The following is a 72,089-nucleotide window of genomic DNA, read 5'->3' as shown; positions in this document are numbered from 1 at the left end:
TATTCCTGTTTGATTTCATCTGAACACTGTTGTCGCATGCCATACCCCTCTCTCACTTCCCCTATCGAATGAACTAAGAATTTAAAAAAATCTTGGGGAAAAATCCAATTTAAAAGTTATGGTGATCATTAAACACACTGATTCTAGAGTTTAAAGGTCACACATTGTACATAAAAAGTGAGATTTCCATGTCTTTTTTGATTATGAAGGAGGTCAAGGTGCTATATGAGTACTCTACTGTGAAAGTATCAAAACACACAGTCTTCCTTCTACATGGTAATAGAAGCTCCAGTAGCTGAGCTGCTAAGCTAATCACTAGCTGCTTAGCTGCTGAGTTTACAGAGAGGGAGGGGCCCTCTTCCCCTCCCTCTCTGTAAACTCAGAGACAGAATGACGCGGAGCACAGGAGACGAATAATACCCTGGAATGATTTTACACCGGAATTACGCTTTAAATTTAATGTTTCAGACAGAGGGTGAATAAATGAAATACATGAAAAATAATGTGCTTTTGTAACACTAAATCATGTAAACATGTTCTAGTAGAAACCCAAAATAAAGCAATGAGCATAACATGAGTTTATGGGTAAAGGAGGGTCAAACCAAAGGTGGTTTTTGCGTTACTGGAAGTGTGGGATCCAGTGCTTATGGACCCTACACACTTAAAGTCTTGAAGTCACAGTTACTGTTGCTTCAAATTTGACCTTTTATTCAAGTCCTCTAGCCTTGTGGAAGAGCGAGTTTGTTAAGGATTGAAGTTAATTCAATGCAATTCACGTTATTGTGTGCGCGCAATGCAGTCCAATATCCAAAGGTATGTGTTTTGCATTTGCCCCTACCTCTGGCCATACCATGAGCTACTGTTTGTTTGAGTTAAGCAACAACCAATGCAATCTAATGTAAAAAAATATAAAGATATTTTAAGCATTTATAGAAACACTACAAGTGTTTTAGTGCATTTCCTACTAGATTTGCTAGCTAACTAGATTCATCCTGCTCTGCATACAGCCTTGACCATGAAGTATGGGTGGCTATCATGCAAACATTGATAAATGGGAAAAATATTTAGTTTAAGGTGAAGGTCTACAAATCTATCCTGATTGAGGCAAACCCAAAACAAATCTCTAGCACTACATTAACCCCTAACTAAATTAAATTATTTATTCTATCACGTGGAGGGCTCATTGCATGGGGGGAATATGGTCTCAAAAATATAAACTGCAAGTCTTGTCCAACATTAAAATGCCTTTCTTGTTTACATGGAAATATGTTTGTAAAATGCTGCCTTGCGACCGACAACAGTTTTTCATTATGCCCTGATAAAGACTTGTGTTGTTCAGTTATAAGAAGATGGTTAAGACTGAAACAAAGATATATGAACTGTCAATATTGGACATACAGGTGGCAGACACACAACTCCAAATGAATGTTAATGTTGCCAGCTGATCTAACTTTCTCCAGAGCATTGAACGGCCATCGTCAGCTGCTTATTACTACCATAGATATGAGGCAGTATGGCCCTACTCTACCTCCTAGTTGGCGCAGTAGGCTATTTATCATCTATTCTATTGGTAAGCTGGATCACCTATCTGCATCGCTCTCAACTACTTGGCCGTGGCACAGTAAGATGTTGTAGTATGAAGCAACAACAGTAAGGAAGGTTAAAAGACTGAAAACCCAGAATTAGGAGGAAGAGCAGACTTTGACCTTGAGGAGTGGAGTAGGGTTTCGTTTAAAACCGAAAACCAATGGTTATTTTTAAAAGTTAACTTTGTTGCATAATGTTCTTTAGTATTTTAACTCAAACCACAATGTTATTCTAAACCTAACCACGTAACCAGGTAACATTTGTTGTGTTGGAGTTCTGCCCCCAATTGAAAATCTGATTAATGCAGCTTTAAGAAATCTAAATAAAATCACATTAAGTTATCACTCTTTCTAGTCAAAAATAATGTCAATGTGTTTCTTAATTGTATTGGTAATATTTTTGATTATTGAAAGTAAGAAAAACATCTTTGGGGAAATATCAGAAAGGCCCCTTTTCATCTCAGTAATTCAGAGGGGCGTGTCAGTGTTGGCAGGCTGCCAAGGGTGTCAATTTTACACTATAGATAACGAGAGATAAAGTAAACAAACTTGTTCTGTAGACACACAGGACAAGGGGTGAGTGTGTTACAGAGCAGATGCATTTGCTGTAGCAGACATAAAACATATCATTTAATTTGGACTTCAAACCACTTGGTTAAAGCCAGGAAAAGATTGTGGCCAAAACGTAAACATGTCATTATAAGCTGTTTCAGCAAACAACCAGTACTGTCAGTTCATCTGAACTTCATTAGTGACCTTGTTTTACATGGATGTAGTATTGCTTTCACTAAATGACTGTATGACTGAAGAGATTCCATCATGCTATTCCACCAGCTAATTCTGACTTCATTAGATAACAAGATATCAGCCAAAGAAACCTTTTTCCATTTTCCAAAGCTATAGTGACTCTGATCTAGAAGCCAACTGGAGAGCTCATACCACATTATTTCCATTAGTTTAACAACCACTGATCCCATGGTAGACATTCCTTAAAGACAAGGTGTGTCTGTTTGCCTGCCTATGTTAGAGTGGAAAGGGAAGATGAACATCAGACAGAGAATGACACTGAAACTATTGATACCAAGCCTCTGAGTTTTGGTTTAGTTTGGCCAACGGTAATGACCCTTGGAAAGTCAGCTGTCAGCAAGGAAACATTGTTGTCAGAGATTGCCAAGACAGTACTGTACTCGCTTGGTGCTGCTGCCCTGGGGATGGTTGTAGTGGAGAACACAGCACTAATGAATTGCAGCACACAAGACTTGGACTCAGTCATACTGTACAGCCACTCTGATTTGAAATATTCAAGCCAGCGCTCTTGCCCGTCTATTAATATTTACTTCAACAAGCACTACACACAGTCTGCTCATGGTGCTCTGGGGATGCATGTGACTTTTACTGTTGTTGGCACATTTAGACTCATATTAGGAGATACAGTAGAAACAGTTTTCATTATAGTCTTTGTGTAGTTGCACTGTCTATGTTATATGAATGATAATAGAGAATGAGAGGTATAATTTGAAAGGTTAAAGGCATACTCCACCAAGATTTTCATTTAAAGGTCCCATATTATGCTCACTTTCACATTCTTTGTAGTTTTACTGGAACACGTTTACATGCTTAAATATACCTGGATTCCCCCTCGGCCTGAAACGCTCCATTTTAGCGCCTATCTCTTTAAGCCCCTGCACCCACCTACGAAATAGCCCAGTCTGCTCTGATTGGTAAATGTTTCTGGGTCTTTCGCATCTGTTCTTGTCTCTGCACAGTCATTGCAGTTGGATCATGACTATAGTAACACTTTCTACCTAGTACAGTGTGTGCATTTTTCCCGAGATCAAGTGTTTTGATAGTATAACAGTCTTTTATATAGAACATCAACCTGCTTTATAACCAAAAAAGATGCAAATATAGGACCTTTAAATAAATGTCTGTTAAGCCACTTTCACTAAATGAGGTAACAATAGTGATTGAACCTATGGCCCACTGATGAAAGCCATTGTTTGAAGTATTACCAACCGGCAAACTGTGGCAACATTCCCGGAAAAATTACTAGTGGTGAGAAAGGGTAGGCGGAGCTGACGCAACAGTTCTTCAACTCACTTGTGTGTGAAGCGGTGTACAGTTCTTTCTGGTTGCTTATGAGCCGAGTAACTATGGCGGACACAAACAAAGAAAAGAGTGGTGACTACAGACAATGAAACTTCAAAAACAAGTGAGAGTGATAACCAAAAACACACCTGCAATTACTGCTTTTCACCATAGGTGCTGCCAAAGAGAACAACTGGAAGACAGAGACAGAAAAGATTAGAGCCTTGATCTTTCATTCTGAGTTTAGGAAAATACAGTCTAGGCTTAAAAATCGTAAGAACTCATTGTTGGACTGAACCACTGTGAAGATCGTGGCTATGGGTTACCTGGCAGCATTTTTGGATTGCCTTTCTCTCTCCCATTATGCTGACATGGGTGACAGATGCCATCTCTCCTGCCAAAGGCCGCATCACTCCTAGCACCCCACCCCCACCCTCTCTTGCCAAACACCCATTATTGCTGCTGAAAATGCAGCATACATGAATCACACCGCAGCTGTCACAGCTCCCTGGCCCCAACCTAATTAAACAATTAGGGCATTTGGTTAACAATCAGTCACCGTCAAAGGACAAATGTAGGCTAAACGGAGTCAGTCATACAGAGGTGCAGAGAGTGAACAGAAATGGGTTCAGATAATATGAGCCCAGGAGAAAAGAGGTCATGTCTTTTTTTTGACAATGTGACAATGATGTTTCTGCAGATAACAAACCTAATGGCTGAAATATTGAATATAAGCATTGTCACTTCTGAAGGCAAATTATTTGGACATCGTTCCAACCACTAGCAAATTGACAAAATGAGAAAGGAGAGATGGCAGATTTCTGCTCCGATTTGTGCATGTGTCTGTAGGGCTGCTATATTGTTATGTTTAGATCACATTTTCAAGTTGTTTGAAATTAACACTTCATAACGAGAAAGCACTCAGATGCAAATCTTCTAAGTTTAGAGTTAACATTGGATCAGATAAATTAAGTAACTAGCTACAGAAATGTAGCCAAAATGTGGTCCGATGTTTGTGTTAGAGGAAAGAAAAGGTCACCAGAATCATCTAGTTTTTGTTTGTTGGGGAAAAAATGTCTGCAGCAAAAAGTGTGTTTACAACTAAGGGGTCAGGAGATACGCTTCTTTGAAAATGTAAATGTTGGCCTGGTGGAAAGCTCACCAGAATCAGAAATCTCATTCGTTTGGGAGCTTGAATGTACATGGTAAATTTAGACAATTGAAGCCGTAACTTGTGGAAATATCCCTGTCACAGTCAAATAAACTCCAGACGGACGGAGGCTATCACATAGCTGCCGCTTCCTGGCAAAAGTGATGAATAAATCCAATAATGCAGACATGCCATTTGACTTAAAAAACATTTTATAATTATTTGGTGTGACTTCAGTTCAAGGCATTTACAAGGGTTTTAACCAGGCTGTTGTACTGACTACACAAACTCGAACTCAGTGACCCGTGTTTCCCTGTGTGTAGGTCACTGGAGGTAGAGAGTGGGAGAGAATAAGAATGACTATGGAGGCAGAGCGGCAAGCAGGGATGGTGTGGGAGGGGGAGGGAGCAAGAGTGAGAAGAAGAGAAAGACAGAGAGAGAGAGGGATTTAATCACAGTAAAACATTGAACTCTTATTGGGGGTATCAAAACATTTTATGAGGGCAGATGTGCCAAACTGTAGCACCAAAACAGTGTCCTAGATAAATCAGGAGTAGTCCTCCAGATCACCTTATGTGGCTCATTTAACCCCCAACAGCTGTGCAACTGGCAAGTAGTATGTCATCCCATGTAAAGAGTCATTTATAGCACAGGATAAATGGATAAATGGTCACTTCACCCAAATTACAAAATAACACATTATCTCGCTTAAGATCCCTTAAATCTGGGGGAATACAGAAAATAAAGAAGAAAAGAAAAGAAGAGCAGTCCTGGAGGCATCCTGCTTCCAGTACAGACAGAAATGCAATATATGCAGTGTGTACAGGATAGATTTAAATGACAATAGTAAAATTACAATATGGAATATCAGGATGACAATATATATGAAGAATATGGATCTAGGAGGATGTCTAGCAATTCCCAGGTCCTGCCAAACACGACACGTAGGACATAATGATGTCCTGGAAAGAGCACAGGAAATCCAACAAGAGGCAAAACTCAAGGGCATCATTCAGGAAAAGAGAAAAAGAAACCATGCATGCAAAGGGAGAGAGACAGGGGGTGAGGCTGAATATCCAAGAGGATGAGGAAGATCCTGATCCAAAAGGTCTGGAATGAGGCACCAACAGCCCAGAGAGAGAGAGAGAGAGGGGGGGGGGGGGAAGAGAGATAGAGGGATTCAAAGCACTTTGCTCTGAAAATGTGCAACTAAAAACTTCAACAGCAGCATGTCTTTCCAGAAAGTTACCAAGGATAATCCACAGATCTTGATGTAAACAATTTTCATCTGACTTTCCACCAAATAAATGAAAACTGTTCGCAGCACAGACACTTTATGGAAAGAGATGTAGCTGTTGAATTCATGTTGCATGTCATTTTTTGATGCTGCGAGAACCACAAATACAGGTGGAGGCCGTTTCATACATATCTCAAAACCAGTAAAATGAAAAATACCACCGGAGAAAAGTGAGAAAATGACCCTAACCTTTCAAATTGTAGTGCTGCCAATGCTTGTGTCATTTGTGCAATGGTACATTTGGTGGCATTACTTTCTAAAGCAGTGGCATTGCTTTAAAATTCTGTGATTATGGCAAACCACATTCGAAATGGATACATGAATATTTCTAACACTAACCCGAAGCTTCCAAGCATGCAAGGTTCCAGGGCCAAACTCAGATGGACAGATATGAAATGAGCAACAGATGGCTAGAATTGATGAGGAGAGGAAAACGACACTATTGAGTAGAGCCGAAGAGGCATTCGGGCTGATTTCAGTCCTCTTATCTGCATCATAATAAACCATTAATTTCAATAGTCAAAAGAGAGCACTCCTTAATAACAAGAGCCAATATCAGTTTATCCCAGAGAGATTTAATGCATATTATATATCTTTTTACACACACTAACACACATTAATACTTCACAGACATTAAGAACCTCTATTGAGTCCATTTGTTTCCTAAAAGATGAAAGCAACCTTGATCTTTACCAGTGTACAGTTTTAACTGTTCTTTATTGTATTTTTCAGTCAAACCAAATATTAAAGCTGTACCAGTAAATGAACAGTGGGTCAGTCATGTATGTGTAAAGTGAAAGGTGTCCTTTCTAGTGATGAACACAAAGAGAGTCATCATCATCAACTCCACTGCTACCCTCAGCTCTTTGGAGCGTTTTGGCATCTTTCAGTACCTTGTTTTGTGTTTACCGCCTGCACAATTCCTGTCCTGATTCACTCAACGCTCTCATCAACATTGTTTCCAGCCGCAGTAGGTAGCTGTTCTAGTGAAAAATATGACAGAATATCCCTGCCAGTAAGCGCAAGCACAAATGAGATCCACGCACACGGATGTAAAAGAGCCGCATGTGAAACTCCAACAGCCATGCAAGCTTAATATTTTTGTGAGCTCTTATTACCAGTGATAAGTCTCCTAGAAAAAGCTATGATTCAACTGACTGTGTGCTACCTAAAGTTAACAACTAGCTGGTGAACACAATGGAGCAAAAAAGAGACACAGATATTTCTCTTAGCAGTTGGTGGACATCAAAACAGGGATAAAAAGACATGACTTTTGGAATTGAATTTGCCTAGCTAGTTCTCTTTACAAGACTGAGTTTCCACTCACAAACAGTTTTTGGAGCTCCCAAACAAAAGTCCCAGATCAGAGGCGAATCAGTGTTAACTGTTAAAAAAACGCAGTCTGACGGGAAGCTACAACCAATGAGACACTGGGGGTAAACCATTGGGAGAGGTCGCCTGTAACAATAGGAACAACAGATGATATAAATGTTCAAGAGACGTACTTTGTGACCACGTGTGCTTACACCAACACTCCCCTGACCCTTCTTTTCTTTTTCTAATGTGAAAATCTGCTACTACAAAACATAGTTTGGAGACCAGATGAGGGGATTCCTCCTGGGGACAGATCTTGTATTGTTTGACATGTGTGACCACCTGTCGCCAGTCAGTCAGGTAGTGTGAAAACAGCAAGGCAGCAAGTTTTGAAGTGTGAATAGTACGGCGAACTGACAACTTGTTGTGGGAACTCAGCTTAAGAAGATATAGGTGACCTATTGTAGAAGTCAGAAATGGTTTAATGTCCTTGTTGGATTTTCTGCAGTAGCTCTTTTTCACAGCAGATCATTTTGTTTGTAGAAAAGTACAGGTGTTACTAATAGTGAGCCATCGTGCACAAAACCAGCACCCTGAAATTAAAGCAGCTAAATAGAGTTCAACCATTACATTAAATTACACTGTATATACCTGTGCTCTTCCTGTTGTGATATGCTAACATGTCTTCTGTGAAAAGGTCTATATGCTATGGGTGTTGACATGTAACCATTATGAGCCCATTACCCATAGTAAAAGCCCAAGGACAAACGCATACATACATACAATCACTGGATTCCAACTATATATGGTTCACTCAATGTCATACTCACTCCTGTATCGAGTGAAGGGAATGATTCACTGAGCAAAGCTTGTCTCTCTGAAAGCTCACAGCAGAAACCATGAGGACACCCGTTACCTAGCAACCACTGTGATTGTCTCATGCTCCAGGTGTAACTTCCGCAAAGAAGGTAGCCCCATGTGAACCAAGCAGGCGCTTCGCTATTTGAAACCCTGTTATTCTTGTATTTCAAGAAAACAGTGAGGAACAAAAGGATGCTGAACACACACTGTGTTTGAGCACTTAAGGCAAAAAGAGAGAAGCAGCTGGTTAGCTTCAAGGTTCAAGAGAGAATATCATGAGCTCAAATGGTTTTTCCTGGTATCACATTGACTCATCAGTCATGCTTTACTCTGTCTCTCGCTCCACACTTTCGCATTCTGTCATCACTGTTATAATTAATCAAACAGCACACTAGTCACTGTAAGTTTTAAGCCAAACATCGTTGCAACAAAAAAACAGTCAATCATCTGCAGGTAGATCAACTTTGTAAAAAGGCAGGGGCAACAATCCTACCAGCATGAAATATTTAATCAAAACTTGAATAATAAATAATCAATTTAATGTGACTGTCTTCTCCTTCTCTGTACTCACGTTACATTCAAACTTGAGGAACTACTCATACTTGAGAATTATATTTTTGTAATTATGTCACTGTTTATGAACGGTCAAGGATATGAAGTAGGTGCCACATTATGCAAACACATGCCTCTAAAGTATTGAATGCCTTTAAAAAAAGTGGTATATCTCTTTAATTTCTCTTTTAGTATTAAATGAAATGTGCAACAATCAAAGTTCATGTCTGGGGGAGAGCATCCCTAGAAGTTATTTATTCAAGTTTAACAGTCAAAAACTCAGCTAATCTGTTTCATCAGGACTGTGTGTGTGTGTGTGTGTGTGTGTGTGTGTGTGTGTGTGTGTGTGTGTGTGTGTGTGTGTGTGTGTGTGTGTCTGTGTGTGTTTGTGTGTGTCTGTGTGTGGATTGATTACTATTGGCAAAATAAGCAGACCACCCCACAACTGTCATCAGATTCTGTATTGTTAAATATTACGACACATGTATTTGATACACTTAGTGGTGCAACCTGTGATGGATACTCAAAGGTATGTGACACACCTTTTTAAACTAAATCCAACCCACTTCAAACCAGTGGAAAGGGCACAGATGAAAAACTAATTCAGAACATGTGAAATAAGCAAAACTGTTTGAACTTTGGCAGAAAATTACGATATCCATGAAGGACCACATTGCTCAGAGTAAGGCGCGGATTAAGAAATCACTTTTCAGGCTCCAATTCTAACATTTTGAAACTCACAACTGAATGTTGTTACATGAAAGAAAATATATACAAAACTGGCAGACTGGTAATGTCATGCGTTCATTGTCTTGAATGTGGTGGTGTTAATGTTGTGTTAAGTGAAAGATATATATATATATGCATGATTACATTTTACATCTGCCTCTAACCTTATATAGATCTCTTATATTGTGCCACCACCTTTTGTCAACAGTTCTCCCATCCTCAATTATACTTACAGTGCGATGTTTGACCCCCTGGAGGATTCCTCTTCAAATGGCTCCAGGTATACTTCAGCCAAGAGTTTGTTCAACATTTTAGTGAAGTGGGTTCCAAACAGAACAACCATAGGCTCCCAACAGAGAATGGAAAGAGAGATAGAGAAATATTGAAGTGGTACTTACTGAGGTTGAGGGCCAAGGCCTGGGAAACAGTGCCATCTATCGATTCTATTTCCGGCCTGCTGTAACGCTGCAGCGATGCATGCTTGTGGGGTTTAACACAGGTACGTGGGAAAGGGTACTGGTTTTGCAAGTATTTATATAACAATGTTGTATTTCTAAAAGTTTATTAATGTACAGTATTTATGAACAATTATAGTTTCTCAATCACAGAGATATTCTGTTTTACTACTTTGTCAACCATCATCTGTTTATACACCAGCCTTCACTTGATGGTGCCCAAAGGAGGAGTTTAAGGAGCTAACAGTTAAGTGTTTAGCTCTACTCCTATTTGTTCTGATGTACATGTTTTGCATCAGTTTTTTTTTGTCTAAATGCTTTGAGCTAAATGCATCTTTCACCTTGGTGGATAATACAATCGTATGATGTTTCGAACCAGGCTGTCCACCATGACCACAACTGACCTAAAATCAGATCTGGATTTTAAGTCTCTAATGACTTTACTTACATGAAACCTCAAATCTGTAAGATATAGTTAACATTTCAATAACATTGCAATTATACTTACATTTGCCATTTTGGAAATAGACATTTTTGATGAATAAAAAGTATTTCATTTAAAATTATAGATAGAGGCTTGAAGGTCAGATACTTCCTTTAAAAAATACAGAAAATGTGTCATCATAATCACCTTGCCCAATTCATCCGCAGCTACTACTGTAAGATAAGGTTTACAAGTAGCCTCTCAATCTGACAGCTGCATATTCAACAGCTGACACGCTCTTACGGGAGCATGAACTTACAGAGTGGCTTTGACATCACAGTGGTCTGTAGGAGTTTATGACAAGATTAGATGAGAGTGGACTTATTCACCACCAGCTCCGTGGTTGATATTCACAGTGAAAGACAACCGTCAATGCCCAACTGTTCACAATGCTAATTTTCTGACACATCTCTGTGAATTTTATGCCAGATCAGTGGTGACATGCAGTGACCAGTGAAGCTGTGCATCATAGTTCACATTGGGTAATCCTTATATAGAAGGTGGTATTAGCGTAGTTAATAGTTGAGTCATCAGCATGCAAAAACACAGTCCTCTCCACACAGATAGTTAAATGTACTATCTATGTCTATCTTAAAAACTTTTCATGAGCTATGAGACAGCCAAGCTTTTAGCATTATGGCAATGCATTTTTTCGATAATCCAGTGGGTTTATGAGTCTTAACAAGTAGGAGAAGTTTGTCAACTACATCAAGCAATACTTTTTATTTAAATTACTGAATGTTTTTCACTGGATAATGAAAACCTAAACCTTTTGATACCACTTTTGTTTTAAGTTATACCTAATGGCTTAACTTAATGCTTCATGCTTTTTATATGAACAATCATGGGGTTCCCAAGTTTGCTGGTGTTCGGATACACTTCTTTGTCTTTTTAGCTCTTGTATTTATCACTCAGGGAGAGTGTAATAACCCCTTATTAATTACTTATTAACATTTATAACTGCAGTCTTGATGGCTTATTAACATCGGAAACTTGTGTTTATAAATGGATTACCAACATTTATAAACACATTTTTATTAAATAGTTAGAGTAAACAACAACCTGATATTTTTGTTTCTTTACAACTAATATAGTTATTTATAGTATATTAAACAATAAACTCCTTAGTCACTGCTTACAAAACCATGAGAGAAGGGTTATTAAAAAGTGGTACCGACATTTTCTTCTAATCTTTTCTCTTCTGTGTTTTGCATTTAAGGACAAAGTATCATGAGTTAAGGATCAAATATTTTCACCCACCATGTACAATTTAGCATTGATAAGCCAATACCTTACGACAGCATGTGCAGTACTTTGATGGGTTGGTACATGGAGCTTCTCAGAACGATTTGACCACAGGGCCAGTGATTTCTCTGGGGAGGAGCAGGATGTCTTGGATGAGATCAGACCTGAGCAATGCCTCGCTCTGACACGTGTCAGCCTCGATTAGTTTTGACTCTTTCAATGCGATGACCTCTCCAACTGTAATCTACCGGTACCAGCTCTGACAGATTAACAGTGCTATTAATGTCTAGGTGTTTTTTTGCCTCACAGGACTGAAGACCCAGATTATGTTATTGATCAGATATGTGTCTTTTGCCGTCAACATGTCTTAATGAGAAAGGTGTGTTTCATGTCAGGTCAAGGCCAAAAGGTGTGCTGATACATAAGAGCAGCGTGGTTGTTTGAAGGTTGGTGTTTGTAATAGGATTGTGTGGGTGATTATACACAGAACTGTAATAAAATGCATACGTTTATGGCACATTACAGTCATTGCAACTCATGGATTTAAATGGATTTTTAAAAAATTCTTCTGCTTTTTTGACCAGGCATTCAACTCTTTTTTGCAGTCTGCTCATCGCTCCATGCAGCCTTGACCGTGCTCCATCCTGGTCTTTACCCTGATGGCAGAGAGATTAGTTTTCCTCTCCAGTTACTCCTCACTTTCCTTTGGAGTTTGAAAACTCATCTCTTCATGAAATACCTCATGTCATCCTCGCCTCACTGAATCATTTCCCCTTTCTCCACACTCTACCATCTTCCTCCTGCACACTCCAATTTGTTCTTCCAAAAAAAATCCCTTCCGCTCCTCATTTGCTGTTATTTTTATTTCTATTCCCATTGCTTCTCTGCCTCATGTATATTATCATGGGGTGGTAAGGCTCTGAATTGCTTCATGTTGATGGTAATGAAGGCGATTTGGTGCTTATTACAGTGATGTATTCCTTTAAAGTCAATCTAAGCAAGTTGGCTGAAGAACCACAAGATGAGTGCACGTCTCTTTCCTTGAAATATAAAAACAGAATGTGTAAATGGTATGGATATTTAACATTAAAAAAATAGTCACACATGTCAAGTGTACAGTGCAGTGCAACTGCAGTAAGAAAATAGGTGTAAGAGCCCCATCTTGTGGTCAGACATGCATAGTGGTGTTTAAAGTATGATTGTAATAATATAAAAAGTCTTTTTTATATAAATGCATACATTAATTGTCAACAACAGAACACCAAACACAGTAAGCTTAATATTTTTAGCAGGGATTGCTGGCACCTCAGTGGACTTTTTTTTTTACTCATAGCAAAACTTAACACCTTGAGGGGCTGTAAATTAATGCTGTTCAGTGTTCTTTGATATACTGTAGATACAAATGATACTGTTATAAATGCTTATCCAAGTCACTACCACCCCAAAATCTGGGAAATTTAATAGGGTTTAATAGTACTCAGGCCAGACAAGATAATGCAGCCCTCTGCTCACTTGCAGCATCATGCTAGCTGACCTGGCAGCAATACCGGCTACTCTACCTTTAACAGAAAGTGAGAGATCTGGGTCATTGTGGGGAAACATGGCCCCTCAGAGTCACTGCTGCCAAATGGTGTAAAACCCGAAGTGACCTGCTGTAATTCAATTTGTCTGGAAAGGAGTGTTAGGTTCATTTCATAAGGTTTCTAACCAAGCTGTGGCTGGCACACATTGTCTGGCACCTATAAAAACCGAGTCTTTGATCATGCCGAGGCTTATGAATCCCTGCTGTGCATTTTTTTTTTTTTTTTTTTTTTGCCGTTGGCAAACTACCTGATGAATAAGGCAGAGAATGTAGCCTCATTTTTGTTCCGGAGAACACTTTACTTTCCTATGGCAAGAGATATACTTGATGGTGGGAGTGTGACTCACATTTTATTATGCTCATAAAAGTTGCCACGGGTCATAGCTGACAATGATTGTTGTGATATGTAGATACTGTACATATTTATCCATCATTCTTCCACCTTGACCCCCTATTGCCAATTTTGAAGTCAAACCTAAAGGATGATTTTGCTTGTTTTAATTGCATTTTTGGCTTTGATGATTTGGAGATCTTTGTTTTCCACTTATACATAAATATAAAAACAGGACTCAAATTGCCCTAATTGTATTCATGTTACTTGTAAAGGCTGCTAATTGGATTTTGTCCTGTGGGTTCCTTCGCACCCCTCTGAGAATCACTACCTTGTAATAGTGAAGAGGTTTCCATGCCCCAGTGATCCTGGGAGCTATGTTGTCAGAGGCAACAGCTCCTTGTAGGGTCTCTGAAGGCAAATTGGTCCCTGGACTAAGTATACCGGGGCCCTTCACAGTGCCAGGTTCAGGCAGGTATAAGGGGTACCACTTATGGACTCCATAGTTGTGCTTACAGGGACTTCAGCGCTCATGGATGTTTAGTAGATGAAGAAACTGTGAATAGGAAATAGTAGGAATGAAGTTATCTGAACTTAAGCTGTGTATTATTGTAGGACTTCTGTGATAGTCATGAGATGTTCTTTGGCTTGGTTTGGTTCATCATAATTTTACCTAATACCAGAACACCAAATGTGGGTGATTGCCTTAAAAATTGTGTTATCAGATCTGCAGCCGTAGCTGTCAACACATCAACATCTGGTCTAAAGATGGATCACATTGTGGGAAAAAGTTGCTGGACAAATGCAGTAAACCCATGAATGCAGTGAGGATGAACGAGGAACATCTGCAGAATAACAGTTAGCTGCAGAAACTGGCTGAACATCTTGCTGAGACCACTGTGTGGAAGGTCTTTGTCTTCATTTCCCCTACATCACTGTAATGGTTGAGGACATGGAATCGCAGCTGACCATGTGTGCAAGTTAAGTTATTTACTGTTTTGAGTTGGAGCCTAAAAGTCATTGGTGCCTGTTGTAGCAGTAATCCAAAATCTCACTAGTTGACACCAGTGGTGAAAGGGGTTGTCAAACTGAGGCAGGCTTATGGCCTAAGCTTTTTACCAGAGTTATGGAAAGGAGAAATACATTCAATCCATATGTGCTTTGTGGTCTTGAACAATCTTTTGACTGCATCCTCTAAGGTGTTTTTCCAGGGTCTTGCTGGAAAATAGATTCCTGGGTAACTGATAGGAGCCATCCCCCCTCGTATAACTGGAAATGACACTGTGTCATTGACATTGGGCTCAATGGGGTCCAAAGGTGTGCTTTGTCCCCAGTTCTGTATGGGATGTTCACGGGCAGATTCTCAAGGTGCAGGCAAGGAGTGGAGAGTGTTCAGTTGAGTGACCTCAGGATTGCATGTCTACTTTCTGCCAAAAATGTCCAAGTTATGTTCCCTTCATACTCGGGCTGGGCAATATATAGAGATTATATCGCTATCGTGATATGAGACTAGACATCGTCCTAGATTTTAGATATTCTAATATGACTTGTATTTAAGTCTTGTATTTTCCTGGTTTTTAAGGCTGCATTACAGTTAAGTAATGTAACTCTCTGAACCTACTATTTCTAGCTGTATTATTTGGCTTTACCCACAGTCCTTCTATCCACATTACTCATGAATATTTACCAAAAATGTCATTGTGTAAATATTTTGTGAAAGCACCAATAGTCAATAGTAATTATCTATATTGATTTATTTAGTCAAAAAGATTGTGATATTTTTTATACATTGTATATATTATGTATTGGCCAGTCATCATTTTAGTATTGCTCTGTCATCAAAATGCAGCTAAAATAAAAATGGTGGGGCCTTTTATTGCCTCTATACACGTATCTCTGCATTGTTATGTCATTCCTCACAAATCTCATCTGATCTCTCTCAAATGCTGTCTGATTTACCAACAGGTAAAATTAATCATCATCTTTTAGTTGAAAAATTTCAGAAGCTTCCACATCATTTTATATTCAATAAGGACCAATGTGAGTTTATTAAGTAAAGGCAAAATATAGAATTCCCCATCCCCCTCATTTAGTGTTCATTGGTGAACACTAGAGGGCATTGGAGTATTTTTTCACTTCTTTTCGCATCTTAAACTTCATTAGACCAGACATAAATTACTTTGACCTCATGAAAACAGAACAAATATTTATGGAATAGATGGTAATTAATGTACATATTAATTAGTTTAATGACAATAGAATACAATAATATTATGTTGGGGTTCTGTATTGACCATAGCTCTCTTTTGTCATGTTTTATCTTTAAACATCTTTCCACAAACACATGCAATTAAGCAACACTGACAACACTGTCTTAACATTGACTCTCTTCAACTGCTGCCTTTCCTCTCTTTTGACCTTTGACCCCAAAGCCATATCCTCATATTTATTGACACATTAATCTGAAATTGTGTGTGTTGCACCTGGTGCCTGCCATGAAAAAAAACCACCCACGCCTGCTGCCTGTCAGTGGGTTTAGAGACAAATAAATATAATTTTTCAAATCTCCAAATGGCCTTTATCCGTTTTCTTTCATAAGATGGTCTTTGCTCATGAGTGATGAGGATCCATGTGGCACTAAAGAAAAGCCTCCTTCTAAATTCAGGATCACTACACCCCAGTGTAGTCTCGTTTTGTCATGTAAATACATTTTCCTTTGAAAATGTGAAAATCATGACAATCAATTCTAAACACTGTACCTTAAATTCTCAAAACAAGTCTGTAGTATATTCATAAGGCATGTGATTTTTGCCCGAAACCAATGGAGCTTTGAAACTGATCACATGCTTTGCATTGTTTCCTTAAGAGAAGATTGTTTTGCTAAGTGATTTTCATATAAATGCCTGAGGAGACTTATTCCCTAAATCCCTCATAAACTGCATTATATTAGTAGCTTACCAAAAGTACCAGAAGAGACAGTCATAGGAGGCTTAAGCCTTATCGCCAACCTGATTGTTATTTTTAATTTAGAGAGGGAGAGTCTTTTCATTGAGGGATTTTCTGCTTTGTCATTCTGTACAGGATTTCCCTCAGCCGGGGTAAGAGTATTTCCTATTTGCTTTCTGCTGAGCGACTTCCTCCCTCAAAGGCTGCTCAAACAATACATCCATCCCAGCTGGCTTTCAGTTTGAAGAATTCCTAAGGTGCTGCTGGAAACTAATTGGTAGTATTTTTACAGATCTGAATGAAATTAGCTAATAAATTTACATTTACATGATTTAGTTTCTGTTCACTCAAAACCTAATTTCCTTCCACAAATACACAATCTGTGATAATGTTAAAACAAGGGTCACACCACCACCAAAATACAAGAATACGACTGGTTTATATATTACACTGACTAACGTAACACATTGTGTGATTTTATATTGTTATTTATTTGAATTGTTGTTAGTTTGTGTGGAACCCAGCAAATACTGTGTGGAAGCATATTGGGATCGAAATGAAGAATTATGAATGAACTAACACAGAATGTGCACTAGGAATGAATATTGTTTGTTGTTCTGTTATTACATTTTTGTTTACATTAGTCAAGTTTATAAAAACTTGGTAAAATTGGCTTGTATTTTAAATTATGATTAGTGGATCATTTGGTTATCTATGTGGGACCTCTTCTGATATACATGTGTGACTTTACTTGTGACTTTTTACAGTTAAAAGGTTACCGTTCTTTAATAACAGTCTTGTCCCTATAGTGCTTATAAAATGTGACAAAGATAGACTCATAAGTTTCTGTTGCACTGACTTCAGGAATTAGGCTACTGTAGTTGAAAAGTGGGTTAACTCATCCCCAGCCTGCCTGTTACCACTGTGCCCTGCTTTTTCTTTTTAACAAGCTGCAGTGACAGTGCGGCTCAGGACCGTGCTGTGCTGTGCCAGGTGGTGACGCAGGTATGTAAGACCCTGGCAGGGAATGGTGGTGAGTTTCCACCAGGAACCCACCAGGTGGTAAGTAAAACTGGCATTGCCCCGTATAATCCAGGCCCACTTTTTGGAGGACATAAGGGTTCAGCTTAGTATTTGCTGCACTATAAAACACTCTGCAACAGACATACTGCAGCAACAGCAAACATATGTAGCTATGTGCTATGTATGTATGTTTGTTTGTTATATTCATATAGCCAACTGTGTGTGTGCCTATTTGTTTGGCAGTTTTTCAAGCCTCTTAATAGATAGGACAGGCAGGAAATGGGGTGAAGGAGAGGGGGGGGGGGGGGGGGCATGCAGCAAAGGGCCGCAGGTCGGAGTCGAACCTGCGGCTGCCTATTTTTGTTTATTTCTTATGTGTAGATCAATAAATCACTCAGTCTAGCACCCTATCAAGCTTGAGTGCAATTCATTCATCATCTTATTAGCAGACTGTTCAAATGATAACCATTTTTTGTCAGAATACTTGATAAAGTACAAAACCTGTAACCTAGGGATAAAATCTCTTAATAGTCCAATGTCTCTAAATTGGTTTGTAGTGAGAATATTTTGTCACCAGCAGTTGGTTTTTAGTTGAACGTTTGGTAGCTATAGCAACCCCTACTGGCACAGTTCAACTGATAAAGTTACACCCAGCCTTTTGTCAGATCCAAATAAATATTGACAGATATTTTATATACTCACCAAATGCCCACGTAGATCATTATCTGTAAGTGTTTGATTTTATTACATATGTTTTGTTGATTGTTGGTTAATTGATTTAGGTCTTCTGTGTTCAGTTTACATTTAGCAAATGTTGAATAGTGAATCTAGTTACCTTGTTACTGTACTTATTCATTTTTACAAAGCTTTATGGTCTATTTATCCTTTATGGTAAGTTATTTATCTTTTTCTGATTTGTAAAACAATGCCATCATTTTCTCACAGATTAGTTAAACTACTTTTTTCAAAGCTTCACTAGTTGATTTATTGGAAGTGCGTTTAGCTCGTTGTAGCCTATAGCTGTGACCCTCTTGGCTCTATATAGTCATCATATTGATATAATATAATCATATAAAGGAAACATATATATATATATATATATATATATATATATATATAAAATAGTGACAAAGGCTATGTCATTTGTATGTCACTTTTAACAAAAGCTGCCAAATAAATACTTATGATTACTATAATTTTCACCATAGGCTAATATTAATACTTCTAAAAAAAAGTATAGCAACTTAGTTTACCTGTGATATTTCTGTAGGCCTATTTACCTATTTGTGAAAAAATAATAAATACTTTCACACAACCTTGACAATAGGCTCACTGGCTTAAAGGCAAGGAAGCCAAGGAAGCCGTGCACAGATACATTGAGCTGAAGGGTTCGATGTTCCTTCCAAATGTATGTTTAACATATGATGTATAAATATATGAATATGTTAACAATGATCATTGTATTATCTTAGTATTGTACGCACCACAAAAATCTGTGTGTATAGGCTTTAGGTCGCCCAAGCTGTTAGGCCCAGTTTAATATGCAATTCAATTTAATATAATATTTGTGGTAGGGGGTCCCTGCTTCTTCTCTCTTTCAAGTAAGGGGTCCTTGGCCTAAAAAAGACCCCTGGTCTAATGGTATCCAAGAACAACTTTATTTGGAATTTTTTTCAGTTTGAACACATTTTAGGTCATCGAGGGTGAGTGTTACACTCCATTGTATCCAGGTCGTGAATATATTAGCAGAACAATAGAGAGCATTAGGACCATGGGGCGGGGAGGACGCCCCCTCTCATTATCCATTGATTTGACAGCTTGAGCCACCGACCATTCAGAGGAAGGATGTGAGGTGGAGGAGGAGGCGGCTTACGGTGTTTGTTGCGGTGCGGCGAAGTTTTGTAAAATTGCTTCGTTGTTTCAATGTCGACCAGCAGGTCCACTGCAAATTCTGTCAAATACAGCTGCTCTATAGTCGACCCATTTTCAACCGGATAATCACGAGTTGGCGTTTGGAGCAACCTATAGCTGTTAATGTAGGTACACAAATCAAATAATCGGAACAGTCAGGACGGGCTTTCTTTTCTGTGGACTTCAAGATTATTTCTGGACTTGTCTCTTATTTTGGGAGGTGTGTTGTCACGAGCAACCGGTGCAGCAAGTAGTCACGCAGTGGACTGGATGCGGAGGCTGGAGACGCACACGTGTATCCTCCTTCCTCCGGCTGCGGACGCGTCGATCCTTCAGCACTCTGGATAAAAGTTGTTTTTTTTCTGTTTGGGATTTCGTTTGAAACGGGCAGAAAAGGAGCCAGACAACATGTCGCTAAGCAGAAGTATCGAATTTGAACACTTTGAGGAACGTGAGAAACCGCACCGGACACCGAGGACCAACTCGGGCTCTGGGTCCCAGTCTGGCTCTAGAGGCAACGGTCTGGTCCCCAGCCCGGCGCACAGTGCGCACTGTAGTTTCTACCGCACACGCACTCTCCAGGCCCTCACGTCAGAGAAAAAAGCCAGAAAAGTGCGATTTTATCGCAATGGAGACAGATATTTTAAAGGTTTGGTGTACGCCGTGTCTAACGACCGGTTCAGGTCTCTGGATGCTCTGCTCATGGAGCTCACAAGGTCCCTGTCGGACAATGTCAATCTTCCTCAAGGAGTCCGGACGTTATACGCCATGGATGGAGGCAGGAGAGTCACCAGTCTGGATGAGTTAGTAGAGGGTAAGGTCGATCATGGATGTAACAGCCCGTTCATGTGACCGTAAATCATGAAAGAAGCTCAATGCCTAAATAAAATAATCATTAATAATAATTAAAATAATTATAGTAAAAATGCATCGATTCAGACATGCAATTGATTGTTTTAAAGCTACGTCCTGCCTTGAGTGTTGGCTTAATGGTCCATTCAAATACACACTGATATAACCTCAGGCAACTTATTTCAGAAGTTGACAATGTCTCTTATTGACATTGTTAAGAGCGGGTACCTAATGGCTCTTGATGCTGTTTACTTTATGGATTTAATGTAAATGTTGCCAATCAGGGAAGTTTTGTCTGCCATACAAAATGTCACTTTGTGATCAGTGCTCCTGTGTGCAGAGATCCACTGTACTTAAATCTATTAAATAACCTCTGGAGGACATTACAGTATGGATACAATGCAGAGCTTCCCTTGCATTTTATGCATCATTGACATAACTGTTCTGACATGTTTGACCCAGTGCCATGCATGCAGGCATGCAGACCCCTCCTCAGTGCAGCTTTAGTTCTGCACAGGCTGCTGCTGCTGCTGCTAATGGGCATCGATCTCAGCTGTACTCTTTCATGCTCTCTCCTCTTCAGTATTTGTGAGTTGAATTTGTGTGCGCTTAACAGAGCCTTGTGTAGCTCTAAGTGCACTCCTGATTAGGAATGAATGCGTGTGTTGTTGTAGGGTCCATTGGTTGTTAAAGTCTGTTAAATTGATCTCACCCTTTGGGCTTGAAAGATTGAAGTCTCCCTCCCCCATCAAGTATCTGCTTGCAGTGTACGAGTGAAATACTGGGTTTAAATACTGGAAATATGAAATGTTACTTTTATAAGTTTTAAAACATTGTGTCAAGTCATCTACCCTTTCACTGGCCCTGTAGTGTTATTCACTCTGCAGGGACAGTGACCTCTCAATAATAAGTTAATCTCCATGTTCAGCCCTGGTGTGTGTCTGTCTGCAGTGTGACCTGCCTCCAATCCTCTTTTAACATGGGAGGTTACTGCTCTGCCACACACACACACACACACACACACACACACACACACACACACACACACACACACACACACACACACACACACACACACACACACACACACACACACACACACACACACACACACACACACTCAGGATCCACTGACATTTTGCAGCAGTTATTAGTCCCTCATACTTGTCTATTTTCATCTCACATCCTCCTAAAACTTTAGGCTCTGTGCTACACTCATTTCCTATTTCTCATCCCCTGAGTGACCGCAGAAGATTTAGGCCAGTGCCTGATCTGAATTCTGTAGCATCGCTAGTTTGGCAATATGAGCAGAGGTTGTTGTGATGCATTGGATCTGGTACAGCCTGTTTTGCCACTGGACTTTTGCACTAAAATGTACAGGAAACTGTTGCTAAATGATAATCATGGGCATTTATTGTTAGTTGTGTCTAGAGTGTTACTGTTGCGGCAACAACTCAAACAACAATTTTGTCATCGTTTCATATCACAAAAATATTAATTTCTCTTAGTATTGTCTAACAATGTAGACCATTTGTTTGTTTTTTATTCAGGTTTTTTAGATGTCTGCAGCTGACGGTTGTGACAAATCTTCAGCTTGTAAATGGTGTTCGCATCAATATTCAAGTCATTTCGAAAGTGGGAAACTGAAAGCTCCAATATATTGAATTTGGCAGGTAATACGAAAAGTGCCTTTAAATGAAACAAACATGGATTGCTGACATCAGCGAATTCATCATTCAAGGTTATTGAAACCCGATTTAATTTACATATTGTAATATTGTCAATACAAAATATTATTAACCCTCACACTACCAACACTGCGGCCATCATTACAAATTATAGGTATATAGCGCTATAACTCTGAGCACCCCAGTTGAAATTCCCTTCAATCCAGTTGTATTGTGGTAGTAGTACACGTTTCAAAGGCATATACAGTATCTGAAATAACTCAGCAAATTAGCCCAACCATCTGCTTACTAACATGAGAGGTAAGTGGGAAAGTGCTTGTGTGATTTGGGTAAACACGACATGAGATGCACTGCAGGTGAGCTGAGCTCCAGTCCTTGTTTACTCACCCATCTAATGGATAGAGAGGGGACATAACTGCACAGCTCAGCAGTCTGCCTCCATTGATTGAGGCCTGCTGGGGCTCTTTTGTGTGGAAACCCAATAAACCCCATTCACATGCCTGTCCCTTATGGCTGGATTGGATTACTGAGCCAAACGGTCAACTAGTAGGGTTTTTCCAGGTAGTGGCACAGAGCCATGCTGCAAAATTTTTATTTTTAAACAGCTGAATACAACTAACCCTGTATGGATGTGATATTATGGCTGTCGTCTACCTGGAAAACCCTACTAGTTGACCGGCTCTGGTTAAACCCTTTGTATAACATGAACAAATACATGCCGTGACTGAGTGCATCATCTGGTTTAACAATCTGTCTGTTTTCAAGAGAAAAATAACATAAATAAACTATTCAGGTTAAATACTGTGGTTTCAGATTGTTGCATAAACGTACGTATTCGCTAATACAGCTTACTGTGCTGGTTTTTGTATTATTCCTTCCTTGAATATTTATTTAACAGATCTGCTGACCCAATAGCACAGAGTAGGTCCATATGTGGTTTAAAAGACCTGCTTTTATTAAAGAATAGCACTGCAAAAGAAGCTCTGCCAACTTGGTGACAAACACATTTTAATTTTTTTTTAATGTACCCTAACCCTTTTAATGTAGGGCTCAACACAGCTCCAGTACAACTGAAAGCATCAATGGACTGCTATCTAAAAAAAAATACAAATGAGAACAAAGGAGAGTACTAAACTCACAGAGAATCAGGTAGAAGCTACAAAAGTACAGAGACACTTTTTAAAACTGAGCTTTTTCTCTAGTCTCCAGCATAGACACAATTGAGTTCAGTAGCTGATGACACAGCTAAGGGGCTTCCAATCAGGACCCCAGCAGCTGGACTCGGCATGGCTATCTCTTGCTGTGAGGCAGTAGTGGAAACGCATGGCTTTGCTTGGCTTGGCTTGGTTAAAACAGATCGACCTGGGCCCATGAAAGAATCCCATTGAACTGCTGTGCTAGTGGAAAACCACACCGAGAGCAGACACTGAACTGAGTTTAGAAAAAGCTTTGTAGTTTACTGTGTGGGGTAAATAAAATGCTAACAGAGGGATTCTAGTTAGGACAATAGCAAGCCAAGGGGTTTATTAGCAGTTACTGGTACAATTAAGGTTGAAAGTGGATGAATACTGTATATGAAGGCAGAACAGTATTAGAAATGTGTGTAATTACCAGCCACGACAGCAATGCTTGTGTTCACCATGTGAGGCTGTGTGTGTTTTGCTAGGTGTTTGTATGGTATGTCTGTCGAAATGTTGCACGAATGGGTGTGATCCGAGCAAGAGGGTCATTAAGTATAGGGATCGAACGTTCGGAAGGGGCCTTGGCCCCATCACTTTACGCCTCAGGCCCAATTTGGTATTGCAGCTGGCATGATCCCATCTCTAGGTTGTAGCTTGTAGCTGAATTCATGAAAAAGGGTAAACCTATTGACCAATTTAGAGAACACATGAAACATGACTTTTCCCAATGTAGTGCAGCCATTAGATATTTACAGTAGTGTGTTTTTAGTTTCCAAGCCCATGCCAAGGTAACATATTTTCTTATACTTTACATATCTCTCTCTCGAGAACCACAGAAGTGGTGTTATACAGCAGTTTTCATGGGCTGAGTAGTAAACTCTGTGACTAGTAAATTGATCTTTATTTGTAAAATCAGTGGAGTGTCTCTTTGAAAATAATGATTTTGACACTGCTCTCTGTGATACTAATATCCAGATGGTCATTCTATGTTGCTTTTTAAATGAAAATACTTAGCTCGAATTTCACAAAATCCGGTTTTCATCTTTATGAAATCACAGTTTTTATTTAGTTGTTCCAATCTTGTGAATGATCAAGATTCTTTTTTTTGTTGTTGCTTGGGCAATTTCTGTTTTAAACCAGTTTCATTTCTGTGATTAATACATTCACAGTTTTTAGGAGTCCCTCAGTCATGAATATTTTTGAATGTCTAATTTGTTCCAGCTTATTGTATATTGCTCCAGGCTAACACTGATCTGCAACATGAATGTATGCTTGATGGATAGATCCTCTGTGTCTTGGTGGCACTAGGTCTAAACATTTACTGCTCTCTCTCTCTCTGTGGTTACTAAACCACATAAACACTAAAATGATTTCTTGGATAGAAGAACAAACAGGACATTGACTAATTGGACATTTTTGGTACAAACTTTACTTAGTAATAGATTACACAGATCATTAAACATTTCAAATCAGACCACCGATAATATGTGGCCTAATGGTATGTCTGCCAAGGGAAACCAAAAGTGTGCTAAGCTACTGGTCCAATTCCTTTTACTACAGTGTTGAATATTATGTCAGCAAAGTATCAGACCCACACGCTGAGAATATCATTGGATCATGGGATAACTTCATTGTTCTTATGACGAGAAGTTTTATATTGCCTTAGCGTTAACACTGTTTTATAATACTGCCATCGTGTGGGTTTTGGATTGGTGACAGATGTGAGACCACTGCAATAAAAGCTGCTGAACTTGTTAGACACTAGACAGCTCTGTTATGGCTGACCTCATCTGTCGTCCACATGAGGACAGCAGCCAGTGGCGGCTGGTTGGAGCTCCCCTCACATCACTGAGGGATGTTGCACCTGAGGTCCCTGCACCTCAGGGAATAGACTTGTCACCAGTCACCATCTGATGACATTTCAGTATTCTGTCATTGTCCCCCTGATGAATGATAGCCCCAGTTAGGCTTGGTTTTAGATTTCAGCCATAGCTCTGTCCTCCCAGCTGTGGCATAGCCTCTTAATTAGCCTTTGGTTAATTGCAAGCTTAATAAAACCAGGTGTCGTGGGACGCACTGTCTCATATGGCCTTCTTATACTGCAGCATGATTCGTTTGGCTTGACACACATCAGATAACTAAAATTTCATAGATTGGATTTGATACTGTCAGTAAAATAAGTATTTAAAAGCACTGTACTTGATAGCCAGAACATTAATATAGCAGGAAACCAATATTTGCTTTGTAAAGATATAGTGGCGTAACGGCACTGTGAGCAGAGAATGAGGTCACTCTCTGTTGTAATCTGAATTTCTCTGTTCTTTGTTTTAATAGATGTCCAGCTGGGCATGCATGTTAGTGCATGTGGCTGTGAAAATATATTGTTATTATATTCTTTAATATATATATATTACATGTCACCATTTATGTGGGTCTGCAGGAGGTCACCGTTTTTTCTGGGGGCGGACCGGAGGGTCGCCGGTTCAAGTCCCTATGTGGACAATGAATGGAGTGTAGACTGATGGCTGTAGAGGTGCCAGTTCATCTCCTGGGCACTGTCGAGGTGCTGTTGAGCAAGGCACCGAACCCCCAACTGCTTGGGGCGCTGGTCACTGGCAGCCCCCTTGCTCTAACATCTCTCTGTTAATTGCATGTATATAGGTCCTGTTTGTGCATGTGTGTGTATTTCAGGCCTGTGTGTTTAACATGAAAAATAATAATAGAGTGAAAAAATCAAATTTCCCCGTTGCGGGACTAATAAAGGAATTCTTCTTCTTCTATTTCATAAAAGATACTGAAACTTTACCAACAAATACTGAAAACAATGCCACAAACTGCAAGCATTTTCAAGTAAACTAATACATATCTGAGGCATGTACGGTTATAGGATTATATGCAGCATGTGCTTTTGCTCCTTGGCCAGTGTCAGTGTTATGCAGTTCTATTAATGACCCAGAGAAGCGAAGATACAGGCATGACAGACATTTTTAACAAGCTAAGCATTTTCCGTATCTCAATCTTTCAGACATTCTGACCGCCCCCCCCCCCCCCCCCCCCCTCTAGCCCTGTACATACCGTCAGTGAAGGTTCTTCACTGGAAAAACAGTGGATATTTGCTACAACATAATTTACAGTCTGTTAAGAATAATATGTTTTGAGAATTGAATTGGCTGTTGAGCTTGGAAGTTGATTCTGAGAGAAGGCCATACACTTCAATACCTTTTTGGTGAATGTAAAACAGAAAAAACAGAAATCAGTCACTTTCTCTCTCTAACTCAGAGTAGAACACAACAGCAGGGAGTTTTCATCCAACACTCAGCCTTCAAAACAATCACCAGACATTCTTGCCATGATTCATTTATCGGCCAATCCCCTCACATGACTTTGTTCTTAAGGGGAAACATTTGCGTGTTAACTGTTGGACTGGAGGGCTGGCTGGCAGATAAAACAAAATTCTTTACTTTGGAGGAAGGCCAATGCTGCAGCTCAACAGCTGAAAGGGAGAGAGGACAGCGTTACACTGGTCTGGCCTCTCAATGTGCCTTTTTGTTTCAACTCAAGAATGTTAACTCTTTGTTGCTCTGATTCTTCTAATGACATGTGGACACTAATGGCACACACACACATAGCAGAGAGATTGGCGGTCGGCATGTCGAAGTGTCCTTGACCAGACACTGAACCCCGAATTGCTCCCCGCGCTGCACATGGGTGTGTGAATATGTCGTGAATGGTTAGATTAGATGGTATGTAGATGTCCACTGCCATCAGTGTGAATGTCTGTGTGAAAGGGTGAATGTGACAAGTAGTGTGAAAGCGCCGTGAATAGTCTGAAGACTAGAAAGGCGCTATATAAGTACATCTACCAGTCCATTTTAAATGTGTCAGGTGGATTCTGATGTATTATGTGTGTATCAGACAATATTTCATTTAACATACTTTGTAGAATTTCTTAGATGTGGATACGGTTTTCGTGAACCATTTTTTGACTGTCAATTCTACAAACTTATTTTATTCCCCAGGTGAGAGTTACGTTTGTGCATCAAATGAACCCTTCCGACGTGTGGACTACACCAAGAACGTCAACCCCAACTGGTCAGTGGGTTGCAAGACCGGCACATCACGTTCCCTCTCCTCCCTCATCTCGCTGAAGAATGAGCTGCTGCGTGAGTCCAAGGAGTTCATCAAACCCAAGCTAGTCACAGTGATCCGCAGTGGTGTCAAACCCCGCAAGGCAGTACGGATACTGCTCAACAAGAAGACGGCACACTCCTTTGACCAGGTGCTCACTGACATCACAGATGCGATCAAGTTAGACTCCGGAGCTGTGAGGAGACTGTACACTTTGGAGGGCAAGCAGGTGAGTCAGTTATGATGCATGTTCTTTAAAGGTTTAGATGATAATTGCAGCTCTGATAATCACCCAGCAAACTCACGCAAAACCAACAAGTGAAACAAGGCCGATACCTGTGAACTCAATGACTAAAATGACATAACAGGACAGTTGGAGGGAGTTAACCGTATTGTTTTCAGTGAGATGAGATTGGATATTGTGTATATGAAAACCAGATGGAACTTCTAGGCTGAGCTTTTTAGCTAAAGGTTTTATCTCCAAAAAGCGCTGTGATTTATAGGCTTCAGCTGTGTCAGCAGTCTGGGTAATTACACCCCATTTAATCATCCATACATAATTACATGCCACGATTATTTCGACAAGGCTCAAATGAATACACTTAAGAGTTCAGGCCATTTGCCATATCCATCAGTATATTCTTCCCTACCTCATCCCCCCCTTAAAGCCACGTGACACTGTTTTTGCTATAATCCTATCCACCTGGGACACATATATAGTCATATTTCCATCTGATATTCTCATTGAGGGTCCCTGGTGTTATGAGATGAGGTGAGCTTGAACACATGCTGCCCCTAATCAAAAAGATATATATGATGTTCTGTCATCTGGGAGAAGTCTTAGATAATTCTTATTAATTATATTGTTTTAACTCTCACATACTTATTCATGGTGAAATGGAAAAAGTGGTTTAAAGTAAGTAACAAAATAAAAGTACAGGGTCAAAATAAAGACAAAATTTAAAACATAGGATTAGAGATAATGGGATTTAAAAAACATAAAAGTATGTTACATTAAGTAAAGCCTGATAGAGGGTTGATTGTGCAAAAAGCTTGGCCACCTTACATCCAAAACCTTTGGGTGGGTTGAGAGCTTGTGTGAGACTGTGCAAGGGTTGAAATGCAGTTAATATTAAGTTAATGTTAGCATTTTATCTTAAATAAATTAATAGGTAATCCTAAACAGAGAAATGTAGAGGTAAGTAAGTGGATGTGATTTTCAGCAGTTTCAAAAGTTTAACCAAAGACAATAATCAGACCCCAGGCTGATAACAGACTAAAGTTTTAAGGTTGTGTAAATGTCTGGCAGGACATCCAATATAAACATGAATGACTTTGTCTACATCAGTGAATAACAAAACTGAACAGAACAGTCTCTTTTCTTTAATTTGAACAAAACACCCAACATTAATCAAAGTCAATATAAAAGATTGCTTTCATATTTCAGCCAGCTAGCTTCACACTAAATGACTTCTGATCTGTTTTACTTTAGATGCAGCAAACTGTGACACACTTCACATCACTGAAACATGTCATGAAACTGTTCATGTCAGTGGGCTTGTGTTCGTTTTGGTTACTTGTATGGTTTCTGTGAGAGCAGTCTGTCTGCTCTGCCTTGCTCCAAATACAGCTGTATTTGCTCAAATAATGTGTTAATTCATAAAATCAAGAAAAAAAATACTTGGCTGGTAAGAACTTTTTAGAGAGGGGATGCCATAAAAATCCAACTAACAACAAATATCATTTAGTTGTGTACTAGTCAAATGACCACAGCCAACAGCTCAATGTCCTTTCTACCCCATTCTATTTTTATGGTGGATATTTTTTGAGCGTTGTTGCTTTTATTTAAGAGCTCAAATATTCTTTTCTTTCCAATGGGATTGGACTGCTGTGTATATCTCTTTTAAATCAACACTTCCACAGTTAGAGCGGTGTTGATTGCTAAAATACTGTGATTTCATTATTATTCAGCTGGGATTTAAAGATTGAGTGACATGAGTTTAAAATCACTACAAACGGACTTTTCTGTGAAAAGGTTAGGGTTGACATCATGCTTTAACAACAAGATTTGAGAAAGGAAATCTCCTGTCTTTAAATGATTAAAGTGAGATGTCCAATCTGACAACCAAACCAGCTGATGTCGGCTTTCTGTGAGCCGACAGGAATCTCTCTAGGCCGGACAGTCCAGACAAATATGACTCATGACAACAGTTCACCTCTGACAGGGCCAGCCCAGCATACTTTTTGTCAAGCCAGCACTGTACAGGAGCACACTTTCTAATGACTTGTTAGGATTATATAATATAATAATATTATTATATAATATAATGTCTGGGGGTGTGATTGCAAAGTGGAGATCAGATGAGTTCCATAAGCCTTTAGCCAATGGACAGCAACAGTTAGCCTTGCTGCTAATCAGCTGACTTGATTAAGAGGACTTTGTTTAGATGGTAAACATGTCAGTGATTGATATGTTCATAAACATCATACTAAAAATAAAGTGCATATAAATTCACCGTCCACAGCTGCATAAATGAATGCTTCTTGTAAGAACCCTGTTAGATTTTCCACTGTGATTAATTCAGACTCATAACTGTCACATAAACCCTTGATGTGTCTCTATTTCCATCTCTTGGTAAATTCTAACTAGATCAGCCATGCAGACCAGCTGTTCTTTCCAGGCGTTTGATTTCATGCTCTCTATTGTCATCAGGAATGTCACAATGGACTTTATTGGGTGCTTCTGTCTTTGGTGCTTCTGATAGTTTTGTTCTGTCCATCCTGTCTTATTAGCTGTTCAGTTCAACCTTTTGTTGAGAGTTGACTAATTGCTTGAAGTGAGAAGAGGCTGCCTTAATACAGATTTAGAGGAAGCACCCTTCTTTTAACCTCCTGTCTTGTATTGCTTTGTTTTGTTTTTGCCCAGCCAGTTTAAAAGTCTCTGTGAATTTTCATTTTTTTTAGAGGTAAAACCAAAAATGAGGGTTTATTTCATTAGGGTTTTACCTTGAACCATTTATCCACATCCTAATTCAACTCATTTTGGGTTGATGTAGTGTTTTATATTTTTCCGCAGGTTGTTTTGCAATTCAGTTAATTCAGTAAGTGATTTATGTTATCTACATTTAAAATAATAAATCAGGCATTTTTGTTGCTATGTGGGACATATATCTTACAGTCTTTTGGGACTATACATGGCATATTACATCTGTCGTGCCGACAGTGTGTCAGTTAGCTTCCTTGGATATTCACCACAGAGTTTTCAATGATAAACACATTATCAACTAGTTACAGCGGTCTTTTTAGCTTCCTTTGAGAGATCATCCATCACTCTAAAGTTCTCCAACATCAGATGAAAGCTAAAGGAGATAAGAGTTTCTTATTTAAGTGGGCTGCGTTACGTGTCTGACATTTTTCTCAAATGTTCCTCTACAGAAATGTCTTTTCAATACAATTCAACAGTTCCATTTAAATCATCAATCATAGAGGTTATCGTTGATGTGTTTGAGGCTAAAATAAGCCTTTAGCAAACACTCCAGTTGTGTCTGTATATTAAGGAAGTCATAGTCAGAAAGCATTGATTTAAATGTATCATATTCACTTGTACTGACATTTTTTCAAGCAATGTTCTGTACTTAAATGTTGTCTGTATAAATGCCAGTAGAATTTGGTCTGTGATTTAAGAAATTAAATTTGAGTTTTTCAGCTTCATTTGATCTGAACCAGGTTTGCTGAGTAAATGCAGAACTGGCCTTTTTTTTAAAGCAATATAATGTTCAGAATTTACAGTTATTGTATTGAATTTTGTGTCAGCTTTCACTTAAATTTTGGAGCAACAACCCTACACCCTATACCAACAGCCAGACATTCGAAGAAGGCAGTGAGTGTGTTCTTGCCCTAATGTCTGATTTACGGCTTGCCTTACTCTCTTGGCTTCAACAGGATTGCCTCAGAATTGAATTAAGAGTCTTATTCAGAGGTTTAACTCATTAAGTCCGTAACATGATCCTGAGACCAGAGCTGGACACCTGACAATATCCTGTCCATGATCATAGAAGTCGATTCAGTCAATCTGTGCTTTCTTTACCTTGGGCTGAAGCTTTTAAATCTTCAGTGAAGAAATAAATTGTTATATCTAACAACATAATCTTTATTTCTAAATACATACTACTTAGAGAATTCAGTGGAAAAGCATTAGCTTTAATCGTTTCACTTTTTTCCTGTCCTCTGCCTCGCTCTATAGAGGACCAAACATGACTCAATAATCTGACAGCTTGACTTGTTCGGAGCCCTCTTTCATGCAGCCTCTCTATCCTGATAAGCCTCTTTTCACGGCCTGAGTGGTTCCACACTGGTGGCTAGAAGGCTGATTTCAAGTTGCTATCCTCTTTGAAAACCATGCATGTCCATCAACTTTTCCTGAGCTACGAAAAACTGTCCTGCTTTCAGCTTTGTGACCTTTTTCTGATAATCTGATAGGTATTTAAATTATTTATTTGGCTTGACAATTTGCCACCAAATTTGGAGTTACATGGATTTCAATGGGCTGGTAATTCCAAGTTTCAGCAAGTATAATTAGTATACTACATTAGGCATGAAAGGAGCTATGGAAACAGATACTGTGAATTATTCGGTGCAGATGGGCTAAAGTCAGCAGGTCATACTGTGGAGAGTGTGGTGTCATTCTCAAATGCTTTGTTGTAGGTGTATATTATTAAATATATTTGCAGTTTCTTAAATGAGCATTAAATCTTAATTCATCGGTTTCCGTAGATTCTACCAAAAGCGTTATTTTTACTCTTAAAAAGTAAAGCTCTAAATTCAGTCACCCATAAACACACAAACACACAAATACGGTATACACATACTCTCCAAATGCCTTCCAGCAGCAGCCTGCCATCTGCTCCTCCAAAATCAAATCACAGGTCCCCAGCCATCCCCATACCCTCCGCCCCCACTGCTGCATGCACACACACACACACACAAACACGCACTCACGCACACACACACACACACACACACACACACACACACACGGCATCATGCACACACAGCGTCACATACACTGAGAGGCCCCCCACTGGGGCCCTGGCCACCACCGGATAATTAGACCTATAAGCTGGAAGGGAGGGTTAAAGTGCAGCTGTCAGGTGTGTGTGTGTGTGTGTGTGTGTGTGTGTGTGTGTGTGTGTGTGTGTGTGTGTGTGTGTGTGTGTGTGTGTGTGTGTGTGTGTGTGTGTGTGTGTGTGTGTGTGTGTGTGTGTGTGTGTGTGTGTGTGCGTGTGTGTGTGTGTGTGTGTGTGTGTGTGTGTGTGTGTGTGTGTGTGTGTGTGTGTGTGTGTGTGTGTGTGTGTGTGTGTGTGTGTGTGTGTGTGTGTGTGTGTGTGTGTGTGTGTGTGTGTGTGTGTGTGTGTGTGTGTGTGTGTGTGTGTGTGTGTGTGTGTGTGTGTGCGCACAATACATCTCTGTCCACTCTCCATCCTTGATTCAGAGATGCTCTTCAAACTGAATGTTAATTGTAGATCTTGGTTATCGGCGCCAACAGAATCAGCTGCTGCTTTTGAGAGAACCCCCTGTTTTACATCTCAAAGCTGACTGGGCAGGCGGAAAATAAGATTTTCCCTATTTTCGATGCATTCATTAATTTGGGGAACAGTTAGCCATCCAGTACTTGCTAAGTTTTTAAAAAAAAATGTAGAATTCTTTAGAAAAGATTCAAGGCAACTGTAGAAATAGTGATAAAGAGGAGAAGGTCTATGTGATAAAACCAAAGGATCCAATACCTCTCTTTTCTCACCTCTGCATGTCTTGCCAATCACAGCGCAAGGTGGTTGAATGGGACATTATTGGTTTTGGGAAGTTAAAATAACAAACAACTTGAAACAAACAACGAGCAGTTCTGACAAGGTACCTCAACCCCTCCACTACATAGATTATCCTGTATGCTATGTATACACTAACAATGAGCTGCAAATCACATTGCTACACCTCGCTGTATCAAGGCTGTTGTTCAGAGTAGCTGACTCAGAAATGTGTTTAGGAAAGACAGAAGGTGGGAAGGGCAGAAGAAGAAGGTTGCCCCACAGAGGGATGGGGAATCGTCACCAAGCTCATTTCCCAACCCCCAGTCTCCAGTGTCTGTTTTCCTCTACCCCCCACACCCCCCTGCTCACCACCCCTAATATCAATCCCACTGTGTGAAGCAGCTGATAACTACTTCTCTTTGCCATAATGACATACAAAATCTATTTTACATTCCCCCACAGTTACATGACCTGTCCAAGTTTAGGAAATATCTTTTGGGACATACTGACAATTTCAGTTAGGGACAGAAAGGATGAAATGTTGATTATTGTATTAACCTTCTGGTTTGTTTCCACACCTCTAACTGTGTTAGGGGTGGGACACATGCACATGTGAATCGTTCGGTTGCTACTGCATTCCAAAAGTTGAACTTTGTCTACCTCAGGGCACAGCTGTCAGAACCTGAAAAATAGGTGCAACACTCTCACATGTTGGCGTGCCTTAAACATGTTTACATTAAGAACAATGGATCTGAGGGCACACAAATATTGCCATTTGTATAGGTCTTATGTTTTATCAAAATCCAACCTCAGCTACATAACATAAGTCTGTGATAGTGTCATCATATAGTGGAGGATAAATCCTTGACCATTTGGTGATCTTTCTTATTACATCAGTTCAGCCTCCTGGCACCAGTTACAACAGCAATTTGGGAGAACTGGATCCTATCCAAGGTTTTCCCCTGCCTTTTAACCAGTGTTGCCTTCAGCCCCCTGTGACCTGTCCCTGACACATAATATGTCAGTCAGTGCAAGGTACTGCCATTAGTGATCAATGTAGTATAAAGCCATGAGCGGAAATCCCATTTTTATATTGATAAATATTCCGTTGGTGGTGTCTGACATTCACAAAGGTTGAGGGCAATACTTTATTTACAATTTTCAATGCAAATATTACACATGATGCATTAAATGGAAAAAGAGAAGTATTGATTCAGGAATGTATTATTCCTTAATAAAACACTTTTTTAAAATGAAAAAACAAAAAGATCTTCAAAGTATTGTAACCCCTTCTGAGTAGTGTACAGGTCATATGTATTTTAAAACCAGGAATTGTGGGTGACTATCCCTCATGTACTGTGTAGCCTTACATGTCACAGCTGTAAGGTCTATCAGTCTGCATACACATATATTACAGTGTAAGATTGTGTTTACCTCTGCTTATTATATCTTTTGCAAACAATACCCTTGTCTCCCCAGACTGTTTTCATTCTGAAGGCATCAAATACCTCTGTTTTATCATGGCCATCAGCATTTGATATCGACGCATAAGGCACCCTTGAGTGTGACAGCGACTGCAGTGAAGTGCCAGTGTTTGACGTACAGGGTTACCCAGTGTGATGAAGATGTCCTGACAAAGCGTCCGTATGTGAGGAGTTTGGATGAGAACAGGTTGATCCTGCAAATCAGTGCCTTTTAAAAGTTTTGAGTTTTGAAGATGAGTTACAGTAGGTGTCCATTAGCATAGAAGAAGTAGTAAAGGGTTTACTACATGCACATTGGTTCAATGGTTCAAGTCAATTATTTTCAGAAAAAAAACATGTAGGGATATATCTAAAGTCTCTACCGTGTACGGACTGAAAGCTTACATAACATTGATTTTCTTTCTATAAAAACAACTGAATCCCCAAATATGTTGCCTTTCACAATTCTTTTCACTTGGTGATGTTATCGGGATGACAGTCAGTCTGCCTATTAACCAGGGGATGGAAGTAGACCTGGAGCGTTCAGACTGCTGGGCTATAAGGGCTGAAATGCTCGCCTCTCCGAAATCTATAAATTCCTTTTTTTGTGCACACAGCAAGCTGAGAAATGAGACAGGAAAAGGAACTCAGCACTGATAATTGGATAGTCTGCTCAGATGTAATGACTTGTTTGTTTGCATCTTTGCAGTACTTATGTGGGTGTGTCCCCCATAACAACATGCAAGTTGTTGTCTCTTTTATTTATGATGTCTCTTATTTATTGTTCTGTACAGCACTTTGGTCAACTTTGGTTGTTTTTAAGTGCTTAACAAATAAAGTTGGGTTGGATAATAAATTAAAGACCCAGTTACAAAATCGACATAAACAATTTTGGTTTATGAAAAAACTCATGCTGATTTAATTACATAAAACAAAGTGATGAGTTAAATTATATTTTCATCTATTTTTCTTTCTTTATCTATCAATGTCTTTGTCTGAATGTTTTAAAAGGCAAGTGCATTAGTGTTTCTGCATGCGTATAGAGTGCATAACTGAACTTGAAGGTCACTCGCGGGTCTCAACACTGCAGCAGTTTATCAGGGCGCAAATAATTGAACACCATGTTGTGGTTAGGGGCAGCAGGCAGGCAGACAGGTTCTCCTCAAAAATAGAACTTAAAAATGTACAATACACACATTTCTGTCTTACTTTATGTCTACAGATAACAGTGCGGCAAATGGATAAACCAAGAGCCATTGTCTAATATTCACAACTTGGATACATTTTTAGGAAAAAACCTTTTTTATTCTATTGATTGGTGGACACTTACAAACTAAAAGGCATATGAAAAAAATGAATGGACCTGGGTTCAGAATTTACAGCCACTGAACAGTCAGCGAGTGACCATGTCGTCTCTGTTGTTTACCATTCTTGTAAATCTGAATGAATCCTGCTATAAAGCATTTTATATTTTAATGCAAAGCCTAATTGAACTAGCTTAACCGGGTCGCTGGCAATCCATTGGCTTTTAGGAGGTTAAAGTGGTGATTTATATAAAAATTCACCCCTGTACAGTTGGCATGAATGTGGAAATGAGTTTTATGGAGACAAAAACTGTTTTGTTTCTTTGTACCAGATTGCCACTTGGTTTCAGAAGATTTGTTAGTTCCAGTTTCTTTCCCATTTAAAATTGCAGATATCTTTGTCACAAAAATACTTTACGTTACTGGTTTGACAGTGAACAATAATTACACTTGTGGGGAAAGGAACCTACTGCCTATAAACCAACATGTAGACATGATAGGAAAGCTTTATCATTTAATATCATGTACTTCATATACAAGCTCAATCCTGCCCCTTCTCTCAGGTTAAACGTTCTCCACATTTCATAGTGATAGTTTCCCTCTGCAGCATTGTGAATAGATCTTACAAATAACCTTTTGCTTGGAACATTAAGTACCATGTACAGTGTGTTTGGGGTAGTGAATACAACAAGAGCAAATCTTCGATTACCAACATGTCATAAAGATAACAGCTAGCTAGTTCATGGTGTGTGGATTGCTGGGTTTTGGGGCATACACATTAGTGTGAGAGGGAGGTGGATTGGTTAGCGTGACACTGATGTACTGTGGCATCATTTCACATGACACGCTTCTAATGATGATGGCCTCCTGCCCCTAATACTCTAACAGTACATGTGTTAGCAGCAACATGCTGCTCTCTGTCTTCTGCCAGTGAAAGGGTTTACATTAAGGTGTCTGAATTCTGCTCACCATGTTATCATATTGTTCGGGACGATATTTTGTCATTTGCAGGGCAGTCAAACCCACTGGCAGTTACAGACAGATTAGTGAAACTGTCTCTCTCTTTGACTAGCTAGGGACATAGCCACACAAGGGTTCCATCATCTGATTGTCAAGCATGAGCTGTTTTCAGGGCCAAATCTGGATTAAACACTGCCATTCAGGTCAACAGCCATGCAATTTGCATGCCCACCTATTGTTCTGTGTTTTCATTAACATACAGCACCATCTGACACCAGTGCAATGACACCATCCAAGCAGAAATATTCTAGACTAGGCTCAGTGATATGCTAGTGTTTGTTCTGGACTCATTGATGAATCAAGATTTTTTTGTTCTGAGTTTCTGGTAGTGTTTGATGGTGTTAGTAATGGATAATACTCCGATGTAGTAGTATTGTATCACCTATAGAATAGCCATTTTCAATATAATGCAATATGTGATCAAGCTTATTTCAATTATTTTGATCTTGCATCTCAGCCTTTAAAGTTCCTGGGTCTCTAAACTAGCTAAACAGCTAGGGGTCAAATTTGTTGTCCCTACCTAGAGTTTAATACTAGTGCATTAATATTAGAACTTATTGTTAATAATTTAGAAGAAACACTTGTGTCGTAGTTGTCAGGTTATATTATCCAGTCACTAAAAGGTAATCCACACCCTCTAGCTAATCAAAATTAAGATTTTTAAGTGAAACATAACACCAACACTAACTATTATACCCCTTTCTTGACACTCAGAGACTAAATCAGGGCAGGTCAAAAGATGAAGCCTTGGCATAAAATCGTTGCTCTCTGGCCTTTGGAAATAAAATCCTTCAAATCCAGAACCCCTCTTTCTTGTCTCTTGTCCTGACAACAGATGGCCTACACATGCACATGCACATGCACACACGCACACACACACACACACACACACACACACACACACACACACACACACACACACACACACACCATCAATGCTTTCCCCCAGTCATGGTAGGCAATACAAAAACACTTCATTGTATTTATAAAGCAAAATTGTCTGACCCACGTTTCACAAGTGCTGGCATGATACCCTGCATTAACGAACGGAGAAACGAAAAGCCGGCAGACGACAGAGTACAGGGTTGTCAAGGGGGGCACGGGGCTGTCGGCTGTGCACAACGTGGAGGTCATCCATTGTGTGCTGTGTGATCTTAACTACTTGTTTTGTTTTGTTTGTCCAAGTCTGGCCCTCATCCATTCTTTGCAGCAGGCCTTTCACTCTCCCAACAGAAGAGTTGACATCATGATATTCAAACCCCAGCCCACACACTATCGGTTGTCTACTTGAGTTTAATCATTCAAGGAAGTCCAGATTGCCTCAGCAAGTTTTGGCAGATTGATGTGATGAATGTTTTTGCACAGGGCAGATCACAGGAGCTGTGTGTCTAAGTGATCCTGACAACTGTAGCACATCTGTGATACTGATGGTGAAGTTTCATTTGCACAACAAACTGTGTCTACTCTTTTAGTTTGTCAAGAGGTATAAGTCCTGGCTTAAGACTGTTGATTTTAGTGGATAGTTTTGATTAAAAAAGAGATAATAATGTTGGTCCTTGGAGACTTCTGCAGTATTATATTTTGAGCATTTATTGCCTGGTAGCCATTTAAATGTCATAATAGGGTTTTTTAATTATGTTAATCGGCAACAAAAGCCAACATTTTATGCATCTCTTGTGGATCTCTTAGCACCTCAGCAAATCTGCAGGTTTCGCTTAGTAAATGAGCATGGTAATCTACTGAGGCTCATCTGGGTTGAAAGTTGTGTGTTCATGTTTTTGGTTTCTACTCTCTTCTCTTCATTCCTACTTACACAGCTCCATTTGAGTATGAAGAGCTTGGCGCTCATGTACATTAATGTCTCCATTTCTGTGCGTGAATCTGACTCGGAGGAGAGAGGGAGCCAGACAGCTGTGAAATATGTGGTTGGCCAACCAGCCAGTGGCTAATGTGAGGCTGAGTTCACTGTACTGTCTTGGAGTTTCACTAAATTGGTTTACAAATGTAGGAAAGTGCAAATTTAAAGTTTTGCTTCTTTTGTTCTGAAGTGCTTTTGCCTTCTCTATCTCCAAATTAAGTGTTCCTCATGAATGAATGAAATCCTGTTTATAATGCTTGTTTCTTCTTCATTGCCTTCATTAAAAAAATGGTCTATTGGTTCTATTGGTTGTCTGTGTATTGCTGTTGAATGTTTAAGAGATTGAAAATCAGCTTCAATAAAAAGTATTTTACTTGCTAATGTTTAACCCAGCTAATGTAGTGAACCCGAAGCAGCAGGTTAATGATGGGCTTAGATTTCATTGCTCATTTTTGTGCCATCGCCTTGTCTCTGCTGTTACACATGCCTGAGATTTGCTGCTCTAATCCACAGGAATTAAACAGTCTCTTGAAGCAGCCTCTGTCTGTTAGTAAGAGTTCAAACAGAGTTAATAACCTGGTTGGCTTTAGCTTAAGCATCACCCTGACAAACCTAATAGGCAGATAGCTATATGCATGTTCCCAAGTAAGCAACAGTTTAACTGAGAGTTGAAGCTTGTGTAAAGAATGGTAGTTTACGCTGAAAGATTATTTTTGCTTTGTGTCAGTAGGCTGACCTTTTCCAGAGGCAGAGCTCTTCTTTGTCAATCTTTTTCTCTTTTTTTCCATCTTTCCTTCAAGACCTTTCACAAACAATAACCTTGTCTTCCCAAATGGGGTTGATGATACCGACAGCCATCACAAGGAGACCCTTTACATTCTTTGTGTGTGTCTTGTTTAGCCATTTACACCCTTTTCCACCATCCTAAATTCTTACCACCTGCTCTTGTGTGACATTTGTTTTTGGAACAAAGCTTAAGAGCAAGATAATCCAGTGGTGTATTGATACCGTATATGTTGTGGATATATTTGGATGTTTCCTTCCAACTATACACTATAGAAAATAGGGGGGTATGCTCATGTTCAATTCACAAATTCCTTTTGATACTTTCATATGCACACACACTTGTATTTCCTCTGTTGCCAAGCTTAGCAGGGCAGAAAGTACAGCAGGCAAGATGGGGGACAGAGACTGATGGTGAGAGCGAGAGAAGGTCAGACATACGAAAGGAGGGGGGTTGGCGCATATTGGAGGGCAAACTTCAGTTTAGCCTCAAGACATGTCAGAAAAACAGAACCCTGCGAACCGTTCACTTCACTGATTGGCTGAGACAAGCCCTAGCAGTCCAGCACTGGCGATGAAGTGCCATTGGCTGTTTATCCTGTCAGTGGTTGACAAGGGCCAAGAGAAACAGGGGGTCACACACTACAAGATCCTTAACAAGGTGATATGTCTGGTCTACAAACTATGTTTTTTCGCAAAAAAACACACTCAAGAAGTTCACGTGATGTCTTACCATGTGCGAGTCAAGAGTTTTTGTTCCAAAAATGGATGTCCGCCAGAAACAAGTGCTCTAGTTATTGGTGTTCTGTTCTGTAGAATTAAAACAAACAAGAAAAAAAGAAATTATGAAATAATTGATTGTAGTCAAGCCTCTTGATATTGTCGTTTTCCTACTATTTTCCTCTAGGTGCAACCGCACCTCTGTGTTGCAAATGCAGCGCACAGTAAATGTTCTAATGCTAGAGGCAACCCCTCCCCCAGGTTTTCCCTTAACCGATGTTTTGTGCTCTCATTGGCTCTTGGACTCCCCGACAGGTCCAGATACTTAGCCTGCTAGCTATTGTGCTTTTGTCAGAGAATGGAGGTCAGGGCTAAAGTTGTGCATAAGTAAAACCTTTATACTTTGAATTTATAGAGCATTACCCCACTTCAGTGAGATGAAGGCCACACAGAGGTAAAAGACAAGCAATACTGTGTACTAAAAAACTAGAACAACAGGAGACTGGGGTGGTGGAGCGATAAATCAATTTACATAGCTAGTAACAATACGAGTAGTTGGAGGAATCAAATCATTACCAACAGTGGTGACATTGTGAGTGAGTGAGAGCAGATCAAGACCACCTCTTCATCATCATTAATACAAATGATGATTGTGACAGGGGATTTATAGACATATAAATATACACTTTAACAAGGAAATTGTAAATAGTGCCATTTTCACAAGTGCATCTAAGTAAAACCACCATAATTTAAGAGACTAACCTCTTTATTCTTGCTTTTTTAAAACCTATACAATGCACCATTTGTTTCCATTTCCCTTCATTCCCCTGGTTGTCACAGGCTAGCTGAAAAGCACTTTATCACAGGCCACAGCAGGAGTGCTAGCCTTGCAGATAGAGAAGTGTGCATAGAGGTGAAAGTAAATGATAATATAGCCAGGGTCCTGCTTGACAAAGATATACATAATATTCCAGACCTGAGTTCCTTTTCTTCTCCATTAGCCTGTTGCCTCAGGTGGTGCTTGGATAAGCATGTCCAGGGGGAACAGCAAGATAACTTGGCCTGTTAGAGCATGGAATTGAAACGAATTTGAGTTAATTTAGTCAATGTTAGTGGCAATGTTTGTTGAAAATCCAGAGCCTCTCTTGTGGTTGCCGAACAGTGTCATATGACTCTAAACGAATGTTAGGCATTTTGGAGAATGTGCTATTTTCGTTTTGATGAAGAATTGGATAAGAAGATCAAAACTGCTCCATGTCTTTTAATTTAAATGCTTTGCTTAGCACAGAGACTGGAAACAGGAGGGGACACAGCTACTCTTGCTCAGTTGGTAATAAAATCTGCCTACTTGCACTCTGAAGCTCACTATGTGGCACGTTATATCTTGTGTGTTTAATTTTCTGCTTTACAAGGGGTTATGTGCCGGATTATTTCTTGGCCAGGCACAATTACGTTCTAGAGTCCCCTGGTTGCTTGGAACAGCTCAGGGCCAAAAAATAGCATAACCAGAAATAATCTCCCATTACACGTTGAATTGTTGTTTTTACACTTCCAATTTCAATGTTTTGTCTGTATAAAGCAAATAACATTTTAATTAGTGATCTAAGAGGTGCAGGTAGACAGATTTTTTAACAGTTGAACAGAGCTTTACTAGCAGTTTTTCCTTGTCTCCAGTCTATGTGCTAAGCTAAGCTAAGCTAACCAGCTGCGGGCTGTAGGCCTATAAGCTATATTTAACACCAATATATGAGAGTGGTATAAATCTTCCCATCTAAATCTCTGCCAAAAAGTAAACAAGCAGATTTTTCTAAATGTTTTTACTTCGAGCCGTCCCCTGACTGTAGATGTCAACAGGGTCAGTGTTTTCCCTGCCAGGGAACAGTGCTCACCTCAGCATATTGATAATACATGTGTTCTAATCGCCTAGCATTTCCTGTGCGGCTAATGTCCGCACAACAGAGCAAGCGATGTGTGGATAAGGGTCATTGGTCAGAGATATTATTTAACACATGCATTTATAGTTTCTCACTATCATAGCTTGAACTACACCAAGCTATGTCCACTTGTGACACGAACATCGGACTATCCCTGTGGGGTGTTACTATGGTGATCCTAACACCTGTGCCCTGACAGTATGGTGTGGTGATCAACTGCCAAATTCCAGAGGGAGAGCTTATCTGAAGAATGGCACTCACGTCAGCTATGTCAAACCTCCGATAATCTGCCACAGCTCAGTATGGACACACATTACATAGACACTTTACTTTCACTGATTAGTTATCATATAAAGAGTCCATGCTTTTGCCTCAAAGAATAGACAAAAGAGGCATATGAAGGCCATGAAATACTGTTATTGATTATTTATGAGCATGTTATGGATACGGCACCCTGTTCAATTTTTAATTGATGCTGTCTGAATGTAGGACATGCAGAAGTGTCTTGGAGTGTCTTATTTATTATTAAAGCAAGTGTAACTCAGGCCTACTGTAATGATATTTATTTGTGGTTTTACCATTTTTATTGTCAGATATTTCACTTCAGTTATGGCTCTTTTTCTCTCAGCCCCCAACTGTTCTTTTTACTCTTGAGATTGTTTGTGCCTTCTAGTAGTTATTTAGCTTTTCCGGACCACCAGTTCTTCCGATACCCATCTTACACACACACACACACACACACACACACACACACACACACACACACACACACACACACACACACACACACACACACACACACACACACACACACACACACACACACACACACACACACACACACACACACACACACACACACACACACACACACACTCTCTCTTTCCCCTACTGTGTCAGCCCCCAATCTCCCCTAGAGGATCCATCTGCCCACAATCTTATGCCATCTCATACTCCTCCTCACTACTTGTGTTTCAACTGTGTGTGTGTGTGTGTGTGTGTGTGTGTGTGTGTGTGTGTGTGTGTGTGTGTGTGTGTGTGTGTGTGTGTGTGTGTGTGTGTGTGTGTGTGTGTGTGTGTGTGTGTGTGTGTGTGTGTGTGTGTGTGTGTGTGTGTGTGTGTGTGTGTGTGTGTGTGTGTGTGTGTGTGTGTGTGTGTGTGTGTGTGTGTGTGTGTGTGTGTGTGTGTGTGTTATATATGCCTGGATGTGTGGTGGGTTGTGGAATAATGAACAGATCTTTTTTCCTTCTTGTCCACCTACAGCAACAAAGGGATAATCTGTGTGTGTGTGGGCACAACTCACTGTACTTTAACAGTTAGTCTTTCTGTCTCCATGAGTGGGTGGTGGGTGTAAAAGGAAGAGTGCTCTGAGCTGCAGAGACAATGACAATCACAACATGAGACAGAATAGAAAAGTTAAGACAAATGACCCTGCAGTACAAGGGCTAACCATACTGTACTGCTTATCCATGACAGTGCATTGACTCTGCAGTATTCTGGATGTCAGGGTTTTTTTACCTCGCCCTGTTGTCAGTCTCTCTGTGCTGTTCAAAGTCACAACCTTGCCATACCACACACATCAAACAGAGTGATTTTAATTGGCCCTTTTCAATGAGCAGAAGCACTTATTTCACAAATATGAAAATACTGCTGTCGTATGTACAGTAAACACATGTACAGTAGAATGTGTGAAAACCAGTAGAGTCATACAAACTAATGCAGAATCATGTGATGCAGGAACACTGGTGAAACTTATAAAAAATAAAGTGGTAACTGTTGCTGTACTTGTTTACAATACATTACTATTAAATTAACATTTTTTTAAAAACAAGTAAATGAGAAAAGAAAAAAAGAAAGCTTACCTTTATTAATCCCTCCCATACAAACCCATCTCACACACACAGGCCTGAAATACACCACTGCTATACCCTTCTGAATACTCTCTTTTTTTTCATCTCCTTCCTCCAGATTATTTGCCTGCAGGACTTCTTCGGGGAGGATGATGTGTTTATAGCGTGTGGCCCGGAGAAGTACCGCTATTCACAGGATGACTTTGTATTGGATCACAGTGGTAAGGCTTCCACAGCCTTTATGACTGGTAGGCTTGACTAAGACTAACTAAACATCCGTGTGTGTGTTTGTGTGTGTGTGTGTGTGTGTGTGTGTGTGTGTGTATGTGTATGTGTATGTGTATGTGTATGTGTATGTGTGTGTGTGTGTGTGTGTGTGTGTGTGTGTGTGTGTGTGTGTGTGTGTGTGTGTGTGTGTGTGTGTGTGTGTGTGTGTGTGTGTGTGTGTGTGTGTGTGTGTGTGTGTGTGTGTGTGTGTGTGTGTGTGTGTGTGTGTGTGTGTGTGTGTGTGTGTGTGTGTGTGTGCGTGTTCCCCTCTGTGTCCTTCAGCACAATTCTTCCCTCACCAGTGCTTGCAGTGCTCTTTTCCTTTAGGAAGTTCACAGCAGGATATGAGATTTAAGTGTGTATGAAAAACTGCTCTTATGTGTTGAACTGTTTGTGTTTATATATTCTAGATAATTTTGATAGTGGAAAGTGTATCTATGGTATTTACATACAATATATTTAGTTGTCGGTCCAGCATCTACAGAAAATAATCAGTCCTACACATTTATACAAACACATTCTTAGTGTCCAGTACGGAAAAGAGGATGTTACAGTTCATTATGCACATTTTCTGTATGGTATCACCCCTTTAATTTGTAGAAAAAAACACAGTTCAAGAGCACACAGGCAGGATGTGACCTCTTTAAATCAGCAGATCCATTCACTGTCAGAGCTATGTAGAACTCCAATATTGGACAACCTAGCGGGAAGGAAACAGTTTATTATAGTAACAGTCCAAAGTATTGACATCCTGTTACATTTTTTGTTGTTTTGTCAGGTTAGCTAACAGGGTGGCAAATCCTCACACCTACTGAGAATACGACCAATGCACCCTCCTCATCCTCAGTAACAGTTAACAGAGATAGTTTCGTCCCACTTTCACTCCTGTGCTCCACTTTTCAAGAATTAGGTCTTTGAAGGAACAAAATAGGCACACTGTAACTCTCTGTTGAAGCGGCTCTTCTTTTTTTGCAAAATAGATCCAGTACACATTCTACTGCTGAAACAAGAGAAGAAGTAAAGATGCAGAAAATGGCCTGCACAATAGATCATGCAAAAGGCACACAAATTAATAAAAAAAAAAAAACTTAAAACTGACATTGTGTATTCTTTTCTCAGATTTTTCATCTGTGATAAATATCCTCACTTCAGGACTTGTCCTCGAAAAATATTTGTTTTGTTGAGGTTTATATGTACGCCATATGAGGTTGTACCATATGTCAGAGTAGGGTGAACACATGTGGGTGTGCTTCCGTGGCTGCGTGTTATTATTAATTTTTGCATGTGTCATTCATTACATTATACCTCTCGCCGCCCCCACCCTCATTAACACAACCCTGACAAGTTTACCACAAGCTTCACACATCTGCTCTTACACACTTGCATACAGCTACACAGCAGCAGCAGCACAGACACATGTGGCATGCAGCAAACACCATAAAAACCTTTTTTTATGTGTTCATATTGTGCAGTGACCATTTTAGCCTTATTGTTATATTCCGGAGAAAAACACAAGCTATTGCTTTGCTCTGGCATTTAAATACATTTCTGGTGTTTATGAAATCCTGATGTGAGATTAGTGTGTTTTGGATTTCTAAGAAAATAGTAATGACTGTGTAATTTATTTCTGCCAACTAGTGTAAATAATGTAAAAGATGTTAAAAGTCGCCTGGTCCTATTTGTAGTCTTGTTTACTTATCCCTTATTGGGATAGATTTGGGCAAGATTTAGAGAGTTTGGCTTTTTTTGTAAAATACAAAACAGGTAATAGAAGTATCCAAGTATAGTTTTTATATTAGTACAGACAAGTCGGGTATCAGCAGGATAGAGTATCCAAAAAAGTATAATATAAGTACTGATAACGTAATCAAAATTACAGTGTAAAAATGCTGATACAGCTTAGCCTTAACTGGAACATGGTATCTATTGGTTCTTCTGTGTTTTTTAATCTATTTTGACTAAACACTATTTGCCACTATTTTCTTTGCTGCTGCTCTGTCCCTATAATCAAGTGCGACTAGCATTCATGAAATCCTGTGACATGAATAACATTTCCAGGGCCATATCCCTGGTACAGGTTTTTGTTAGGCATAATTGTGTCACATTAACTCTGACTGAGAAGAAAGAACAGGTTTGTTTATAAGGGAAGGTTAATATATGCGATGGTGGCCCTGACCGTGTTGTCCCTCCAGAATGCAGAGTGCTTAAGACGTCGCACAGCCGCTCTGCTACTCCGAACCGGACAGCTAAGAGCCCTGGACCTTCACGACGCAGCAAGTCCCCTGGTGCAGGTACAACACATGACTGTACACACATTTAGTGCTTTTAAATTAAGATGTAGTCATGCATAGATAACATACTAACTTGTAAGGGGACAATCTGAAGGGTCAAGTGATGCAAATCATTGATAAGGGTCTAGCTGCAGAGCTCCAGGCTTGGGCTCGCCTCCTTCGACGGACTACTTGGGTCCCCAGCTTGAAGAAAAACAACCAGGAGAAGCTAATCACAAATTCTTATTACACTGGGCCCTCTAAGGGGCAGAATGACATGATGCACCAAGTCATATGTCCAGCCGGTGGAAATCTGTCTATATGGGAGAAAAGCCCGACTATCAGCAGAACAAATGAAACATTAATTTGCCAGATTTGTCTGGTTTCCAGGCTACCTTATCATACTGTATCTGCTTGATTATTCTGTATTTTTTGTTTCTGCTTTTGGCACTGCAGCAAGGCAACCTGTCCACTACTCCACCAGTCAGTCTCCAATCAAATCCCCAGGTGAGGCTTGTGATGATGTCACACAGCTTGCCTTATCAAACACCTGCCATATCAATTTACTCCGGTAATTAGTGAGTTATTGAGTAAAACAAGCTTCTCACAGCTTTAGGTGCTCTTCTTCTTTTGTGAATAAAGGCAGACGGTTTAAGAGTTGCCACTAAAACAGTCCAATCTCAATAGCTCATTTGATGAGTGAATTTGCCGAAAAAGACCATGGGATGATTTTACGCTGGAATTTCACTTTAGGTTACATCCCATACTTACCATTACCTTGTTAACATGGTCAGATTAACTTTATTGTCCCACTATTGGAATTTAGCCCCATTTAGCTTAGCAGTCAACAAGTACAACAATTGTAAAAACAAAGCATAACCATACACATCAGACAATACAAGATCTTGTTACAAAGAACTTCCCACCAGTTTCTATTGTGCATTATGTATCTATTATAAAAAGAAAGGCTACAGTATACTTTGTTTGAATCTGGTTTCATATACAGTAATCAACTGCTGAAAATCTGTAACAAAAAAAGTAGCTTATTAGCCTGACAAACTGATAATATGTCCTCAAAGCTTTTGATTTAGGTAACAACATGTGCAACATTCAGGCTAGACTTTATTAATGCAACAGTGGTATGGCTCTAGGAATTGCATAGTCCTTCCATGGATAGTTTCCTGGTGTCAATAAAAGTTTTATGGTCTTGTCTGTCCTTCTTGTTGAAGGTGAACCACAAACTCCTAAAAAATCTCTATGTATTCATTATATATAATGTTTTACCTTTCATTTATTTCCTTCTTTATTTCGCTCCATCCCTTTGGGTGAGACTAGACTTCGGGATGCCATGTATTATACACATCTATTTAATTTGAAAGTCAGCTGCTGCAGAATCCACTGATTCAAAGCCATGAATGATTAGACCCTCTCTTCAGCGCCGTTAATTAAATCCTGTTCTCACTGAACACTTAAATCACATGCCTCTTCATCAGTAGCAGCTGAGGTGCTCAAAAGTTAAACTGTACTTTCGAAACATTAAAAGCTAATGACATGTTTGAGATTTCATAAAATGGTGCTTTAAAAAAACAAGATAAATACTCAGAGTTAAGTGTGATAAAAAAAACTTCTAAGTGATTGTACAATGAAAAAATACCTCTGAAAACAGTAGTGTAAAGACACATGCTGTAGGCAGTGTGAAATTATGTTCTTCAGCTCAGCTGGGTTTATGCAAATAAAGAAACTTTGAGTTAAAATTTGACGCATTAAGTCTCTGTATTTGTGCCAGAAACCAAGAGCGAGGGTGGCAGAAATAGTCTGTTCTTGAGAGAATGAATCACTCAAACAATCAAAGCTCTCATCCCTGCTGCGTGCCTGCACTGTATGTGCTCCTTGTCTTATGCACTAATGTATGTTCAGTTTTGTTGGAAAGGAAAGTGTTTGTTGTTGCTTTTTGTGGAGGTCATTATTGTAGTTATGCAGTTTAACAGATGACAAAAATCTTCAATGTGAAACCTGAAGAACACACAAAGGAAACCAGCAGCTTTAAAAAGAAAAACAATGCAGTTGTAACACCAGTTGCCTGCGGGCATCACAAGCTCCAGGCGGAGCTAGTAGCAGAAAGAATGACACCTTCAAACAGTCACAGCTAGCAGTTTTATCCACACACACTATTCTGTAAAAGCACTTAAAAAAAACAATTGTACCCACAATCATAATGGCTCTTTTCCCTGCTTTTGCATGTCTCCTTCCTGTTTTTTTCTACATATAGTAAACGGTGTGTCAAGCAGCCAGATCTCAACTCCAAAGTCTACAAAGTCCTCCACTCCATCTCCCACCAGCCCCCGAACCATTCCCAGTTTAACGGTAAGATACAATTTTTTTGTAACAGGGTTTTAAGTATTTTACCATGGGGTCTATGAGGTCTGACTCACTTTTGGAGCAAGTCTCAAGTGGCCATTCAAGGAACAGCAGTTTTTTGGCCTGTCCACTTTGGCTTCATCTTTCAACACTATAGGTTGCTGTTTAGCTGTGATAACTCACATGGTAAAGTACATGTCTGCCGCCGCAGAGTAAATCAACTTAGTACTCACATGGTAAAGTACATGTCTGCCGCCGCAGAGTAAATCAACTTGGTACTCACATGGTAAAGTACATGTCTGCCGTCGCAGAGTAAATCAACTTAGTACCATAAATGGTTGCATCTCATTATGAATTACATGCTTGTACAAGACGCATAAATTTAGGCATTACTTTGAGGTGGGGGATAAAGCAGGATTGTATCGACCTACTTACCACAAAATTATGAAATTTGTATGTAAAGTTAACTTATGTACTTCCAGTACAGAATTGTATGACCTGCTGGTCTGTGCACAGCCTATGTTGCCCATATTGCAGCTCTATGATGTACTTTTGCTGGAGTTAGAGATACTAATCTGATTTATTAATGGATTCTTTTGTAAGCTGCATTTCTAACTACTGCAGCCAGCTGGCAGACTCCTCCAGAGTGCCACCATTCCTCTCTAAGCCCAGTCAAAGACCTATCCATCCACATTCGTTTGGCAGGGTTCAAGATATTTATGATTTACTGACCGCTTTAAAATGAACTGGTAAAGAGGCAGAGGAGAGTAACACATTACAAAAAATGAAGTGAGGAAGCACAGGGATGTCAATGACAAAGCTGCCGATCTGGACGTGTTCGGGTAAACTAAAGCCACCCCGAGAAGTTATTTATTAGAGGAAAAAAGCTTCTTATGTATTCAGTTGTAAGAGAGACCCAGCCATTTCTACTTTCATCCAGAGTAATACCCTTTCAGACTAAATAATAGATTATTACTGTAAAGTAATGTGCATTATGGTGCATTTATGGCTGACATTTCATAAATGTAGCCATAAGATGCTAAAATTACCCCTGCTGCGCTCTGCAGAAATGACGCTCTTAAGAAATGAATCATTCATTTCAAGTCGCAAAGTTTTATCTGCAGTGATGAGAAGTGTGTAACGGAGGAGGAGATCTATTCCAGGAGCACTAAAACACCTTAAACGCCAAGCTAAATCTGGCCTTTGTTGACATTATTGACATATTCAATAAAATGTTTACTTTAGGATTAATGTACAGGTTGTACTGTTTAAATGTGTGAGCAGCATGCTTTTAGAATATCTCACAATACTGTATAGCCACAGGTAGTGTTTCTACTTTATGAATAAAAACACATTTGAATATAATTGCTTTTTATTTATATGAATAGACAATAATTAAACAGGAGAATTGTGTAGTTAGTTACATAACATGTCTTGAGTATAATGTTCGTAAATTTGTCTAATTTTCATCTCATCTGCAACAGTCTGAGCCACAAAAATATGACCCAGCAACAATAAGGCATCTATGTTTTATCAATGTACAGTGTTTTTAAAGCCTAAGGTTGCTATGGGGATTTGTCTATGGGTTTAGTTGTAGGCCAGGCGCTCATCTCTATTTTTCTTTCTTTTTTGCATCCTGCAGATCCCTTCGTCACATCTCATCTTGTCTTCAAATGTAAATGGATCGTTGAACAACCACCAAGAGCAAACAAATCGACTGAGTCCAGAGGGTACCTCCTCTCCTCTCCTCTCCTCTCCTCTCCTCTCCTTTCCTCTCCTCTCCTCTCCTCTCCTCTCCTCTCCTCTCCTCTCCTCTCCTCTCCTCTCCTCTCCTCTCCTCTCCTCTCCTCTCCTCTCCTCTCCTCTGCTTTCATCTCCTCTCCTCTCCTCTCCTCTCCTCTCCTTTCCTCTCTTCTCCTCTCCTCTCCTCTGCTTTCATCTCCTCTCCTCTGCTCTACTCTCCTCTCCTCTGCTCTACTCTCCCCTCCTCTGCTTGCATCTCCTCTCCTCTTGATCCTCTAGCTAAGACACTATTGTGTGGACTCATTTCCCCTCTTGCATGTAGAAATTACATTGTGTATCTTTTCCAATAAGGACATGTTTCACAATTTGCTTACGGTACCTAACAATAGTGGCAGGGTAGGCCTTGTGTAGCGGATAAGAGTGGAATATCCCAGTGTTGTGAGCAGATACTTTATCTAAATTATTTGAGGGATGTGCTGTATGCAGGTAGACACAGTGTTGCTGCTCAGTTCAATAGTTGCCACAGGAGGACTAGTAGAGATTGCTGTGTATCTTGGTGCCTGTGTGTGTCATTTTGTTACACAGCGTGTGGTCCCTTAATTCAGTCTGAGAACTGGTTGAGTTTCTGCCAGAGCTCTTGTTTTATTAAACCACAAGGCTTGTTTGGTGCCTGTTTTAACCCCTGTCTCTCCTCAGCAGTTAATGGGAACCGCTACCTGCCTGCTTCCAACATCTTGGAAAAATACAAAGTTGGCAAGGTCATAGGAGATGGCAACTTTGCTGTAGTCAAAGAGTGTGTAGAGAGGTAGGTGATGCACATTCACTTACACTGCAAATGTTTAATGCACAGTTGGCAGTCGTCTGTTGTGATCGCACTGCAGGGTGCTGTGTGGTGCAGGTTAATGAGGCATGCATCACGTGCTGTAACTGCTCCATCAGGATTTTTAAGTCCCGGTGACAGGCATTGTGGAGACAAAAATTTCTCGTGGATTAAACCCAGCGGGGAATTCACTTCATTAGCCTTTTAATCCCTGAGTCAACACAATGCCTAGGCAGTCAGGCGAGATGAGGAGGTCCGTCAAGTGTGTGTGTTCTCATAATCTGATGCACCGTCCTGGAAAGTACATAAAGCTTCCCTGTGGAGTATCTTAAAACAGTTATGTTTACAATAAGTATCTCATACAGAACCAATATGCATTGTATAGAGCATCGAGGCCTATACTATGAATTTTTATGACATTTTCATCAAATATTACGACATACTATACTATGACTTTTTGTGAATTTTCATGACGTACTATAGTTTGACTTTTTAAGAAATTTTCATAACATATTAAATTATGACTTTTAGTTGAACCTGCCTGTATCTGTACTGTATCTGCTCCTTGTATAAACTAGTACAGCTACTGTAAAATACCTGTCCAATACTCTTTGGCGGTGCTCTTGGTCACTGTAACTGAGGTTATCTTGTGAGCACTTGATTTGAATGACAAACATTGTTGCAGGCTCAGTGATTGGTTTTATTGTTAGCCTTAATTGCAATTCTTCTTTCTGTTCAGGTCCACAGGAAAAGAGTTTGCTCTGAAGATCATCGACAAGGCCAAGTGCAGTGGAAAGGTCTCACTCCGTTTTTTTTTTCTTACTATCTCCTCCCATGTCTTCTTTCCTCTTTGTATGTATTGCCTCCAGACCCATTCTTGTACTTGTAACAGAGGTTCATATATTAGCCTTCTACTGTGCACAGCACAGAGTCTGTGTGTGTTTCCCTGATCCTCTTATCCCACACTGTTAATATTAGGCTGGTAATGTTTTATTCATCACCTAACTCAAATTATCATCACACTTTCACATACAGACAATGACATCCACTGAATCACACACCCTTGACACAAATTCAGATTCAATCAGCTTTTTTTTTTTTTATTAGCATGAATGTACTGGAGCAGACAGTAACTTGGTGTATTTTCAGGAGCACCTCATAGAGAATGAGGTTGCAGTGCTGCGGAGGGTGAAACACCCCAACATCATCATGTTAATAGAGGAGGTGGACACTCCCTCTGAACTCTACCTCGTTATGGAGCTTGTCAAGGTACAGAAGAGGCTAATGGGGGGCACAATATCAATGCAAAGTCCCAATTTCTCTGTGTGGTTTGGTCTTTAACCACTTTGTTAATGTCGGCACAGGGAGGGGATTTATTCGATGCCATCACCTCCTCGGCCAAATACACAGAGAGGGACGCCAGTGTCATGGTGTACAATCTCGCTGAAGCTTTGAAGTACCTGCACAGCATGAACATCGTCCACAGAGACATTAAACCAGAGAACTTGCTGGTATATATTCACACTCACAACAGTTACTTTTCTACAAACCCAGCTACTCAGTGGGCTTTAACTCCACATGTATTTCCTTTTAGGTGTTTGAATATCCAGATGGCACTAAGTCATTAAAACTGGGGGACTTTGGCCTGGCCACAGTGGTGGAAGGACCTCTGTATACTGTATGTGGAACTCCTACATATGTGGCTCCAGAAATCATCTCAGAGTCTGGGTAAGCTAGATTTTTTTGGGTGAATACTTTATGGGAAGGTGGAGGGAAGGTGCTTGTTACAGAGAAACATGCATGTTTTTACTTATCTGTGAGTTTAAATGGAAACATCTGTTCTATTGACAATAGCAGAGAAGAAATGTGGGTCTGCAATACCACTGTGTTCTAATCAGCCATATGTTAGATCGACATTGGTATGCTGTGGTAGAATTACTTCCATATTATTATAGCAGATTGAAAACCTGGTCTTTCCAAATGTCAATATGTTATTTCCAGTTATTCACTGTGTTTGTACCACTGGGATGGTGGAAATGGTTTACTCTAAGCTATTTAGCTGCAGTTAATCCTAAACTGATCCTTTCTGTCTCTCATCTTTCAACAGTTATGGTCTGAAGGTGGATATCTGGGCTGTAGGAGTCATCACCTACATCCTTCTTTGTGGCTTCCCTCCATTTAGAAGGTGCATGGGCATGTCATCCAGTAAAGCTCATGTTCATGTCAACAGTATTTCCTCACTGCACCATGTGTCATACCAGAATCAGTATTATCGTTTACAGTTTTAAACAATAAACATAAAGTTGAGTAAAGGTTTCAGACATGGATCATACTAAAAAGAGTTTGGTTTTCATACCTGTCAATTAATCTTCTGCTACATAGACAAACAGGTGCTGTGATCAGTCGTTGTGTTAAGTATATTCACCATGCAGGGATTTGACTTTACTTAATGTGATCCCTGTTTAATATATAGTACTTAATGGTTATTAAAATAAGCACATTATTTAGGGGTAGGTTACAAGTGAGTCTCTATTGCAGAGGTAGGCCATGTGTGCTGAGTAATACATTATGATGTCCGTGTCTTCCTGTATAGTGAGAGTAACCTGCAAGAGGATTTGTTTGACCAGATCCTTCAGGGGAGCCTGGACTTTCCCACTCCTTACTGGGACAACATCACTGACTCAGCCAAGGTTGGGAAAACACACACACACACACAAGCACAAGCACACGCACGCACGCACACACACACACACACACACACACACACACACACACACACACACACACACACACACACACACACACACACACACACACACACACACACACACACACACACACACACACACACACACACACACACACACACACACACACACACACACACACACACACACACACACACACAAAAACCCACACTCTTTTATGTGATAACATTATATTGATCCCATTAATTTTCCTGGAGGATCACATTATTATTATTATTATTATTATTATTATTATTACTATTTTTATTATTATTATTAACCAATACATGTCCTAATCTTACCCCCTAAACAACGCGAAACAAATATTACCTTCAACTGAATACAGTAGCAAGTCTATATCACACCACATCCACGTGGTTCACACTCCTTTAATGACTACTGTCTTCCAAAGGACCCGGAAACCCCTCCAACCCTCGAATGAATGTCATGTATTAAGGTGACAGCAGCCCACGCTCAGCATGCAATACCAAACTGCTAATTAAACCCACAGCTGTAATGATAGCAGAGCATGTTCATCATCTGAGTAGTCTATGGCTTACAATAACCCCAAAGAAATGGGAAACTGACAGTGTTAACATGCTCATCTAAAGGCTGGTTAATATGGTTATTAGCATATATCATGACATAGCAAGTATACTGTATGTAAATCAGACAAAATGATGAAAGGTGACTTTATATAACTGAAGAGTTCCTACTGCTCTGTGGAACTTTTTAGCATCTTTCAGCTCATCGCTTTGGTTTTGTGAAGTGCAACGTTAGTGCTTTTATCAATGATGTCAGCAAGAAAGTTCTAAAAACCTACTGTATGCTACCTACCCCAGCACACACATGCAGCTATTGACTAGATGGTGAACATATTGGAGCATTTAGCAGCTAGTAGCCACTATTTCCCTTGAGAGTTGGTAGGGACCAAAGCCGAGCCAAAAGAAGAGTGAATAGTAAACTTGCATTCGTCAACTGTCTTGAAACACACCTCTGAATACATACTGATGTTGCTACAGTTGTATTGTTAGTTTATTTAGTTTTATTAAGTATGTGCCATTTTCAGCTTGTTGGGAAGTGTTGCTCCCAAGTGTACAGAAATTGGATTATTGCAGCTATAAAATCAAGATTACTGCAAGGTACTGTGTTCCACTGTCGTGTTGCAGTACATCAGGCAAATCTCTTAATATGTGAAAAAAACAATAACTTCTACTTCCTAATTTGGAAATTGTTATTTTCTATAAAGCAATAAATAATCCAAATAATAATTTGTTTACAACAAAATACCCCTAAATCGTATTATTGCCCAATCCTTAAGTCATTGTCTGTATGTTGTCACGGTGGTCTGATCCAGAGTTAAAAGAATGTTTAGCTTTGATGTCAGCCTAAACGGTGGTGTGTTTTTTTGCAGGAGCTAATTGGAAAGATGCTGCAGGTCAATGCTGAGGCTCGATATACAGCACAAGACATCCTCTCCCACCCTTGGGTCACGGTATCTCATAGCCCTGTTTGTATCTTTGTGCATTTGTGATGTTGCCATTAAGATGGTTTCTTGTGTGGAAAACCATCGTACCGCTCCCCCCTCATTGCATGTTTGCGTATGTAGGACGACGTTGTCCTGGAGAACAACATGAAGATGGAGGTCACAGGTAAACTGAAGACGCACTTTAACACTGTGCCCAAGCACAACAACACCACAGCTGGGGTGTCCGTCATCATGGTAAGCACCCAAAAACATTTACAAACCAACATTTGAACAAATCATGATTCAGTAAATATCACTGTTATATTTTTGCGGAGTGACTGCAGTCCTTTTTAAAGAGTAATCTTATGACATTCATGAGATTGTTAACTTTTATTGACCTCTTTAATCTGCAGTATTAAGGTTTTGACATGGGTTTATTAGTAATTGACAAGATGTCTGAAGCAGCTTGAACACGTTGGGCCATTTCCAAACATTTACTGCATGGTGGTGAATGACCTAAATAGAGAAGATTGAGCTCCTTCTTATTCACTTGATATAAATCTTATGCTCACTTAATGACTGGGCCAAAAATATTTGACCTCAATCATGGTCTAAGAGGATATTAAAGACAACTCCTAAACAACTCACGCTGCTGTTAACATGGCAGACAGGATTTTAGTGATGAAATGATGGAAAAAACTCGGACAGGCAGAAGTCACTGTCGTAGTAGTCACATCCTTCCTTCACGTCCCTTTCAAGCCTCACTCGCATCCTTTCCTGTCGTACAGTTTGACTTCCTCCACTCTTCATCTCATCAGCCCACTCTCTTCAGTCTGTCTGTCTGAACTGAAAGCAGGAAGGGGGGGGGGGGGGGGTCTAATTAGAAATTTGATTTGATCTTTGCTGCAAAGACCCTCATTTCTTGTTGTAAATCTCATTTGACAGTTTGAGGTGTAAATGCGGGCCTTGGCCTCGGCCCCTCCTTCTCCTCTCCATCCTCTTCCTCCTCCCTCATCCTCACCCCTCCTTCACGCCCGACCCAGGACCAAAGGGGACGCCTGGAGCTGAGAGCCGGGTACACGCTTCATACCCCCCCCCCCCCACCCTTTCCTTTCCAGCCATCGCCCTTTCCTTCACTCACTTCCCTCCATCTATAACGACTCCCACCCCTTTGCTCTCCCTCCCTTTCCTTCCTGTCTCTTTCTCAGGCCCCTGCCCTTCTTCTCTAACCGCCAGCTGCAATGACTGCTCTCAATAAATACTGATGTGGACCTCAATAACACACTCCCAACATGCGCTCTGTCCTGGATTTACCCCTCTCGTCTGCTTTCATTCGCCTCATCCTGCTCCTTCGCTCACATTTCATTCCATTTGTATCGATCGTGAACTTTTATGGGATGTAAAAAAATCATCTTTGTTTTGAAGGATGTGTTTGTTTAATCACATAGGGGGATATTAAGCATGTTTACAGTGCTAATGCAAGCTAATGCAAGAGCAGTTTCATTTGTCTCCCTCTCTGGCATTATGTATTGTTCGTCAGTGATCTCAATCAAAAAAGCTCCTTAAAATCTACTTTCCGTGGGTCCACAGATCTATAATTGGTTGCTCAGCACTGTTCCATTTTAATGATACTCTGCTGCCACCTTGTGGAAAAAATTGTGAAGTGTGCTGGCACCGTTCTGTAGTTTCAATTTGCAGAGATGGATGCAAACCAATGTGGCTTTATTGCCTTGGATACAAGATTCCCCTGCCCCTTTTAAAGGACAGGACTGATGTTATTCTGTATTTTTCTTGTCAATAAATCCCATGAAAAGACCTACAATGTGTTGGTCCGTCTCTCAATACTTTTAATGACTCCCAGCCAACCCAGCCAGTTATGGAATATGTAAATCTAACAAAAGTGTTGTTTTTAAAAAGGCTCAATTGTTTTCAAAAATTAGGTGTTTAGCAAACCTTATTTAAACAGGAGAAAATGGCATTTTAAGCAATTGATAGGGATTCTTTTCAGCTGTGGATTAAGACATTTTCAGCACTAGAGATCAGCAGAATGGTGCATGTGGGAGTCGAAATAAACTACAGTGCTCGTGTTTACTGAAAGTGACTCATGGATGAGTTTTTAATCTTTTTTTTTCGGAACAACCGAGCTCTATCTGGCCAAAGAGGCAACAGTTCATCTTTGGTCTTAGTGTTTTCATGGGTTTTGTTGCCAATTCAAAAAGAGAGAATAATGCCAATCTTATCTTTTACAAATAATACAGGAAATAAAAATTAAAATCACACCTTACCGCTGCATTCTATTGAGTGGTATGTAAATATAACTAAGCACTAACTGACACACTGCCTGAATTAGTCACTTATAGAAAGTCTTACAGTTGTCTTCCAACTCTGTCTTCTCAAATGTAAAGTTGTCATTTGGACCAAACCAAATTGTGTGTTAATGATCTGAAATACCAGATGAGCACTGAGCTGGAACAACAACTGTCCACTGGCCGTCATGCTTGTTGTGTTGACTTTGTTTTGTGAAGCTGTGAGTAAGACTAGTCTCTGTCCCTTTTTTGCTTCTCCCTCCTCCCTGCATTACGTCCCTCTGAATTAGCTCCAAGGCACTGGTATGTACTAACACTTAACGCCACGCCTTGTCTGTTCTGCTGCTGAGATTCAGCAAAGGGCAAATGAGGAACAGGATATTTACTACTTTTCTGTCCGACGTGAGAACACATCATTTGCTTTGCTCAAGACAAAAAACACCACATATTTATCTGTTGAATGAAAAAGTAAAAGTTTTCTTTCTCATTTGCCCTTTCTGCACATAGAATAGCAGTGATGATCTGATTCGCCTTCTCGTGGGGGCCGGTCTACTGTGTGAAGAAAATACTGTCTTATCTTTAATCATCTTTCAGTTATTTATGTCCATGCCCATTAGCTTGTTTCATCATGCGTGTTGTTCATTCATAGAGATCATAAAGAAAATACAAGACTGTCAGAACTTAATGATTGTAGGCATCAAAAGAAAACATTTGGTTGATTAAATCTCATTTTAGACATTTCTGTCATTCACAGAAAGGATTAATAACTATGCTAAATGCCTAGGTTTTCTGAATTCAATGTAAAATGACCTACAGGATCTCTCTCTCTCTCTGTTATACCTGGTGTTACAGTATTAGAGCTTCAATGGTTCACAAGTATCAAGCTGATGGTCTGTCTGTTTTGCCAGAGCACAGCTCTAGATAAGAAGACCATCCAGCTCACCACCCGCAGTCGTCCACGGCCTCAAACAGTTCCATGTCCACCATCATCGGCTGCCAAGAAAGTCCCACCTGCCCATCCAATCAAAGCAGCCTCACCAACAAAGTCAGGACCAGCCTCTCCAACCAAACAGGCATCACGTGCAAAAGAACCAAAACCCACCACCCTGGCGTCACCCACCAAGACTGCATGTCTCAAGGCATCCAAGACTGGTGATGTGCCTGATGCCTCATCCAACTCTAATAATTCTTGCTCTCATTCTCCAACCGATGGTGTTCATTTCCCTCCCTCTGCTCCTGTAAGTGTGCTTCATTTCTCCCCTTCACCCTCTGCTGAAACTGTCCCCATCCCCTCTTTGCCTGCTTCCTCTCCTCCTGAAATAAGAACATCACCCTCTGCTACTCCTAGCTTTTCTCTCCAAACTCCCTCAACCCCCGGCCCTCCTGCTCTTTTTACCTGCAACACTCCCTGTACACCCATGCCATGCACTACCCCATCATCTCCAACCAAACCAGCTTCTCTTTCACCCTCTTCTCCCACCAAACCAGCCTCTTCCTCCTCTCCTACCAAAAAGGCATCATCTCCATCTTCCTCCCCCACAAAACAAGCTTCCCTCTCCCCAGTCTCCCCCAGCAGACCTGTCGTATTCTTCCCTTTTTCTTCCCCAACCAAACAAGAACCTCCCTCCCCATCTCCCATCCATCCAACTCTGTTTCCCTCTCCTCCCTCTACACCTCCCAGATCCACAACTCCGCCCTCTCCTGCTGAACCTCCCTCTACCAGCCCTGAAGCTGAGGAGCTAATGGAGATGATTTAACTGGCATTTATGTAGCCAATTCCATCCTTCACTCCTTCGCAGAACATGTATGTGTTGCTAAAAATGGGATAAGGAGGCTAAAACTCCACCCTGAGCATTTTCCAGTAGCTGTAAACTGAGCCAGTAACTGCTGTCCATATTTCTCTCACTCGTATCCCACTCATTTACAGGACACAAGGCATTTCTAAGAGTTTGTTGTATATATGTTTGTATTTATTAACGGAGGATGTGGAGAAAGAATGAGCTGAATACATCACTGTTCTGAGTGGTTCGTCTCTAGAAGTTGTGCATTACTGTATCATGCTAATGTGAATTATTTCTATTTATTATCCCATTTTGACTGCTGGTGGCTCTTTTGTAAATAGTTATTCAACACACTCACACGCACACGCACACACAATTATGAAAAAATATTGCGTTACAGTAGCAGAGACAGTAGGATACATAAAAGTATTTCAGCATATCAAACGTCTGAACTTGCTAGCCTAGCTACCTGTAGTGTAATAACCACTATCAGTATTTAGCCACACTGGTGACAGCAAGTTTACTGTTGAACTTAGGATTCCTAATTAGTGCTACTATAAACAGTACAGTGGGTACAGCACAGTACAGTAACCGTGCTTTATCTGTTTAACAGCTTCAACAATTTAAAATGTTCATCCAAATAAAAAAACAAACATGTTCCCAGTCCCCTCTAGTGCAGGGGTTCCCAACCTTGTAGGCTTGAGATCCCTTAAATAATATTTTGTGCACTTGTTATAAACTACATATTTATCTGCATTGTGGTCATTTCAACCAAAGATTTTGTTCTATTGAAATATTTCGAGGACCTAATGATGTACATTTAGAACCTATTAAATCAAAGGCAAACATTAAAAAAACAAGTCTTTAGAGGTAGAGGTTTCCTATCTTCTTGTTATTTAGCCATGCAGAAGGTTATGGGTTATTTTGCCAAGGTTATGAGATATGATGGAGAGTTCGGTTGTTACCGCAATACAATGGAGGAATGGAGAAAGATTTTATTCTTTAATAATTATTTTAAAACTGATCAGCTGTGTCTTTCTTAATTTTACCTACACAATTTTATGAAAACTGTCCACAGTGAGATCTGCAAATTATCCAGTGCTACCAAGACACTGTTTCTTGAAATTTAAATTAAATCAACAATTAAATCATAACAAAAGTTATCTCAGGACACTTTACAGAGTAGGCATAGACCCAACAATTCCCCCGTAGAGTACGGTGGCAACGAAAACCTTCCTTATATCAGGCAGGAACGTCGGACAGACCCAGCTCTGTGGAGGACGGCCATCTGTCTTAGTATAGTAGTAGTTGTAATAGTAGGAACACGCACATCTAAGGTGATAGAATATGAACATGATAATAATTATGACAAACATGATCAATGATGAGGAGGGGCAGTAGCAGCTACGATACAGCAAGACATACCACTGATGGTGTTTTTATGGCTACAAATTTTATAATTTATAAGACTAGTGACAGTATAAATGACTAATAGTTATAGAAGAAACTAAATTATATCTATTTTTTTAAGGGATTTGGGTAGGAACAATTATTTGAACCATATCTGAAAACCTGAGCAAATAAAACAAAACTGTTTGCATGTCCAGATACTGCTAAAAGTAAGGCAAATAGTTTCTTTTCTTAATTTTAATGACCCTTTAATAAACTTATGAGCGCATGTATTTTGTGCACCCACTGTTACTGACAGACCGACACATTCATCCATCCATTAACATTTACACTGTTTGTTTGTATTATGTGATGTGAACACGGTAGTTGTACATAGTGTGAAGAACCTTAGTTGTCCTCTTGAAACTTGAAGGTTTGTTTGGCCTACGTGTGTCTGAGCAGTTAATGGTCCTCAAAGTCATAAATCGCTGCTGTACAGATAGATCCAACAGACAGGAAACAAAATTGCAGGTTTATTTCTAATGAACTGCAATTTCCATAATTGAACTGCTTTCTGCTACGAACTGCAAAGAAAAAACACAGTTATACCTGCTGATATTATTCCAACTGACAACGCTTCACTGTGGGTCGCATGAAACAAGTCAACGCTGTTCCTTTAAAATACTTAAGCGTCGGTTTTTGATCTGTTGGATTTAGATGAATGAATGTGTTGTCAAGGTGATGGGTATGTGCCTGACCACTAGCTAACAGCTCATAACTTAATGATGCCTTTATCAAAACCAGCTTGGCTGCAAAATGGGTTCCGAAAAACAAGTGATTTGTGTTTGTTTAAACTCCACAGCGTTTATCCCAGCTGGTGTTAGTAGGGCTAACTTCCTTCACTTCACTGGTTCAACATTTCCTTTACCTCTTCAGGACTTTAGGCTGCATGTATACTCCATTCCCACTTTCCTACATCCCTGTAAGACAAAACCCTCACATACACAAAGTCAAGTTGGTACATACAGTAATGTCATTTAGCCTCCTCTCATGTATACGTAGTTAAAAGTAGACTTTCATATGCAGTTTGTAAAGGGAAATTTGTATGAAAAGACAGTTTTAAAACAGGTTTATGATCTGTGTCAAACTGGAGTAACAGTTTTTATTAGGCATAGAGTGGCTGCTTTAAATGTCCCACTGTTTTGAAACAAGAACAGCAAAAATGCAATAAAGACTTCAAATGACTGTTTACTTGTGAATACTTGTGTGTTTGTGTGTGTGTGAGACCAGAAGTCGGCCACTAGAGGGTGCTATGCCGTTTTGGTGATTCTTAGTGAGAAATACACTTACACGAAGGAGGTTTCAAGTTATAAAATTCCATTTTATTGTCAGAACTCAGCACACAAAACACTCAAATGATTGCAAAACAAAAATATTGGTTGATAGATAACAGTATATAACTGGAAATTCAAACCACATCGAAGCACAAACTTTAAAGGAATGTTTCCCACAAAATCAAAAGATATAAGTGGACGTTTATTTTAGTGAGGCCCAAAGGAATAAGTCTTGCTGCTGTTTTAGTGCTGTATCACATCTTAACATAATCACTCATCCTGTGATGAAAACAGAAAGAAGCTTGGGCTGACACAGAGAAAGTCCTTCCTGTCATTGCACATCTCACTTTGCCGTTAGAAAGACAGGACTCAAAGAGGACTTTAAAGATGCCAGGCTTGCTATAATGATATGACGTGTCTTTCCATCACACACGTTGATTCCCATATCAGAAAAAAATGATTCACTGTTTGCTGCTTATTTAGTCATTTGGGGGGAAAACTGTTAAAGCAAAATCCTTGATGTGGTTTTCATGACACCTTCCTCCACATAAAGCTCATCTTTAACATCACCGGGTGGGAAGTTCTTTGCGGTTTTTTGATGTTTGAAGTATTAAATGATAATGCGATAGGTCTGATATGTTGTTTTATGAGTAGTGAGCCATGCACAGAAAACGCAATCTCTTAGCAAGCACAGAGGTACGGAGAGAATGGAAATTTTTTAAATATGGAGGACTACATTAAAACAGAATATATAGATATTTATATATATATATGTGTGTGTATTCCCTCTTTGTTTATCCTTCTAATCAATACATTTATTATTTATTTAAACATTTCGTATCTACCGGCTGTGTTGCCAAAAAGCATGTTAAAAGTGAATGATAACTTAATAATTATTCCCCACATACACACCTACAGGAAGAAAGGAAAAGTAAAATCACTCACCCTAAAGTACACAAATATTTGGATTTTTAAGTCAAGAGAAAAGGTTCTCACTAGCTCCCCACAAATCCCGCTTTTGTTTTCCGGAGGAGATGAAAATAGACTCTTACAGCTAAAAATAGATTTGTTTTTAACCGTACAGTAACATAACCCTCACCCTGTGATTTATATGAAAGTTTTCTATCTGATCTACAAAATATAGCAATGCCCTTTTTAAAAATAGTTTTGATTCTTTTACTATGACAGGACAGGGTTTTTTTTTTTTTCTTCTTCTTCCATTAAGATACATTCAGGATATCAGGATATAGACAGAATAGTGCCTTTGATAAGAGTTCACACTTTGACAGTTTGGGTCAGTCAAGTCGCAGCTGTCAGCTCAGTACCTGGTCTGGTACTCGTGGTGCCATCTGTTGAAGTCGTTGTAGAAGAGCACAATACTTCCAGATGCCATGCCCGTTATTATGCACCTTAGAGGAGTGAAGAGGGAACATCATGAGGTTTTGTTTGTCTAAGTGTTTTTTTTCATTTGCTGTGAATTTGGATTTCATTTCTGATGCAACATTTTGTTTTGCTCTTGACTTAAGTACAACTTTGAGGTGCTTGCACTCAAGTATTTGAAGTAGTATGTTCTACTCAGCTGCATTTTAGAGGGAAAAATGTACATTTTTACCCTTCCTCATATTTATCTGACATCTACAGTTACTGTAAAGACTAAGGTAAAACAAACACATGATCATCTTATAAAGTTTGATGTACTGTAAAAGATGAAGTCATTATAATCAAACCTACTATATCAAAACACAGCTTACATGTTAATGCACCACTAGTAATAATAATCCCATAATAACACACAGATATTTTAAATGAACAGTGATATAAAACAGAATCCTCACATTTCCAGAAGCAAGACAAAGCAAACACTAAGCATTCTTCCTTGAGAAACAATCAATGCAAATGCCATTAGTTCTAAAAAAACAAACAAACAAAAAAAAAATCATATGATTCTGACGTCTCAAATGTGAATATTTTCTGTTTTTTTTTACTCCTCTGTGACAGTAAACTGAGGATCTTTAAGTTGTGGACAAAGACAAGCCGTTAGAGAACGCCATTTTGGGCTTTGGGAAACACTGATGGACATTTTCCAGCATTTTGACATTTAACAGACGAAACAACCAATCGATTAATGGAGAAAATAATCAACAGATTGACAATGAAATAATCATAAAATGCAGCCCTACATCTTACAATGAGTTTATTGATTAATCCAGTAATCACTTTAGTCCTAATTAAAACGTTAATTTCATGACAATATTTCTGAACTTTTGCAGAAGTGATTTTTTTAAATTAAATTAAATTTATATTTCTCCCAACAATGGATGTAGACATTAAAGCTTTACATTAGGGCCAGACCAATAATCAGGCTGACATGAGCTTATTAGATATATTAGATATAAGATTACGAGTGTATGTGTCAGCCAATAAGTATTAAGAAACTGCAGTACAGAAAACCCATTCAAAAAAAAATATTTAAGGAATCTTTGTCAAAACAATGTGTGTTTATGTAAAAACAAAGACCATCTTCTGTTTCTACACTCTCAAATATTGATATTGTATCTGCCTATTATTGGCCAGGGGCTACCTTTTTTTGTGTGAATGTGATTTGTTACCTTTGGTCATGTGACATGGTCATAGAGCGGATTCCTGCGTCACAGCCTGGGTACGTGAACAGCTGTTTGAGGTCGTGGACCTGCCAAACAGATACAACACCTCCATCGCCCCCTGTCAGCAGATACTGGCCATCCCGACTGAGATAAATGGCCTGGAAAAGAGACACAGAGAACAAGTTTGTCACTTTTTAATGAGCTTGAGAACTGGGACGTTTCAATCACTACAGCGTTTACAGTAATAGGTCCAGTTTGGTACAGATTTCCAAAGCATACTGTACAATGTAAGATGACTCAGTGACTTCATCGCCTAACTTGTTTGATCATCTGTACATGTCCTTCAACGCAAAAAACCTGGAACCACATGCATAAATAGTCTGGGAATAGGACTGGTGATCTGGGACCAGTTTATCTCAAAGTTAAAGTAAAGCTCATACAGCGAGGTCATGTGATCCAACAAAAGATCCCAGGTCAGCGGCGCAGTCCTTGGGGCTTTCTGTACACAGACCCTTACTGGCAACAAAGATGGCTCCCCACAGTGAGGCTCGGAGATTTACTCGTCTCATCTGCTTTTCCTGCAAACTGTAACTGCTGAATGGTTCCCCCGGGAAATGGACGTACACAAATCAAGTCTTGTGTTAGAGTCTATTATGGGCACAGTCCATAGTGGAAGCTGAAACTGAAACAGTCAGGAGCATCAATCAGCAAGTAACCGTAGCCTATGAAATGACGAGGCAGAATGTGAGTTCTAAAGGCAGCAAATGACACTAATTTAGAGCTTTTCTCGTTTGTGGTTTTATGATGCTGAATTCATCCGCAGCCGCTTCGCAGTGATTCAGCGGGAGACACTCCAATCAGCATCAGCATGTGGGTTGAATCAGGCTCACATTAAATGGAAAAATTTAACTTAAACTTCAGTTCTGAAGTTGGAACAAGTCATTTTCTGGAACTTGACTTGGTATGGTAAACATAAATAACCCTTCAAGAGCGGTGTGCAGTGGATGGACGTAGAGAGAGTGCAGCCTAAATTAGCCAAATGTTTTGTATAAAAAGAGCTGGTGGAATTTCCCACCACACTGAATGAAATGAGCTCTGGTTCTCATTCTCATCACACACGCACTTAAGATGGGCACAAGACCTGCTCACACAGACAGGCAAACAATGAGGCACGCTGGCAGGAGGCCTCGATAATCAGTCCAGACTAATTGGCACGTTAGATCATCTTCCAAGATGGCTGGGAATGGAGCATGACTGAGTGCAGCGCTGGGTGGATTTGTGCGGTGTGGGTCTGTTTTGTGTGTACAGTAATTGTCTTGTGTATCAACATTCAGAGCTAATCTGACAACAATGATAAAGATAATGCTCAATTTAGCCAATCATGATCAATGCACTTAGAATGAAGCACAGTGCAAACGAGTACATGGAAAATTTGTGATCCATTATACCTACCATAAAAATAGCTATCCGTTATTGAAAAACACTAAATTTAAAGCAGCACTGATTGGATTTTTGGCCACTTGGTGGCAGCAAAACACGACAAAATCACGGACATTTTGTTACCTTTACTTGTTATTATTAACTAAGCTACAAAGTAGCCTATTAACCCAACCAGCAGACACCATTAGCCTTCATTGTCTGGAGTTGTATTCACGTTCACCTAATGAATATTTACTCCACTTTAAGCTTTGCTCTCATCCCATTCCTGGGGAAAATAACGGAAATGCTTCCTTTTGATATAGGGCTGGGTGATTGATCACATTATTATGGATTATGAAAACAAGATAATCGAGATAAAACGATGATTGTGCCACATTCAGTCTTGCACAGAAGCTCTTATTTTGTCTTGTGTGTTATAAATAAAGCGCACCCTTTCCTTTACAGCAGAGCTAGTTACTGAGTTACTATGTTGAATAAACTGTACTTTACATTGTTTATTTAAATGCTGAATATATGTTTAATTTATTTCAGTAGATTGTCAGCACACTAAAACATATTTCATCTACTTTATTTGTATTTATTATATTAATATTATTTACTTACATGTATACACATCTAAGTATTTATTTTATTTATTTATCTAATTCATTAACAATTTGTTTTTCAGTTAATTAAATTTACAATAAAAAAACAACTGTAAAAAAGACAAAACAAAAAAATAAATGCATGATGTTTCCAAAGCCTATGAGTAATAGTATTAAACAATCATGATATCAATATTTTCCGAAAATAATTGTGACTATGAATTTAGCCATAATCCAGCAGCCCTACTGTGATAGCTAGTTTCCAACATTGTCTGTTTGATGTTTGGAAAGTAGCGTTCCGTTTTGTTCAATTGATTTATCAACTTTAAATACTTTTTAAGACCCTGCAGAAACCCTGCCAAGGTTTTTTTTTGCTGAACACAACTTCGCGATGCGAAAGGAAACAAGGTTGAACTGAGAGGGAACCAAAACAATGAGCTGAAAGACACTAAACTGCTCTGTAGAGCTGAGATTGAGCAACAGAGCCACTCTCCCAGTGACCCCTTTCACATTACATGCAGTCATTGAATCCTCTGTTAACATAAAAATATTCACTAGTGCAGAATTAATAAGCAGTCGTTTCTAGTCGCAATATTCTGCAAGAACAGATGATATACTACACAATAATAGTAAAAAACAAAAAATAGAAGAAATATATAAGCTATTCACCAGTTACTGTGTTATTCTAATGTACCTGTGTATATACTAATGGGGTCCATGACCCTATAGAAGCCCAGCAGGAGGCAGGAGAGCTGGCAGACATGTCAGCCAAGCCAGGTAGGAGGCTGCAGACAGACATTATAAATCAGTACTTTACCACTGGGCGGTCAAACAAGATGGCTGATGGCTCTGTGGGAGCTAAGATGGCTACCTGGGCTCAGATGACTAAAAAATGACTCCAGCAGAAACGCATGCACTCTTAATGCCCATATTTCCTACTTCTTTGAGGGGAACGGTGGGTGGATTTTGAGGCTGGGGAAGGTAAAAAGTTGAATTTATGGTGCTGTTAATCCCCCCCGTTACACGGACGAGGGCAGTGAAAAAAATGCTGGAATGGTTACACTGCCTGAGTTATACTAGTACTTAAAAGACTGTAATCCATTCAGTATGGCTTCTGTCACTCGATTCTGCTATTAGACCAGGATGCCGACTGTTAGCCTGTCATCTAACCTCTGACTTCAGACCCTTATAAATTTACAGTGCAAACATTCTTTCTCTTTCTCAGTCTTACCCTCTTTTCTAAGTGGATACTGCAGGCCAGGACAAACACTTATTTATCCTGGAGTCATACCGTGCTGAGGCTCTGAGGCCTGAGGAGATTGATTCTGGTATGTACATGAGTGCACTAAATACTGTTGGAGTCTCACATGAGGGGGTGGAGCTAAGGGGGGTTGAGACTCACAGCCTCACTCCAAAGATGTTAGGATTTTCCTAATGCTATCTGACATGGCTGGAATTTACAACAGCAGAGGAGAGCTGACAAGGCCGGCAGTGGCCCACACTCTTCCTAAGTCACAGTTACACTGCTTAAGAAGGAACTCTAGAAAAATCTACAACCATCCAAAACCATCATTAGTTTCTCTTAAAGACACAGTAAAGTATTCTCCAACCTGCAAACTGAACACTTGCAACTTTCCCTCTAATGCTAATACAATCAATCAGTGTTTGTCTGCGTGTGCTCATTAATCACGTCTTCTACAAGTTATATTTGTGGCTTTGTGTAGGAGCGGGCTGGTTGACAGGTTGGGAGCCTGGGCACGAGAGGTTTCTTAATAGGAAACAGGCGTGCGGCTGTCTGTCAGAGCTAGCTTACATTTCCCAGGCCAAACCGGAAACAAAGGGTCGGGAAACCAAAGGCAGTAGCCACTATCTTGTGTCACTCTAACCACGAGGGAGGAAATGTGGGAAATGGGGAATGTGTCGTCTTGCGCTCGAGGGTAGTTAATGGTGTTGGTGTCCAGAGCTGACCACTGCTCTGGAATGTTCTCTACCACTGCCGCCGATGCAATTTGACCTGAAAACAGGGCTGTGGATCAAAAGGACCATTTCCTCTGGTGTATGCGTGTGAAAGGGAATAAAAGAGATGTGAAGCCGCAGTTTACCCCGAGGCGTGCAGACTCTTACCTTTCTCAAATCTCAAACCGTAGGAAAGCCTTTAATCAGTACGAGGACTTTCTCCACTGATGTGGTGCAGACATACATGTGCAAGTGCACTTTCACACGCATGCTCACGCGGCCATTAAAGGTCCCATATAGTAGAAAGGTAGATTTTCATGTCTGTGCTATGAAATACTTTACAGCCTGTATAACAAACTGTGTCTTTGAAGAACTGTCAGGACATGATGTCACAACTATACTATAAGTAGAAAGTGCCATTACAGTCAATCCCGGTTGCAATGACGGTGCAGAAAGAGAAAGCGCAGATGAAAAAGACCTGGAAACACAGACATCAGAGCAGACTGGGCGTTTTCGGGAGAGGGGCTTAAAGAGACAAGCACTTAAACGGAGCAGTATAAGAAAAATAAACTTTTTGAACATAAAGATGTGAGGAGAAACTCAAAATACAAGCATGAACCTGAAAATGAGCATTATATATCCTATTTTAATTTCCTTACCTTGATGCTGTCTTCCACCTCCATGTGTCCGAGCAGTTTGCCGTTGACACTGAAGTGACAAAACTGTCCCTTGTCGTAGTAGATCAGGCAGTGTCCCTCAGTGGAGGACTGGATGAGACGAGGCCTTGTGCAGCGCTCTGGGGCCTCCAGGGTCCGCAGCAGGTCCCCATTCATGGAATGGATCAGACAAGGACCCTCTGGGCAAACATGAGGAAAGATAATCACTCAAATTAGAAAAGCTGGGTGATTCTTTCACTTTAGGCAGTGTCTTTTTGTTGTTATTACAAATTAACATATATTCAATTTGGACATATTCCTAAAGCCAGACCGACAATCTCACCTCTGCAGCCACTGATGACGAGACCCAGCTCCGCACACACACTTGCACATGTCACTTCGCAGTCGTGACCCGTCAAGATAGCCCGCGGTGTGGTAAACTCTGCTAGGATAACACAAACAGTATAGGTTTGTATATTACAGATAACAGCATCACAAAAAAATGTATTACTACTTCTGGTCACTAGAGGGAGTGAAATGCAAAAAAAGATCTAATCCTCATTCCTTAAAGGACCATTCAATGCAGAAAAAAAATAACTTTGGCATTAAAACATCATGAATAACCAAATAAAAACATAGACAAACAATAATGTATGTAATTCAAAACGAGGACAAAAGGTTGCCAATTATTTCAGCTCAACGGAGATGTGTTACATATATGTGGATGTATACTGTATGTACTGTAGCTTGCAGCACAGGCTTTGAGCCTGTTATCGTGCACATGCATTCACTCTCCTTTTCTAGCACTTGTCACCCTCCGCCTCTCCCTATCTTTAAAACCTTCTCCCCCTGACTGCCTTCACTGGATCCAGATGTTTCTGCACGACAGACAGAGAGAGAGAGCCAGAGGGAGCGAGAGTCCAAGTCATGAAGTTTGTGTGATTTTGTTTGGGTTTGAGCTGTCTGGGCGAGCAACAAAACAACATTGCAGTTAACTTCTCTGTCTGTTTTCTCTGCTTGCAAGCACATGCAAACAAGCATGGAGTTTGGACGCTGTTGCACCATTATATTAAAACACTGTGTCATAGTGTTAAAGTAAAGAGTAGTATGACAGCAAGTAAATAAATGTAGCTGTGGAGTAGCAGCAGAGCCGTGTGTGTACATTTATAGTGACCAGCAGTGGTACAGCATCCCTGAACCTGGAGTGTGGAGTTCATTGGGGTTTCATGTCTCAGGGAGGGGGTCTTGACTTCAATGACCCCATCTTCTTCAAGTTCAGCCCAAAATGAGGAACAGAGGGCAATGACACTCACTTCCTGATTCATGTTTGAATAATTTGTAAACTATTTTTCACAAAAATGTTTTTGTCAACTACAAACGGCTCCATGACAATGTAGTTTAAGTAAAAAAGCTTCCAATTTAATAGAATAGAATAGAAATACTTTATATATCCCAAGCTGGGAAATTGCAGTGTAACAGCAGCATTACACACAGGCACATCAAAACAGTAATATAAAAATACAATATAAAAGATACCTTAAAAAAAAGTATAAATAAGCTAATTGTAGAGCAAATGTAATCATATAATAATATAAGGTGCAGTGGATGGATAATTCATCCCGTCTTAATTCTTACAGTAAATGCAACCGATACACAATTTTATTTGAGCAGTTTTAAGTACTTTTGAAAAGACGTTTAGTTTCTTGCTGACTTGGCAAAACTATTAAGTTTGTTAGAGCAGTTTCCCTCTTTAATTCAATTACATGACATAAAACTCAACACAGGTCCACTAATAAGACATTCGTTTTTCTCCCAGAAACCACATATGCTGCTAAAACTTAATTAGATTTAGCAGAAAGACTCTTTACAGACCGAACTGCTCACTGAACCCTCTTGTAAAAAGGCAAACTAGAGTACAAGCTAAACTTAAGTCGACGACATCAGCAATGTTTCATATGAATAAAGCAATCTAGTGCATAAAAACAGTGATTAGAATATTACGTATTACAAGGGGAGACTTCAGTTAATAAATGGATTATGATGGGAAGATATTCAGCATGCATGTTATTGAGTAACTACTCAGAAAACTACAGGAGAGTTATAATAAAACAAATATATATATAAATAAAATACCAAACAACAAAAACACGACTTTGTACTGATAACTGACTGGATCTTCTGTCAACTTTGCAAATACACACCAGCCGCCTAAACTCTGGGAACACCAG

At 39.7% G+C, this 72,089-nt stretch overlaps 2 protein-coding genes across 2 annotated transcripts in view; one reads left to right on the top strand and one right to left on the bottom strand.

The window, feature by feature from the left end:
- Positions 1-19,926: 19,926 nt before the first annotated feature.
- Positions 19,927-61,359, top strand: dclk2a (doublecortin-like kinase 2a). Its single transcript, XM_083933289.1, has 17 exons — positions 19,927-20,368; positions 27,295-27,632; positions 44,258-44,387; positions 46,599-46,697; positions 47,133-47,183; positions 48,946-49,040; positions 50,677-50,764; positions 51,474-51,582; positions 52,337-52,394; positions 52,747-52,866; positions 52,962-53,108; positions 53,192-53,325; positions 53,705-53,782; positions 54,191-54,287; positions 55,759-55,839; positions 55,954-56,067; positions 59,027-61,359. The coding sequence occupies exons 1-17, from the start codon at positions 19,963-19,965 to the stop codon at positions 59,873-59,875; spliced, it is 2,994 nt and encodes a 997-aa protein (XP_083789415.1). The 5' UTR covers positions 19,927-19,962; the 3' UTR covers positions 59,876-61,359.
- Positions 61,360-62,714: 1,355 nt separating this feature from the next.
- Positions 62,715-72,089, bottom strand: part of lrba (LPS-responsive vesicle trafficking, beach and anchor containing) — a 196,666-nt gene continuing 187,291 nt past the window's right edge. Inside the window, 4 exon segments of the mRNA XM_083933277.1 lie at positions 62,715-64,031; positions 65,232-65,383; positions 69,865-70,061; positions 70,205-70,306. Coding sequence (XP_083789403.1) covers positions 63,941-64,031; positions 65,232-65,383; positions 69,865-70,061; positions 70,205-70,306 — 542 coding nt within the window. The 3' untranslated portion in view covers positions 62,715-63,940.

The sequence above is a fragment of the Echiichthys vipera genome, assembly GCF_963691815.1.
Source record: "Echiichthys vipera genome assembly, chromosome: 2".
NCBI classification, from domain to species: domain Eukaryota; kingdom Metazoa; phylum Chordata; class Actinopteri; order Perciformes; family Trachinidae; genus Echiichthys; species Echiichthys vipera.
The sequence above is the reverse complement of the archived record's forward strand: the minus strand, read 5'-3'. Positions and strand labels throughout refer to the sequence as shown.

Excerpts from the sequence above, each read along its gene's own strand:
- dclk2a (XM_083933289.1), top strand. The coding sequence starts at position 19,963 with ATGTCGCTAAGCAGAAGTATCGAATTTGAACACTTTGAGGAACGTGAG. Across the intron at positions 27,633-44,257 it reads ACACTTTGGAGGGCAAGCAG|ATTATTTGCCTGCAGGACTT; the intron begins GTGAGTCAGTTA and ends TCCTTCCTCCAG. Across the intron at positions 44,388-46,598 it reads TTCCACAGCCTTTATGACTG|AATGCAGAGTGCTTAAGACG; the intron begins GTAGGCTTGACT and ends TTGTCCCTCCAG.